Raw genomic sequence first — 72,089 nt, 5'->3', positions numbered from 1 at the left:
TCTCGCGTAGAAGAGCTTTGAAACCCCTGATTAATCAACTATAGGGAAAAAAAGATCTATTATAGATGGGGATTTCCAGCTTGTTTGATAGCTAAAAACCAAGGAATATCAGCTACTTTACGATTCCCAAAAGATCTAGAGGAATTTTGCAGTAAACTAGATTTGCCAAGTATTAATTTAGAGAACTGGGAAAAGAAACCCCCAGAATGGAAACAGTTCAAAAATCAGTTATGGAATAGGGTATAGCGATCATAAAATGGAAAATAAGTAACAGGCTAATAGGGAAAAGTAGGGGTATTGGGGCGCAATTTCGCTTGGGGATGGGGGGGTGGGGAGGATGCGGTGGTGCCCGCCCACGCTCACGGGACCTCCCCTGAACTGGGGGTGAGGCCCGTGGGCCCGGGCAGACATTTACAGTCCCCCAAGAAAGGTTCGGCAAGGTCTGGAATCCAGCAACAGGCCCCAGCCAGGCTGATCATAACATTGATATTCAATGAGGGGAGGGGGGAAGGGGGGGTATTATGTCATGTTTATGTTATATTTGTTATTGTTTGGGTACATTGAACGGTCCATCCTTAGGAAAACATGCTATAGAATATGGGTAGAAGCTTTGTGATATGTATATTTAGCCTTCTGGAAAATGGCGCCTCTAAAGATAGTTACATATAATGTTAAAGGATAAATAGTCCTAATAAGAGATATCAAATATTGCATGAACTGAAAAATTGGTCACTAAACATTGTTCTCTTACAGGAAACCCATTTTAAGTGGTCATCTAGGGTCGGATTGAATTCTAAATATTTCCCATTATGTTTTCATGGATATTCATGGATATTCCCCGATCATGCCCCGGTTATGGCCGATTTGGATTTGGGGGACATACCAGATAGGCAGAGAACCTGGAGGATAGATGAATCTCTTTTATATGACCATAATGTTTTTGGTGCTTTAGAAAGGGAATTCAATTTATTTTTTGAAGAACATGATGTAGAAAATATAGCACCATCTACATTATGGGAAACTCATAAAGTATTTATGAGAGGAAGATTAATAGCAGAGGGGGTAAAGAAAAGGAAAATATGGGTAGCACAAAAACAACTGATCCTACAGGAAATTCAGGAGCTGGAGCAGTTACATAAAGCATCAATTGACGGTAAAATAATGGAAGAACTAACAGGAAAGCGGGAAGCACTGAGGAACTTACTGGAAAAGGATACAAAAAGGGTATTTCTAAAATCAGCCAAAAGACAATATGAATTTGGTAATAAACCTGGGAGACTGCTGGCAGGGGTAATTAAACCTAGACGAAACAGGAATTATATCGCAAAAATAAAGGACAAACGGGGACTGCTGGAACACTCAACTAGAGATATTAGTAAAAAAAAATTAGAGTACTATCAATCATTATATAAAGTAAGCGACAGTCAAGATAGTGATGAGAAACAAAATAAGAAAAATAAAATTGAACAGTATCTTCGGAAAATAGAGTTGGCAGCTATATCAAAAGAAGACTCAAGTAAAATGGAGTGTGAGATTACGAAAAATGAGATCCAGCAGGGAATGAAAAAGAGTAAGAGTGGGAAAAGTCCGGGGCCAGACGGGTACACATCTTTATATTTTAAAAAATTTCTCTGAGTATTGACGCCTTATTTTCATCTTTATATGAATTCTATTTTGGGAGGAATGAAGATACGCAAGGAAGCCCTAGGGGCTCATATAACAATATTGCCAAAGAAAGGGAAGGACCCAAAACTATGTTCCAGCTTTAGGCCAATCTCCTTGATTAATGAAGATATAAAAATCTATGCAAGGATTTTGGCCGAAAGACTGAGGCTATATATGCCAGACTGTATAGAGAAGGACCAGGCAGGTTTTTTCCCTGGAAGGGAAACAAGGGACAATATACTAAGGACAATCTTATTAATACATGAAGTAAAAAAGAGAAGGAACCCTGCTATTTTCCTATCAGTGGATGCCAAAGAGGCCTTTGATAGAGTTGACTGGGAATATATGATGCAGACACTACACAAATTTGGCCTGGGAACACGAATGCTATGGTGGATAGAGGCCCTTTATTCTTGTCCTACGGCCCAAATCCAGGTTAATGGAACACTATCAGAGGCATTTAGGCTCTACAATGGGACACGGCAGGGATGCACACTTTCTCCCCTACTGTTTGTGCTATCTTTAGAACCCCTCTTAGCTTCTATAAGAATGAACCGAGAAATAGGGGGAATTGAAGTTGCCGGGCAAGAACATAAGATATCTGCATATGCAGATGATATTATGTTATTTACATCAAACACTAGGCAATCACTCCCCAAGATCATGGAAGAAATGGAGGAATATGGAAGGGTCTCGAATTTTAAAATCAATATGGAAAAAACAGAGATATTAAATATTGGTACCCCTTTAAAGGAGAAAAGAGAACTCAGAGCCCTTTTTCCCTTTGTATGGAGAGTGAGGGGACTGAAGTACTTAGGAGTATTCCTTTCATCGACACCTGCAGATCTATATCAGGACAATTATATACCGTATTTATCGGCGTATACCGCGCACTATTTTGCCCTGAAAATCAGGGCAAAATCGTGGGTGCGCGATATACGCCGATACCCGCTTTCCCGCCATGAGTTTGAATACTGCGCCCGCATATAGCGAGCGCAGTACACTCGTGAATCTTCGGCCAGTCTCGGCGCCTCTCGTACTGACGTCCTGACGTCCTGAGCGTACAGGACGTCAGTGCGAGAGGCGCCCGAGCCTGCCCGAAGATTCACGAGTGTACTGCGCTCGCTATATGCGGGCGCAGTATTCAAAGTCGTGGCGGGAAACGAGCGGGAGGACGCCGCCGAAGGACGCCGGACCCGCCGAAGATGGACGCCGGACCCGCCGAAGATGGACACCGGACCCGCCGAAGATGGCCACCGGACCCGCCGAAGATGGACACCCGACCCGCCGAAGACGGACGCCGGACCCGCCGAAGAGGACACCCGAAGCCGCAGAAGGACGCCGGACCCGACGAGGCCGCAGATGGACGCCGCGCAAGACATCAAAACTGTTAGTACAAAAAAACAAAAAATATTTTTTTCCCACAGGATTGGGGGCCACTTTGGGGGTGCGCGGTATACGCCAGAGCACGTTATACCGCGATAAATACGGTACCTCTTTTGAATAAAATTAAACAGGATCTGAAAGGATATCAAGTATATAGACTGTCATGGCTAGAAAATATAAATGTAATTAAAATGATGACCCTCCCGAAAGCTCTATATATTTTCAAGAGCCTCCCGATCTGTATTCCAGGGGCGTATTTCAGAACCATGAGAACTTTAATACAGAAGTTTATATGGAATGGGAAAGGAAGCCGCGTCTCTTATAAAGTAATGAGTAGATCCAGAGACCACGGAGGGGTGTTTCTTCCAGATTTTCAGAAATATCACGAAGCGGTAGTTATAAAGAGAGTTATAGATTGGGTCCATAATGCAACACATAAGAAATGGGTATCATTAGAAGACAATTTGAGTAAAACGGCCCTAGGTCAGATTATCTTGATACCAAAAAAATACAGAGATCTTCCAAGGGCTTTAGCACCAATAACAACAGAAACATTAAGAATGTGGGACAAGGTAATTAAAAGTATGACAGGGCAATATAATAGCCCATTGATGTCCCTGACTGGGAATAACTATTTCCCCCCAGGGAAAGATAATACAATGTACCCAAAATGGACTAATACAGACAGACTGAGACTAAGAGATGTTCTAAAAAAAGAACTTGCTATGCTCATTAGGAGAACTACGAGAAAAATATGGAGTAACACCATGGGACAGGTGGAGATATGGGCAGCTCCAACATTTTGTTGAGTCCCTTCCAAAACCCCTCCGTTCAGCTGAAGGGCTAAACTCATGGGAAAAGTTAGTAGACTTGGAAAAGGGACGACCTCCAAGATAATTAATTAATTCCCCTGTGTATTTTCTCCGTGTGGTTTGACGGTCACTTTGTGTCCTGTCAGAACGTTTCCTGTGTTCCCATTGGTCGACTTCCACCACATGACCAGCTATAATACTTACCCTTCTTCCGTATCTCATCACACTTGATAAAGGAGCGCGCAGGTCGGATCCTTTGCGCATGCTCTGAAACGCGTTGTGGTCCCTCTCCGCCTCCGTCCAAGCTGACGTCACATCACACCGGATGTCTCCATGCTGATAGTTTGACACCAACCACGGACATAGCCGGCTCCCTTCGGTTCTCCTCAGGTCCCAGCAGCTACATCTCATCTGGATACATTTGGTCTACTGGTCGCCAGACTTGTACCAGCTCCCCTTCTGCAGCATAGCTATTTATGATGTAAGTGCTGGATTATCTCATTTGTTATATTAAAAACACAGTTTATTCAGTGGCGCTTCTCTCCTTATTTTTTTGTCCAAGATATATAGGCTGCTGATAATGGATGATGGGTTAACGAATCCCCTGGAAAGATGGGAGATAGAATTGAATCAAGAAGTGCCAGAGTTGGTGAGGAAGAAGGTCATGGATTATGTGTACTCTACCTCAAGGGACACAAGGATAAAATAAATGAATTATAAATTATTAACTAAGTGGTACTATGTCCCTTTTAAAATGCATAAAATGAACCACGATACCTCACCTATGTGTTGGAGAGAATGTGGGAAGGGACCCATGCCCACATCTGATGGCAATGTAGTGTGATACAAAAGTTCTGGGTGAAAATATTGGATCTAATTAAGCAGATAGAAGGGAAGGGGATAGAATTAGACCCATGGAAATGTTTGTTTCATGCAATGGAAGGATCTAGGAAGAAGTTTAGAATGTCACTTACCCCATTTTTGTTAAACACAGCAAAAGCACTAATACCGAAACACTGGAAAGGGAAGGAGGCGCCAAGGATAAAAGAATGGTTCAAGGAGATAGACAGAACGAGGATAATGGAGGAGTTAATAAGCTTCCAAGGGGATGCAGAAATAAGATTTCAGAGTACATGGGGAAAATGGATGAAATTCAAGCAATCCCTGGTTTACTTAGGAATTATGGGGAATGAGGAGAATATATAGGTGCCCTTTGGGGTTACCTCGTATGACACTCCTATCCTGTGGCGGCTTATCTGCCCCCCTCACTCCCCCCTTTTTTTCCCCCCTTTTCCCTCTTCTCCTTTAAAGTAGGAAATATATAAATACACATGTACACACAGATGCGGTAAGGGGATATATGAGGGGGGAGGTGTCCATGTGTGGATGTGCGTAAAAATGTGCCTCTGGATATGCTCCCCCCTCTTTCTATCCCCCTCTTTCACTTCCTTTTTTTTTCCTTTGCACACATAACTTGAAGGGGTATAATGTGGATAGAGGAATATACATTTTTCTCTCCCCTCTTGAAGTTAAATACATGTGTGTGTATGTATGTACATGTGTATATATAAGTACATGGGCACAGGTATAGAATTAGGATGCACTTAGCTGGGTAATTAGGGGTAGGTGGGAGAAGAGGGGGGGAGAGAGGGGGTGGTTGGATGGCCAGGGATCTGCATCCCTTTGGATTTTTGAACCCTCTGTTTCCGAGAGACCTCGAAAGATAAAAAGAATGCGCTAGGGGATAGATAAGAATACCCAAAGCGTATGCCTAGGATGTTGAACCTTTCTATGAACCCGTATATATGTTTTATCGTATGTTTTTATAAATGTATTTAAGTGAAGCTGAGAAGGTATTTGTATTTGTATAAATGTTGGAAAAGTGAATGTTTGTAACGTTTGTGGAAGTTTTTTATGTGAAAAACAATTTAAAACAAAGTCTGAGGTCAACGGGAAGAAAAAATGGCCAAAGTCTGAAGTCAACGGGGAGAAATGATGGCCGAAGTCTGAGGTCAACGGGAAGAAAAGATGGCTGAAGTCTGAGGTCAACGGGAAGAAAAGATGGCCGATGTCTGAAGTCAACAGGAAGAAAAGATGGCCAATATCTGAGGTCAATGGGAAGAAAAGGTGGCCAAAGTCTGAGGTCAACGGGAAGAAAAGATGGCTGATGTCTGAGGTCAATGGAAAGAAAAGATGGCTGAAGTCTGCGGTCAACAGGAAGAAAAGATGACCAGAAACACTAGCCAACATTAGAAAAAAAATGGCCAGTGTGTGGTCAGTGGAAAGATGGCCTGTATCTGGGGTCAGCAAGAGAAAATAACGACTGGAATCTGTGATTTACTGAAGGAAAAGATGGCAATTGGTTGTGGTCAGCAGGAGGAAAAAATGGCCATTGTTTGTGTTTAGGGGTGGAACAAATGGCCGGTGTCTGTGGTTAACAGAAGGAAAAAATGGTCAGTGTCTGTGGTAGGGGAAGAAAAAATTGCAAGTGTCTGAGGTCAACAGGAGAAAACGATTGGTATCTGATCAACAAGAGGAAAAAATGGCTGTTGTCAGTGGTCAACAAGAGGAAAAAATGGCTAACATTCATGGTCAGCTGGAGAAAACAATTGCCCAACATTAATGGTCAGGGGAAGGAAAAATGCCTGATGCCAGTGGTCGGGGGGGGGGGGGGGGGCGAGCCCAGTGTTGGTCCAGTACTATACACATTTTATGGGGAATACCACACATAGTATTCTGGGTCATTCTTCATATTCAGATATTTAAACAAAGCCTTCATAAAGTATAGATCCCCCACATACTTATCACCTTGTAAAATGCAGGCTTCGTTTCTGATGTTATGAAGAAGAATTAGCGTCTTGGGCTAGAAAGGCATTAATCAAATGAACCCCTGGTCACATCAACATACCAAACCTACTAAAGTCAATATTAGAACAAGGACATACCGGTATATAGCGACACTGCATAGCAGAAGTTATAAAGTGATGGCTGTAAATTATTTTAAACAACTCCCAAAGCATATAATAGCATATTATGTAAGATATATATATTTTTGTACCTACTATTGTCTTTATTAACCACTTAAGACCCGGACCATTATGCAGGTAAAGGACCTGGCCAGTTTTTGCGATTCGGCACTGCGTCGCTTTAACTGACTATTGCGTGGTCGTGCGACGTGGCTCACAAACAAAATTGGCGTCCTTTTTTCCCCACAAATAGAGCTTTCTTTTGGTGGTATTTGATCACCTCTGCTTTTTTTTTTTTTTGCGCTATAAACAAAAATAGAGCGACAATTTTTTTAAAAAAAAAAACAATATTTTTAACTTTTTGCTATAATAAATATCCCCAAAAAAGATATAAAAAAAAATGTTTTTCTCAGTTTAGGCCGATACGTATTTTTCTACATATTTTTGGTTAAAAAAAAAATGCAATAAGCGTTTAACAATTGGTTTGCACAAAATTGATAGCGTTTACAAAATAGGGGATAGTTTTATGGCATTTTTATTAATATTTATTTTTTTACTACTAATGGCGGCGATCAGCGATTTTTTTCGTGACTGCAACATTATGGTGGACACATCTGACAATTTTGACACATTTTTGGGACCACAGCAAAAAATGCTATAAAAATGCACTGTTTACTGTGAAAATTACAATTGCATTTAGGAGTTAACCACTAGGGGGGCGCTGTAGGGGTTATGTGTGACCTCATATGTGTTTCTAACTGTAGGAGGGTGGGGCTGGACATGTGATGTCACTGATCGCCTTTCCCCATATCAGGGAACAGAGGATCAGTGACTCTGCCACTGTGAAGAACGGGGAGTGTTTACACTCCCCGTTCTTCAGCTCCTGTGACCGATCGCGGGACACCGGCGGCGGTCACGGAGCTTCGGACCGGGTCGCGGGCGCGCACCTGCGACCCATGGCTGGGCACTTAAAGGGGACGTATAGGTACGTGCCTGTGCCCAGCCGTGACATTCTGCCGACGTAAATGTGCAGGAGGCGGTCCTTAAGTGGTTAAAATAGATTTTTTTTTTGCATGTTTTATTGCAAGGGGTAGATGTTTGAAAGCTCACAGCAAGGAGAGGGGTCTCAGGCTAGTAGTAATGAATGGGGATTATATAGATGAGAAAACCCACATCTAACCTAAATTCCAAGGGCCAGATTCACAGCGGAGATACGCCGTCGTATCTCTCAGAGTATCTATGCGACTGATTCATAGAATCAGTTACGCATAGATATCCCTAAGATCCGACAGGTGTAATTGTTTTACACTGTCGGATCTTAAGATGCAGTACCGCGGCCGCCGCTGGGGGGAGTTTGCGTCGTATTCCAGCGTCGGGTATGCAAATTAGCAGTTACGGCGATCCACAACGGATTTTCGAGTTCGGTACGTCGTCGCTAGTATAGTTTCCCGTCGCAAATTTTAGGCGTCGTTTGACCTGCCCTAACTTTAGACAGCACACGTATGTGCTGTTTAAAGTATGGCCGTCGTTCCCGCGTCGAAATTTTTAAAAAATGTTGTCTTGCGTAAAACGTCCGGGAATAAGAAAAGTACGTTACGCACGTCGTCGCCGTTCGAAAAAATGACGTCACTTCGCGCAAAGCACGGCGGGAATTTCGAAACGGAGCATGCGCAGTAGGTCCGGCGCGGGAGCGCGCCTAATTTAAATGCCACACGCCCATTTGAATTATGCGGGCTTACGCCGGAGGCCGCCAGCGTAGGTTTTCATTGCAAGTGCTTTGTGAATCAGGCACTTGCGATGAAAACTTGCGGCGGTGTAACGTATCTACGATACGTTACGCCGCCGCACTTCTACGTGAATCTGGCCCCAAGTTCCCAGATAGAAATGTTACATTTAAAAAAATCTCCTAATCAAAAAAATAAAAAGTTGTCATCCCAGCAATCTAGCAGGACACAGCCCAGATCTGTGGAACGCGTACACACGATCGGAATTTCCGATGGAAATAAGGAGATATGGGTTAGTATTTCAAGGTATATGTTTTTGTAATCGTTTTCAAATCATTAACTGTTTTATAATGTGTTTCATGGGATAATGTATAACTACAAAAATCCAGTTCTGCTGGTCAGCCAACCCCACCCGGCATCACAGCCTTGCCACTGAATTCCTCAATGTTATTGCACTAGCTGTTACTAATTAACTGTCATACCGGGAAAATGGTGTTTTCTGGCCACACAGAAGGAGTTAGAAGGCTAACGGTTATGGAGTTCCCTCGTATATTATATTTGGAAAACACCTTTCCAAACGATGGCTGAAAAGTCAAATAAGGTAAAAGTAATTCCCTGTACACACGATCGAAGTTTCCGTCGGAATAAACTCCGACGGGTTTTTCCGACGGAATTCCATTCAAGCCGTCTTGCACACACCAAATTCCGACCGTCAAAAACGCAGTGACGTACAACGACGAGCCTAAAATGAAGTTCAATGCTTCCGAGCATGCAGGGCAGGCGCTAGCGCAAGGCAACATGGGCACTTACGGCGCCAGGGAACAGGGCAGAAAATTGACCCGTCCGTGACGGTGACAGTTAGGAGCCTGACACATCACGTCGCTCATCTGCTGTTCATTCCTAAAGATTGTTACTTCATGCCGTTTTTTGTCTGGCCAAATGTGAGTAGCCTGACTTTTGCTTCTTTTAACCACTTCCTTACTGGGCACTTAAACCCCTTCCTGACCAGAGGACTTTTTGCGATTCGGCACTGCGTCGCTTTAACTGACAATTGCACGGTCGTGCGACGTGGCTCCCAAACAAAATTAACGTCCTTTTTTCCCCACAAATAGAGCTTTCTTTTGGTGGTATTTGATCACCTCTGCGGTTTTTATTTTTTGCGCTATAAACAAAAATAGAGCGACAATTTTGAAAAAAAATAAAATATTTTTACTTTGTTGCTATAATAAATAGCTCAATTTTTTTTTTTACGTTTTTTTTTTATCCTCAGTCTAGGCCGATACGTATTCTACATATTTTTAGTAAAAAAAAAAAAAAAAATCGCAATAAGCGACTGGTTTGCGCAAAAGTTATAGCGCCTACAAAATAAGGGACAGAATTATTATTTTTTTTTTTTTTTTTTTTACTAGAAATGGCGGCGATCTCCGATTTTTATTGGGACTGCGACGTTATGGCGGACACATCGGACACTTTTGACACATTTTTGGCGCCATTCACATTTATACTGCAATCAGTGCTATAAATATGCACTAATTACTGTATAAATGCTTTTTTTTTACTAGAAATGGCGGCGATCTGCGATTTTTATTGGGACTGCGACGTTATGGCGGACACATCGGACACTTTTGACACATTTTTGGCGCCATTCACATTTATACTGAAATCAGTGCTATAAATATGCACTAATTACTGTATAAATGTGACTGGCAGGGAAGGGGTTAACACTAGGGGGTGAGGAAGGGGTTAAATGTGTACCCTAATTAGTGTTCTAACTGTGTGGGGGAAGGGGGGTGACTGGGGGGGGGTGACCGATCTATGTCTCTATGTACAAGAGACACAGATCCGTCTCCTCTCTCCCCTGACAGCACCGCTGTCTGCGAGAGCCGGGAATGAGAGATGATCCCATATGTAAACATATGAGATCATCTCTCATTGGCCGCACAGATCGCCTAGGAAACGGCCGCTCCGATTGGCCGTTCACGGCGATCTGTGACTGGCTGTGTCCAAGGGACACGGCCAGCACAGCAGTTCCCCGCTGCGCGCTCGGGAGCGCGCGCGGGGAACGTGCAAAGGGGAGGCCGTAAAAAGACGGCCTGTTAGAGATTGGGAGCCGCGCTGAGGCCGTACAAAGTCGTACGGCCGTCAGCAAGTGGTTAAAGAATAAATCCACACATTGCAACAGTGAGCACTTAGTCTGTGATTATCTCTTTACATGCACCTGTCCTTTGCGGTTTGGTTGTCTTATGAGGATCTAATACATCAGCCTGGTTCCTGTTCATGACCTGCCTATTTGATTTGCTTTATTGACCATCTGTTAACTTAGTGGTCCATATATGAAGGTGAGAGTAGCCATCTACAACGGTGGAGGGATCACTTCAAAATTTTGGTGGATTGTCACATGGTGGAGATTTATTTTCGTTTAATTCACTCATCTTCTGACACTTATGGACTTTTGGACTGTTTGTTTGAATTGTATTTAATTTTTAATATTTTTTATTTTTTATTTTTTTTTTATTTTTTCTGCATATTCATATTCACACTTATGGTATTGGTGTTTGAGTATACCAGTATCATTTATATATTTGAGTTTTGCGCTGCACTTTTTCTATTTTATTTTTTAATTGGTGACAGTCGCCCGCCCGATCATCGAGATAGTAGAGTGTGTCTATGGGCTGCCGATGCGGGCGGCATCTGAAGGACGAGTCCCCCCGGTCCTCGCAGTGGCGCTGACCTATGCAGTCACTCTTTCAGTCTCAGTGTGTGACAGACAGTCTCACTGGGGTAGATTCAGATAGATTAGCGGATCTTTAGATCCGCGTAATCTATCTGATTTACGATCCGCCGGTGCAAGTTTTTGAGGCTAGTGCTGTATTCAGAAAGCACTTACCTCAAAACTTGCGGCGGCGTATCGTAAATCCCCCGGCGGAATTCAAATTCCGCGGCTAGGGGGTGTCTACAATTTAAATCAGGAAATTGGACTTTCATTTGGTGATAAATGGTAATGGATATCTTCTGATATATATATATACATACAGTGGGGATCGAAAGTTTGGGCACCCCAGGTAAAAATGTGTATTAATGTGCATAACGAAGCCAAGGAAAGATGGAAAAGTCTCCAAAAGGCATCAAATTACAGATTAGACATTCTTATAATATGTCAAAAAAAGTTAGATTTTATTTCCATCATTTACACTTTCAAAATTACAGAAAACAAAAAAATGGCGTCTGCAAAAGTTTGGGCACCCTGCAGAATTTATAGCAAGCACTGCCCCCTTTGCAAAGCTGAGACCTGCCAGTGTCATGGATTGTTCTCAATCATTGTCTGGAAAGACCAGGTCATGTCAATCTTAAAGGTTTGAAATGCCCAGACACGTTTGACGGCACAATCCCTCCAGAAAGATCTGGCAGACACTGGAGTTGTGGTACACTATTCCACTATAAAGAGATACTTGTACAAATATGGTCTTCATGGAAGAGTCATCAGAAGAAAACCTCTTCTACATCCTCACCACAAAAATCAGCGTTTGAACTTTGCAAATGAACATATAGACAAGCCTGATGCATTTTGGAAACAAGTTCTGTGGACCGATGAGGTTAAAATATAACTTTTTGGCCGGAATGAGAAAAGGTACGTTTGGAGAAGAAAGGGCACAGAATTTAATGAAAAGAACCTCTGTCCAACTGTGAAGCATGGGGGTGGATCAATCATGCTTTGGGGTTGTATTGCAGCCAGTGGCACAGGGAACATTTCACGAGTAGAAGGAAAAATGGATTCAATAAAATTTCAGCAAATTTTGGATAGTAACTTGATGCCACCTGTGAAAAAGCTGAAGGTAAAGAGAGGATGGCTTCTACAAATGGATAATGATCCTAAACACACCTCAAAATCCACGGGGGGTTACATGAAAACTGAAGGTTTTGCCATGGCCTTCACAATCTCCTGACCTCAACATAATTGAAAATCTATGGCTAGACCTTAAAAGAGCAGTGCGTGACAGACAGCCCAGAAATCTCAAAGAACTGGAAGACTTTTGTAAGGAAGAATGGGCAAAGATACCTCAAACAAAAATTGAAAGACTCTTGGCTGGCTACAAAAAGAGTTTACAAGCTGTGATACTTGCCAAAGGGGGAAGTACAGGATATTAAAGCGGGGGTTCACCCAAAAAAAATTCTGACAACTCGGCTGAATGTAATCGGCTGTTTTTTATCCCCGTACATACCGTATTTTCTTCTGCGGGACTGGGATTTCCTAATTGATTGACAGGCAGCCGATTGTCATTCTGACAACTCGGCTGAATGTAATGTTAAAAAAAAAATTTTGGGGTGAACCCCCGCTTTAACCCAAACTTTTGCAGATGGCATTTTTTTTGTTTTCTGTAATTTTGAAAGTGTAAATTATGGAAATAAAATCTAGAATTAGCGACCTGGCACCTGGGGCGGCACAGCTGGGGTATCCTGTGTCTCCGTGCGCCACCAACCTCCCCTGCCGCGTGCTCCTGTCGGGCCGCGCCGGACGGTAATTGAGGCCGCGGCTTTGCGGCCTTCTGCAGGCATATGCTTCCATCTGTGATCTACAGCTCGGGGGTTGTTGTGTATAATCTCTTTTCTACTGAAGTCTCGTTCAATACATCGACACATCTATGTTCAGGTCATCAGTCTTTCCATGGACAAGCCGGTGGCTTCAAAAAAGGGTGAGCTTGGGGCGCAGAGCACTACACCCTGAGCCCACCCAGTTGTGTATCAATAGGGAATTAATATTCCCTATAGTCATCCTGATTTTCCTCCCGGCCCGAAACCCGTCACCTGATTGGCTGAGAGGATAAGCGATCCTATTGGCCGCCTAGAAGGAGGGAGGAGATGCATAATGGAAGCCGCGGCGATGCAGAGGAGGAGGAGACACATGGGAAGCTGCCTCCTGCCACCCAGAGGAAGCGCTGCCCGAGACCTAGATGGGTCAAGTGCAGGGCTAGTGACAGACCAGGGGGGGGGTGCAGCTGTGGGTGCATTGTTTGCCCCCCCCCCAACACCACTGCTACCCAGTCCTGCTCCCCTCCTCCTGCTACAGAGCATGTAAGATTCAAGAGTGCAAGACCTATATAGTGCAGCCTTGGCCTGTGACTGGCTCGCCAAAACTGAAACTCCTCCCATTAAAGACAGGAAAGAGGCGGGACAGAGATCTCCAACACACAACTAGTGTAGTGGGTGGAGCTCAATTTCCATCCTGACACTTCCCAAATATATGTTAAAAAAAAATAACATTTTAAAGTGCTGCACAAACTGTTGGTGCTATATAAATCCTGTATAATAATAAAAATCGAAATTATTTATTTATTCTGCTAGAAAATGACTTAAAACCCCCAAACATTATATATAATGGTGGAGCTCCCTCTCTAGCTGTACCGTATAGAGGGTGCAGTACTGAGCTGTGATCAGCAGATGGTGCACCTTCCCTTAGTTACATCGTATCCATCACTGTACTGTACTAGAGGGTGCAGTACCAGCTATGGTCAGCAGGTGGCACTCCCTATTTCAGGTGAGGATATACAGTATAAGGCTCAATTCACCAAGCTTTAACCCAAGCATAAGGCTCTTTATTATTATTATAGGTACTTATATAGCCCAATCAATTTTATGCAGTACTTGTATATATATATATATATATATATATATATAGTACATTCACATTATCCAGTTGACTGTAATATTAAAATCTCACTGGTCTCAGCTAAAAAAAAAGATTTGAAATTAGTACACTCATCCTGCTTTGTGAATTAAACCTATATGGCCCAGATTCACGTCCCTCGGCGCATAGTTATGCAGGTGTAGCGTATCGAAAACGCCGACGTAGCGCAGAGCGGCGAGCACAGTATTCACAAAGCACTTGCTCCCAACGTTGCGCCAGCGTAACGTAAATTCTTCGGCGTAAGCCGGCCTAATTCAAAGTAGGTGGAAGGTGGGCGTGATCCATTTAAATGAAGCGTGACCCCATGCAAATGATGGGCCGAACGAACGGGGCATGCGCCGTCCCGTGGAAGCATCCCAGTGCGCATGTTCAGAATCACGTCGGAAATACTCCCTAAGATACGTCTAATCACTGCCTACGACGTGAACGTAACCTACGCCCAGCCCTATTCACGTACTACGTAAACAACGTAAAATACGATGGCTGTTACCTGGTCCATACTTTAACATGACTTACTGCTTTATGAGGCTTAACTTTACGCCAGATGTACGACTTACGTAAACCGCGTAAATGAATGCGCCGGGCGCAAGTACGTTCGTGAATCGGCATACCTGACTCATTTGCATATTTGCAATGAGGCGGCCAGAGTACATATGCGCCCAAGATGCGTAAGTGCTGCGTGAATCCGGGCCATATAATCTGCCATTGTATTATACACAGGGGTGCAATATTGAGCGCTGTGGCCGGCGAGTGGCACTACACTCAGGTGGTGATGCATAGTATCTGTTCTGGCATTGTATTGTATAGGGGGTGCAGTACCAATCTCTGGCCACCAAGGGGCACTATACTCAGGTGGTGATGCATAGTATCTGTTATGGCATTGTATTGGATAGAGGGTGCAGTACCAATCTCTGGCCACCAAGTGGCACTACACTCAGGTGGTGATGCATAGTATCAAGTCTGGCATTGTATTGGATAGGGGGCACAGTACCAATCTATGGCCACCAAGTGGCACTACACTCAGGTGGTGATGCATAGTATCTGTTCTGGCATTGTATTATACACGGGGGTGCAGTACCAATCTCTGGCCACCAAGGGGCACTATACTCAGGTGGTGATGCATAGTATCTGTTCCGGCATTGTATTGGATAGGGGGTGCAGTACCAATTTCTGGCCACCAAGGGGCACTACACTCAGGTGGTGATGCATAGTATCGGTTCTGGCATTGTATTGGATAGGGGGTGCAGTACCAATCTCTGGCCACCAAGTGGCACTACACTCAGGTGGTGATGCATAGTATCTGTTTTGGCATTGCATTATACAGGGGGTGCAGTACCAATCTCTGGCCACTAAGTGGCACTACACTCAGGTGGTGATGCATAGTATCTGTTCCGGCATTGTATTGGATAGGGGGTGCAGTACCAATCTCTGACCACCGAGTGGCACTACACTCAGGTGGTGATGCATAGTATCTGTTCTGGCATTGTATTGGATAGGGGATACAGTACCAATCTCTGGCCACCAAGTGGCACTACACTCAGGTGGTGATGCATAGTATCTGTTTTGGCATTGCATTATACAGGGGGTGCAGTACCAATCTCTGGCCACTAAGTGGCACTACACTCAGGTGGTGATGCATAGTATCTGTTCTGGCATTGTATTGGATAGGGGGTGCAGTACCAATCACTGGCCACCGAGTGGCACTACACTCAGGTGGTGATGCATAGTATCTGTTCTGGCATTGTATTGGATAGTGGGTGCAGTACCAATCTCTGACCACCGAGTGGCACTACACTCAGGTGGTGATGCATTGTATCTGTTCCGGCATTGTATTGGATAGGGGGTGCAGTACCAATCTCTGGCCACTAAGTAGCACTACACTCAGGTGGTGATGCATAGGATCTGTTCTGGCATTGTATTGGATAGGGGATGCAGTACCAATCTCTGACCACCAAGTGGCAATACACTCAGGTGGTGATGCATTGTATCTGTTCCGGCATTGTATTGGATAGGGGGTGCAGTACCAATCTCTGGCCACTAAGTAGCACTACACTCAGGTGGTGATGCATAGGATCTGTTCTGGCATTGTATTGGATAGGGGGTGCAGTACCAATCTCTGACCACCGAGTGGCACTACACTCAGGTGGTGATGCATTGTATCTGTTCCGGCATTGTATTGGATAGGGGGTGCAGTACCAATCTCTGGCCACTAAGTAGCACTACACTCAGGTGGTGATGCATTGTATCTGTTCCGGCATTGTATTGGATAGGGGGTGCAGTACCAATCTCTGGCCACCAAGTGGCAATACACTCAGGTGGTGATGCATATGCATAGTATCAATTCTGGCATTGTATTGGATAGGGGGTGCAGTACCAATCTCTGACCACCGAGTGGCACTACACTCAGGTGGTGATGCATATTATCTGTTCTGGCATTGTATTATACACAGGGGTGCAGTACCAATCTCTGGCCACCAAGTGGCACTACACTCAGGTGGTGATGCATAGTATCTATTCTGGCATTGTATTGGATAGGGGGTGCAGTACCAATCTCTGACCACCGAGTGGCACTACACTCAGGTGGTGATGCATAGTATCTGTTCTGGAAAAAATTGTTTGAACAAGAGAGTCAAACCAAAAGAAAGGACTATAAGGAAAAACACCTGACTAAATAATTATTCAAAAAGTAGAAATTTTTTAATTTTAAATATTAATAGTACATATATTGGAAGAACTTGGTTGGATAAGGGACAATATTATTAAAAGATTGGCTGCGGTGCGGTTCACCAGCTAAAGGGTATATTGAAACCAGCAAGGCAGCCTCCACATACTAACAATAAAGAAAAAATATATACAAAACATATAAACATAAAGGCCATCCGGATATCAGATAGGGTGGAGGGATATATATTACAGGGAAATCCCTGAATGAAGTAACCAATAAACAAATTTATTGAAAAAATAAAGAAAATATATTATCCCTCCAATCTCATCTGAAGCTCGAGCTGTTAAAGAAAATTAGGTAAGAAAGCAGAGGAAGCCGAGATAAAGAAAAGAAGAAACAATGTAGCAATTTAATAACAATCCAGGAGGGAGCAGGAATTCCTGTGTATATCCTCATGTAATTAATGTTGAATGTATTGCGCTACATATAGATTCAGATCCGAAATATTGTATCTCTGCTATTTGATATAAGGCAACTGTAGCTGATGGATATTCACATATCTTGAGAAAAAATAAGGGACAGGAAATTACCTGTATACGTCCTTACAGAATGAAAGTGCAAAAAATTGCAGCAATGCCTGGAAATGATTTGATTCCTGAGGCAGAAAGACACACATATATTTCAGAGGGATCCCTGAAAATCCAGCATATGATTTCAGTATTTTCCAGTAAATGTGTTCTCATATATTATATAAGAGAAAAGCATTGATTCACAATGGGTACTTTACCAGTCCTGGAACAGTCAGGTGTTTACTTCTGCCGTTCTTAGTTGTAATCCACAGGTGGAAAGATCGCAGCGTCTGTGTATCCAGCCAAGCAGGTTGAGACAGATTCTCCAGCCGTTTGCAATCTTGTAGGGGATCTGTTCAAGTGTAGATAACACACAGGTCAGCTGATGTCCTCATACTCTGAAGATGTTACTTCATGTGGGTCATTCACCGTTGCAGTGATTAGCTTTATAGCTGGTTTTACTGTTATCCCCAAAGGCTCACATCCGTGGATTTAAAACAGGGGTCAAATCATATTCATTGTCCAGCAAATAGTTGCCTGAAGATATAGCTCTGCTTTCCGTTGTGTTGTATTGGTTATGCAGTCTCAAACAGCTGTTTAAGCCTCATCGTGTGAGAATCACACAGACATACAAGTCTGTAAGATGGCCGGATGGTCAAAATAAAAAGATCCTCGCCGACTAGTTTCGCATGGTCAATGCATAGCTTCGTCTGGGCGTATCGATGCACATCAGGGTTTCCTCTTTATAGTGTCCTTCCCTGATTGCAATCGTTAATTAGTTGATTAAGAAAAGAGGAAAGAAAAAGAAAAAAACAAGGACAATAGTAATTGTATAGACATGTGTTTCTGATCAGCACTCGATGCCCATGCAGCAAAGTCTTTGCTAACATATTCATCTGTCCATGGAGCTATAGTGCACGAAGAAAGAAAGATATATATCATGCAGTATATTAGCATAGACAATCTTCCTGTCTAAAATGTGTCATTGAGTTTTTTATTGTTAAAAATGACAGGAATCAACTGACTCATAATATAGGTGTCAGATGAATCTGTATGAAAAAGATGTGAATGATTCACAATAGATGTACCCAAATTAGATAACAGTAGCTGTCATCATGTGACATATGTTGTAGATGGGTCAGTGGTAAAGATACCGCCCATCCAATTCATTCTAACATATGTCCAGCTTTATATACGGGTGTTGTCTGACAGGGAAGATTGTCTGTAGTAGCAAAACAGTTTAGAAATTTTAATTCATTATTTAATTCCCGCCGTACGTAGAGATCAAAGAATGATGTAGACGGGTAGACGGGAAAACTGTCCCATTCACTTCTACATGCGTCCCATTTTGTATACAGCCACTGTCTAGCAGGGGGAATTTAAAGATCTATGATGGTAAAAACGGTTGAAAGTTTAATTCGTTGTTTAACCCCTGCGGTACAAGAGAGTTGAGACGGAATATCCACATCTTTTCCTTCTGTAGTAAAATCTGATCAAAGTCTCCTCTTCTTGGTGAGAGATTAAGAGAGAAGATTCCCTTTACTTTCATCCCACTCAGTTTGCCTTCATGGAATTGGGCAAAATGTTTAGCGAGTGGTTTCTCTGGGTTCTTCTCCTTGATCTCTCGCATATGCTCTCCCAGTCTCACCCTCATTTGGCGTTTCGTTTTGCCAATGTATATTTTTATATTATCCCCAAAGTGCACAAATCCCTACAGAAACCACCAGGAAGACCAATAGTCTCAGCCATAAGAGGGCCCCTAGAACGCATAGGGAAATACCTAGACAACATGATGAAAGATATGGTCACCGACCTCCAATCATATGTCCAGGACACGCGTGATGTACTGGCATCGATTGCTAAGATCAAACTGGAAGAAGATGTATTGCTAGTGGGGATAGACGTGGAATCCCTTTATACTTCAATACCTCATGAATGGGGACTGAAGGCCGTGCAATATTTTTTGGAGAAACATTATCCACAATGTGGACCACAGAATGAATTCATCCTGGAACTCCTTCTTTTTGCGTTGGAAAACAACTTCTTCCAGTTTGACAACAAATATTACCAACAAACCAGGGGCACCTCTATGGGAGCACCCTGGGCACCAGCATATGCGTGTCTACATCTGGGCATGTGGGAGGAGGATCTGGTGTACCGTCATCCAATGTACCTGGGCCAGGTACACACCTGGCTCAGGTACATTGATGACGTCCTGCTGGTATGGAGAGGGGACTGTGCCTCTCTGGAGGTCTTCTTGACAGCCCTCAATAAAAATAATCGCAACATCAAATTAACTTTTATCCATGATAGGAAAACGATTTCCTTCCTCGACCTCAACATCAGTATAGAAGGTAATATTCTGACAACCTGCACCTTTAGAAAGGAAACGGCCGCCAATACGCTTTTGAGAGCAGAGAGTTACCACCCTCAAAAACTAAAAGATGGGATCCCAGTAGGACAATTCCTTAGAATTAAGAGAAACTGTTCTAACCCCAAAGAATACCAGAAGGAAAGCAGGGATCTGTACCTTCGTTTTAGGGAAAGGGGATATTCCCATCGACAGCTGAGGCAAGCAAAAAGTAGAGCCGGGAAACGAATACGGAATGACTTAATTTGCCCAAAAAAAACAACTCCGGAATCTACTGCATCGGGACCAGTGAGGCTGGTCACTCAATATGGGGCACAATGGGAAGTGGTCAAAAGAACACTTGAAAAACACTGGTCAGTACTAACCAATACCCCAGGTCTAGCTAAAATAGTTGGTCCCACACCCCTAATGACGGCCAAAAGGGCAAAAAATCTGGGTGATATACTTATACACTCTGAATTCACGCGATCTCAAGAGACTAACTGGCTGTCCAACTACCCCAGAAGTAAGGGTATGTTCCCTTGTGGACACTGTCAACTCTGCCCCTTCATAGAAAGAACAGATACCTTCAGTGATAGTAGTCATAAACAAAATTACGTCATAAAAGATCTGATCAATTGTGCCTCCACATGTGTTATATATATGCTAACGTGCCCCTGTAACAAAATATACATTGGCAAAACGAAACGCCAAATGAGGGTGAGACTGGGAGAGCATATGCGAGAGATCAAGGAGAAGAACCCAGAGAAACCACTCGCTAAACATTTTGCCCAATTCCATGAAGGCAAACTGAGTGGGATGAAAGTAAAGGGAATCTTCTCTCTTAATCTCTCACCAAGAAGAGGAGACTTTGATCAGATTTTACTACAGAAGGAAAAGATGTGGATATTCCGTCTCAACTCTCTTGTACCGCAGGGGTTAAACAACGAATTAAACTTTCAACCGTTTTTACCATCATAGATCTTTAAATTCCCCCTGCTAGACAGTGGCTGTATACAAAATGGGACGCATGTAGAAGTGAATGGGACAGTTTTCCCGTCTACCCGTCTACATCATTCTTTGATCTCTACGTACGGCGGGAATTAAATAATGAATTAAAATTTCTAAACTGTTTTGCTACTACAGACAATCTTCCCTGTCAGACAACACCCGTATATAAAGCTGGACATATGTTAGAATGAATTGGATGGGCGGTATCTTTACCACTGACCCATCTACAACATATGTCACATGATGACAGCTACTGTTATCTAATTTGGGTACATCTATTGTGAATCATTCACATCTTTTTCATACAGATTCATCTGACACCTATATTATGAGTCAGTTGATTCCTGTCATTTTTAACAATAAAAAACTCAATGACACATTTTAGACAGGAAGATTGTCTATGCTAATATACTGCATGATATATATCTTTCTTTCTTCGTGCACTATAGCTCCATGGACAGATGAATATGTTAGCAAAGACTTTGCTGCATGGGCATCGAGTGCTGATCAGAAACACATGTCTATACAATTACTATTGTCCTTGTTTTTTTCTTTTTCTTTCCTCTTTTCTTAATCAACTAATTAACGATTGCAATCAGGGAAGGACACTATAAAGAGGAAACCCTGATGTGCATCGATACGCCCAGACGAAGCTATGCATTGACCATGCGAAACTAGTCGGCGAGGATCTTTTTATTTTGACCATCCGGCCATCTTACAGACTTGTATGTCTGTGTGATTCTCACACGATGAGGCTTAAACAGCTGTTTGAGACTGCATAACCAATACAACACAACGGAAAGCAGAGCTATATCTTCAGGCAACTATTTGCTGGACAATGAATATGATTTGACCCCTGTTTTAAATCCACGGATGTGAGCCTTTGGGGATAACAGTAAAACCAGCTATAAAGCTAATCACTGCAACCAGGCCCGGATTGGCCATAGGGCAAACCGGGCAAATGCCCGGTCGGCCGCGGCCGCTAGGGCCACCAGGCCGCAAGTCCTCGCAGGTCCTCGCAGGGCCCAAGAGAGCTGGGCTGCGCTTTAAGCCCGCGCCACTCAGCTCTCCTCTCCGCGGCCGCCCGGCTGTCAGCTACACTCAGCCATCGGCCCCGGGAGGACGGAACAAAAGAGGGAAGAGCTAGATGACACCTACGATACGGCCGCCCGTATTGGTCAGCCGTCGGTGCCGGGGGCGTGACTAAGAATGGGGAGGAGCTAGAGCTGCTGTGTCCTGCCGAGAAAGGTCCCACGATGCCCGCCTTATACTTCACACACAGGATGACAGAAACAGTGAGTACAGCCCCCCTCCTGTTACCTGGATAAAAGGAGCAGTGGGGGCTGCTGCATATAGAACAATCTTCCTCCTACAGGTCTCGGAAAGGTCCCCCCTGTGCTGTCCACACCCCCCCCTGCTGTCCACATCCCCCCTGTGCTGTCCACATCCCCCCCTGTTGTCCCCCCCCCCCCCCCCGTGCTGTCCACATCCCCCCCCCCCCTGTGCTGTCCACATTCCCCCCCCTGTGCTGTTTACATCCCCCCCTGTGCTGTTTACACCCACCCCCCCTGTGTTGTCCACATTCCCCCCACCCCTGTGTTGTCCACATTCCCCCCACCCCTGCGCTGTCCACATTCCCCCCACCCCTGCGCTGTCCACATTCCCCCTGTGCTGTCCACATTCCCCCCACCCCTGTGTTGTCCACATTCCCCCCACCCCTGCGCTGTCCACATTCCCCCCACCCCTGCGCTGTCCACATTCCCCCTGTGCTGTCCACATTCCCCCCACCCCTGCGCTGTCCACATTCCCCCCACCCTTGCGCTGTCCACATTCCCCCCACCCCTGCGCTGTCCACATTCCCCCCACCCCTGCGCTGTCCACATTCCCCCTACCTCTGCGCTGTCCACATTCCCCCCACCCCTGCGCTGTCCACATTCCCCCCACCCTTGCGCTGTCCACATTCCCCCCACCCCTGCGCTGTCCACATTCCCCCTACCTCTGCGCTGTCCACATTCCCCCTACCTCTGCGCTGTCCACATTCCCCCCACCCCTGCGCTGTCCACATTCCCCCCACCCCTGCGCTGTCCACATTCCCCCCACCCCTGCGCTATCCACATTCCCCCCACCCCTGCGCTATCCACATTCCCCCCACCCCTGTGCTGTCCACATTCCCCCTGTGCTGTCCACATTCCCCCCCACCCTTGCGCTGTCCACATTCCCCCCCACCCTTGCGCTGTACACATTCCCCCCACCCCTGCGCTGTCCACATTCCCCCCACCCCTGCGCTGTCCACATTCCCCCCACCCCTGTGCTGTCCACATTCCCCCTGTGCTGTCCACATCCCCCCCCCTGTGCTGTCCACATCCCCCCCCTGTGCTGTCCACATCCCCCCCTGTGCTGTCCACATTCCCCCCACCCCTGCGCTGTCCACATTCCCCCCACCCCTGCGCTGTCCACATTCCCCCCACCCCTGCGCTGTTCACATTCCCCCCACCCCTGCGCTGTCCACATTCCCCCCACCTCTGCGCTGTCCACATCCCCCCCCTGTGCTGTCCACATTCCCCCCCCCTGTGCTGTCCACATTCCCCCCCCCCCTGTGCTGTCCACATTCCCCCCCCCCCTGTGCTGTCCACATTCCCCCCCCTGTGCTCTCCACATCCCCCCTGTGCTCTCCACACTCCACATCCCCCCTGTGCTCTCCACATTCCACATCCCCCCTGTGCTCTCCACACTCCACATCCCCCCCCTGTGCTCTCCACACTCCACATCCCCCCCTGTGCTCTCCACACTCCACATCCCCCCTGTGCTCTCCACACTCCACATCCCCCCCCTGTGCTCTCCACACTCCACCCCCCCCTGTGCTCTCCACATCCCCCCCCTGTGCTCTCCACACTCCACATCCCCCCCTGTGCTCTCCACACTCCACATCCCCCCTGTGCTCTCCACATCCCCCCCCTGTGCTCTCCACATCCCCCCCTGTGCTCTCCACACTCCACATCCCCCCCCTGTGCTCTCCACATCCCCCCTGTGCTCTCCACATCCCCCCCCTGTGCTCTCCACATCCCCCCCCGTGCTCTCCACATCCCCCCCCGTGCTCTCCACATCCCCCCCTGTGCTCTCCACATCCCCCCCTGTGCTCTCCACATCCCCCCCTGTGCTCTCCACATCCCCCCCTGTGCTCTCCACATCCCCCCCTGTGCTCTCCACATCCCCCCCTGTGCTCTCCACATCCCCCCCTGTGCTCTCCACATCCCCCCCTGTGCTCTCCACATCCCCCCTGTGCTCTCCACACTCCACATCCCCCCTGTGCTCTCCACACTCCACATCCCCCCTGTGCTCTCCACATCCCCCCTGTGCTCTCCACATCCCCCCCTGTGCTCTCCACATCCTCCCATGCTCTCCACATCCCCCCCCCTGTGCTCTCCACATCCCCCCCCTGTGCTCTCCACATCCCCCCCCTGTGCTCTCCACACTCCCCCTGTGCTCTCCACACTCCCCCTGTGCTCTCCACACTCCCCCTGTGCTCTCCACATCCCCCCCTGTGCTCTCCACATCCCCCCTGTGCCCTCCACACTCCATATCCCCCCCTGTGCTCTCCACTTGCCCCCCTGTGCTCTCCACTTGCCCCCCTGTGCTCTCCACTTGCCCCCCTGTGCTCTCCACACTCCACATCCCCCTGTGCTCTCCACACTCCACATCCCCCTTGTGCTCTCCACACTCCACACCCCCCTTGTGCTCTCCACACCCCCCTTGTGCTCTCCACACTCCACACCCCCCTTGTGCTCTCCACACTCCACACCCCCCTTGTGCTCTCCACACCCCCCTTGTGCTCTCCACACTCCACATCCCCCCCCGTGCTCTCCACACTCCACATCCCCCCCCGTGCTCTCCACACTCCACATCCCCCCTGTGCTCTCCACACTCCACATCCCCCCTGTGCTCTGCACACTCCACATCCCCCCCCTGTGCTCTCCACACTCCACATCCCCCCCTGTGCTCTCCACACTCCACATCCCCCCCTGTGCTCTCCACATCCCCCCCTGTGCTCTCCACATCCCCCCCATGTGCTCTCCACATCCCCCCCATGTGCTCTCCACATCCCCCCCATGTGCTCTCCACATCCCCCCCATGTGCTCTCCACATCCCCCCATGTGCTTTCCACATCCCCCCAAGCTCTCCACATCCCCCTGTGCTCTCCACACTCCACATCCCCCCTGTGCTCTCCACATCCCCCCCTGTGCTCTCCACATCCTCCCATGCTCTCCACATCCTCCCATGCTCTCCACATCCCCCCCCCTGTGCTCTCCACATCCCCCCCTGTGCTCTCCACATCCCCCCCTGTGCTCTCCACATTCCCCCCCCTGTGCTCTCCACATCCCCCCCCTGTGCTCTACACATCCCCCCCCCGTGCTCTACACATCCCCCCTGTGCTCTCCACACTCCACACCCCCCTTGTGCTCTCCACACTCCACCCCCCCCCCGTGCTCTCCACATCCCCCTTGTACTCTCCACATCCCCCTTGTGCTCTTCACATCACCCCCTGTGCTTTCCTCATCGCCCCCCCCCATGCTCTGCCCACCCCCTGTGATCTCCACACACACCCCCCCCCCCCGTGCTCTCCGCCACCTCCCTGTGCTCTCCACCTCCCCCATGCTCTCCGCTGCCCCCCTGTGCTCTCCTCTTCCTCCCTGTGTTCTCTGCCTCACTTGTCCCCCCAAGCTCTCCACATCCCCCCTGTGCTCTCCACACTCCACATCCCCCCTGTGCTCTCCACACTCCACATCCCCCCTGTGCTCTCCACACTCCACATCCCCCCCTGTGCTCTCCACATCCCCCCCCCTGTGCTCTCCACATCCCCCCCCCTGTGCTCTCCACATCCCCCCCCCTGTGCTCTCCACATCCCCCCCCCTGTGCTCTCCACATCCCCCCCTGTGCTCTACATCCACATCCCCCTTGTGCTCTCCACTCTTCACATCCCCCCCCGTGCTCTTCACATCACCCCCTGTGCTTTCCTCATCCCCCCCCCATGCTCTCCATGCCCCCCCCATGCTCTGCCCACCCCCTGTGATCTCCACACACACACCCCCCCCCCCCCCGTGCTCTCCGCCACCTCCCTGTGCTCTCCACCTCCCCCATGCTCTCCGCTGCCCCCCTGTGCTCTCCTCTTCCTCCCTGTGTTCTCTGCCTCACTTGTGCTCTCACCCCAACCCATGTTCTCAAGGTTATTCCCTGTGCTCTCCACCCCCCTATGCTCTTTCCTGGCCTAACCACACACCTCTTCCAGGATTCCGTCAGGGTGGAGAGTGGGGAAAGGGCCGGTTACCATGTCACGGGCTGCTCAATCCAAAATGCCCGGGCCTATTTTTTATCCCAGTCCGGGCCTGACTGCAACGGTGAATGACCCACATGAAGTAACATCTTCAGAGTATGAGGACATCAGCTGACCTGTGTGTTATCTACACTTGAACAGATCCCCTACAAGATTGCAAACGGCTGGAGAATCTGTCTCAACCTGCTTGGCTGGATACACAGACGCTGCGATCTTTCCACCTGTGGATTACAACTAAGAACGGCAGAAGTAAACACCTGACTGTTCCAGGACTGGTAAAGTACCCATTGTGAATCAATGCTTTTCTCTTATATAATATATGAGAACACATTTACTGGAAAATACTGAAATCATATGCTGGATTTTCAGGGATCCCTCTGAAATATATGTGTGTCTTTCTGCCTCAGGAATCAAATCATTTCCAGGCATTGCTGCAATTTTTTGCACTTTCATTCTGTAAGGACGTATACAGGTAATTTCCTGTCCCTTATTTTTTCTCAAGATATGTGAATATCCATCAGCTACAGTTGCCTTATATCAAATAGCAGAGATACAATATTTCGGATCTGAATCTATATGTAGCGCAATACATTCAACATTAATTACATGAGGATATACACAGGAATTCCTGCTCCCTCCTGGATTGTTATTAAATTGCTACATTGTTTCTTCTTTTCTTTATCTCTGCTTCCTCTGCTTTCTTACCTAATTTTCTTTAACAGCTCGAGCTTCAGATGAGATTGGAGGGATAATATATTTTCTTTATTTTTTCAATAAATTTGTTTATTGGTTACTTCATTCAGGGATTTCCCTGTAATATATATCCCTCCACCCTATCTGATATCCGGATGGCCTTTATGTTTATATGTTTTGTATATATTTTTTCTTTATTGTTAGTATGTGGAGGCTGCCTTGCTGGTTTCAATATACCCTTTAGCTGGTGAACCGCACCGCAGCCAATCTTTTAATAATATTGTCCCTTATCCAACCAAGTTCTTCCAATATATGTACTATTAATATTTAAAATTAAAAATTTTCTACTTTTTGAATAATTATTTAGTCAGGTGTTTTTCCTTATAGTCCTTTCTTTTGGTTTGACTCTCTTGTTCAAACAATTTTTTCCATATATGCAGTTATAGGACTGGAAACCTGACCTATTTACATATTTAAATCACAAGCCTCATATTCTTATATCTACTATATAGTATCTGTTCTGGCATTGTATTGTACACAGGGGTGCAGTACCAATCTCTGGCCACCGAGTGGCACTACACTCAGGTGGTGATGCATAGTATCTGTTCTGGCATTGTATTGGATAGGGGGTGCAGTACCAATCTCTGGCCACCAAGTGGCACTACACTCAGGTGGTGATGCATAGTATCTGTTCTGGCATTGTATTGGATAGGGGATACAGTACCAATCTCTGGCCACCAAGTGGCACTACACTCAGGTGGTGATGCATTGTATCTGTTCCGGCATTGTATTGGATAGGGGGTGCAGTACCAATCTCTGGCCACCAAGTGGCACTACACTCAGGTGGTGATGCATAGTATCTGTTCTGGCATTGTATTATACACAGGGGTGCAGTACCAATCTCTGGCCACCGAGTGGCACTACACTCAGGTGGTGATGCATAGTATCTGTTCTGGCATTGTATTGGATAGGGGGTGCAGTACCAATCTCTGGCCACCAAGTGGCACTACACTCAGGTGGTGATGCATTGTATCTGTTTCGGCATTGTATTGGATAGGGGGTGCAGTACCAATCTCTGGCCACCAAGTGGCACTACACTCAGGTGGTGATGCATAGTAACTGTTCCGGCATTGTATTGGATAGGGGGTGCAGTACCCATTTCTGGCCACCAAGGGGCACTACACTCAGGAGGTGATGCATAGTATCTGTTCTGGCATTGTATTGGATAGGGGGCGCAGTACCAATCTCTGGCCACCAAGTGGCACTACACTCAGGTGGTGATGCATTGTATCTGTTCCGGCATTGTATTGAATAGGGGGGTGCAGTACCAATCTCTGGCCACCAAGTGGCACTACACTCAGGTGGTGATGCATTGTATCTATTCCGGCATTGTATTGGATAGGGGGTGCAGTACCAATCTCTGGCCACCAAGTGGCACTACACTCAGGTGGTGATGCATAGGATCTGTTCTGGCATTGTATTGGATAGGGGATGCAGTACCAATCTCTGACCACCAAGGGGCACTACACTCAGGTGGTGATGCATAGTATCTGTTCTGGCATTGTATTATACACAGGGGTGAGGTACCAATCTCTGGCCACCGAGTGGCACTACACTCAGGTGGTGATGCATTGTATCTGTTCCGGCATTGTATTGGATAGGGGGTGCAGTACCAATCTCTGGCCACCAAGTGGCACTACACTCAGGTGGTGATGCATAGTATCAATTCTGGCATTGTATTGGATAGGGGGTGCAGTACCAATCTCTGACCACCGAGTGGCACTACACTCAGGTGGTGATGCATAGTATCTGTTCTGGCATTGTATTATACACAGGGGTGCAGTACCAATCTCTGGCCACCGAGTGGCACTACACTCAGGTGGTGATGCATAGTATCTGTTCTGGCATTGTATTGGATAGGGGGTGCAGTACCAATCTCTGGCCACCAAGTGGCACTACACTCAGGTGGTGATGCATTGTATCTGTTCCGGCATTGTATTGGATAGGGGGTGCAGTACCAATCTCTGGCCACCAAGTGGCACTACACTCAGGTGGTGATGCATAGTAACTGTTCCGGCATTGTATTGGATAGGGGGTGCAGTACCCATTTCTGGCCACCAAGGGGCACTACACTCAGGAGGTGATGCATAGTATCTGTTCTGGCATTGTATTGGATAGGGGGCGCAGTACCAATCTCTGGCCACCAAGTGGCACTACACTCAGGTGGTGATGCATTGTATCTGTTCCGGCATTGTATTGAATAGGGGGGTGCAGTACCAATCTCTGGCCACCAAGTGGCACTACACTCAGGTGGTGATGCATTGTATCTATTCTGGCATTGTATTGGATAGGGGGTGCAGTACCAATCTCTGGCCACCAAGTGGCACTACACTCAGGTGGTGATGCATAGTATCTGTTCTGGCATTGTATTGGATAGGGGATACAGTACCAATCTCTGGCCACCAAGTGGCACTACACTCAGGTGGTGATGCATAGTATCTGTTCTGGCATTGTATTGGATAGGGGGTGCAGTACCAATCTCTGGCCACCAAGTGGCACTACACTCAGGTGGTGATGCATATGCATAGTATCAATTCTGGCATTGTATTGGATAGGGGGTGCAGTACCAATCTCTGACCACCGAGTGGCACTACACTCAGGTGGTGATGCATAGTATCTGTTCTGGCATTTTATTATACACAGGGGTGCAGTACCAATCTCTGGCCACCGAGTGGCACTACACTCAGGTGGTGATGCATAGTATCTGTTCTGGCATTGTATTGGATAGGGGGTGCAGTACCAATCTCTGGCCACCAAGTGGCACTACACTCAGGTGGTGATGCATTGTATCTGTTCTGGCATTGTATTATACACAGGGGTGCAGTACCAATCTCTGGCCACCAAGTGGCACTACACTCAGGTGGTGATGCATTGTATCTGTTCTGGCATTGTATTGGATAGGGGGTGCAGTACCAATCTCTGGCCACCAATTGGCACTACACTCAGGTGGTGATGCATTGTATCTGTTCCGGCATTGTATTGGATAGGGGGTGCAGTACCAATCTCTGGCCACCAAGTGGCACTACACTCAGGTGGTGATGCATAGTAACTGTTCCGGCATTGTATTGGATAGGGGGTGCAGTACCCATTTCTGGCCACCAAGGGGCACTACACTCAGGTGGTGATGCATTGTATCTGTTCCGGCATTGTATTGGATAGGGGGTGCAGTACCAATCTCTGGCCACCAAGTGGCATTACACTCAGGTGGTGATGCATAGTATCAATTCTGGCATTGTATTGGATAGGGGGTGCAGTACCAATCTCTGACCACCGAGTGGCACTACACTCAGGTGGTGATGCATAGTATCTGTTCTGGCATTGTATTGGATAGGGGATACAGTACCAATCTCTGGCCACCAAGTGGCACTACACTCAGGTGGTGATGCATAGTATCTGTTCTGGCATTGTATTGGATAGGGGGCGCAGTACCAATCTCTGGCCACCGAGTGGCACTACACTCAGGTGGTGATGCATAGTATCTGTTCTGGCATTGTATTATACAGGGGTGCAGTACCAATCTCTGGCCACCAAGTGGCACTACACTCAGGTGGTGATGCATTGTATCTGTTCCGGCATTGTATTGGATAGGGGGTGCAGTACCAATCTCTGACCACCAAGTGGCACTACACTCAGTGATGCATAGTATCTGTTCTGGCATTGTATTGGATAGGGGGTGCAGTACCAATATCTGGCCACCAAGTGGCACTACACTCAGGTGGTGATGCATAGTATCTGTTTTGGCATTGCATTATACAGGGGGTGCAGTACCAATCTCTGGCCACCAAGTGGCACCACACTCAGGTGGTGATGCATAGTATCTGTTCTGGCATTGTATTGGATAGTGGGTGCAGTACCAATCTCTGACCACCGAGTGGCACTACACTCAGGTGGTGATGCATAGTATCTGTTCTGGCATTGTATTGGATAGGGGGTGCAGTACCAATCTCTGGCCACCAAGTGGCACTACACTCAGGTGGTGATGCATAGTATCTGTTCTGGCATTGTATTGGATAGGGGGCGCAGTACCAATCTCTGGCCACGGAGTGGCACTACACTCAGGTGGTGATGCATAGTATCTGTTCTGGCATTGTATTATACACAGGGGTGAGGTACCAATCTCTGGCCACCAAGTGGCACTACACTCAGGTGGTGATGCATTGTATCTGTTCCGGCATTGTATTGGATAGGGGGTGCAGTACCAATCTCTGGCCACCAAGTGGCACTACACTCAGGTGGTGATGCATTGTATCTGTTCCGGCATTGTATTGGATAGGGGGTGCAGTACCAATCTCTGGCCACCAAGTGGCACTACACTCAGGTGGTGATGCATTGTATCTGTTCCGGCATTGTATTGGATAGGGGGTGCAGTACCAATCTCTGGCCACCAAGTGGCACTACACTCAGGTGGTGATGCATAGTATCTGTTCTGGCATTGTATTGGATAGGGGGCGCAGTACCAATCTCTGGCCACCGAGTGGCACTACACTCAGGTGGTGATGCATAGTATCTGTTCTGGCATTGTATTGGATAGGGGGCGCAGTACCAATCTCTGGCCACCGAGTGGCACTACACTCAGGTGGTGATGCATAGTATCTGTTCTGGCATTGTATTATACAGGGGTGCAGTACCAATCTCTGGCCACCAAGTGGCACTACACTCAGGTGGTGATGCATTGTATCTGTTCCGGCATTGTATTGGATAGGGGGTGCAGTACCAATCTCTGACCACCAAGTGGCACTACACTCAGTGATGCATAGTATCTGTTCTGGCATTGTATTGGATAGGGGGTGCAGTACCAATCTCTGACCACCGAGTGGCACTACACTCAGGTGGTGATGCATAGTATCTGTTCTGGCATTGTATTGGATAGGGGGTGCAGTACCAATCTCTGGCCACCAAGTGGCACTACACTCAGGTGGTGATGCATAGTATCTGTTCTGGCATTGTATTGGATAGGGGGTGCAGTACCAATCTCTGGCCACCAAGTGGCACTACACTCAGGTGGTGATGCATAGTATCTGTTCTGGCATTGTATTGGATAGGGGGCGCAGTAACAATCTCTGGCCACGGAGTGGCACTACACTCAGGTGGTGATGCATAGTATCTATTCTGGCATTGTATTATACACAGGGGTGCAGTACCAATCTCTGGCCACCAAGTGGCACTACACTCAGGTGGTGATGCATAGTATCTGTTCCGGCATTGTATTGGATAGGGGGTGCAGTACCAATCTCTGGCCACCAAGTGGCACTACACTCAGGTGGTGATGCATTGTATCTCTTCCGGTATTGGATAGGGGGTGCAGTACCAATCTCTGGCCACCAAGTGGCACTACACTCAGGTGGTGATGCATAGGATCTGTTCTGGCATTGTATTGGATAGGGGGTGCAGTACCAATCTCTGGCCACCAAGTGGCACTACACTTAGGCAGTGATGCATAGTATCTGTTCTGGCATTGTATTGCATAGGGGGTGCAGTACCAATCTCTGGCCACCAAGTGGCACTACACTCAGGTGGTGATGCATAGTATCTATTCTGGCATTGTATTGGATAGGGAGTGCAGTACCAATCTCTGGCCACCAAGTGGCACTACACTCAGGTGGTGATGCATAGTATCAATTCTGGCATTGTATTGGATAGTGGGTGCAGTACCAATCTCTGACCACCGAGTGGCATTACACTCAGGTGGTGATGCATAGTATCTGTTCTGGCATTGTATTATACACAGGGGTGCAGTACCAATCTCTGGCCACCGAGTGGCACTACACTCAGGTAGTGATGCATAGTATCTGTTCTGGCATTGTATTGGATAGGGGGTGCAGTACCAATCTCTGGCCACCAAGTGGCACTACACTCAGGTGGTGATGCATAGTATCTGTTCCGGCATTGTATTGGGTAGGGGGTGCAGTACCAATCTCTGGCCACCAAGTGGCACTACACTCAGGTAGTGATGCATAGTATCAATTCTGGCATTGTATTGGATAGGGGGTGCAGTACCAATCTCTGACCACCGAGTGGCACTACACTCAGGTGGTGATGCATTGTATCTGTTCCGGCATTGTATTATACACAGGGGTGCAGTACCAATCTCTGGCCACCAAGTGGCACTACACTCAGGTGGTGATGCATAGTATCTATTCTGGCATTGTATTGGATAGGGGGTGCAGTACCAATCTCTGGCCACCAAGTGGCACTACACTCAGGTGGTGATGCATAGTATCAATTCTGGCATTGTATTGGATAGGGGGTGCAGTACCAATCTCTGACCACCGAGTGGCACTACACTCAGGTGGTGATGCATAGTATCTGTTCTGGCATTGTATTATACACAGGGGTGCAGTACCAATCTCTGGCCACCAAGTGGCACTACACTCAGGTGGTGATGCATAGTATCTATTCTGGCATTGTATTGGATAGGGGGTGCAGTACCAATCTCTGGCCACCAAGTGGCACTACACTCAGGTGGTGATGCATAGTATCTATTCTGGCATTGTATTGGATAGGGGGTGCAGTACCAATCTCTGGCCACCAAGTGGCACTACACTCAGGTGGTGATGCATAGTATCTATTCTGGCATTGTATTGGATAGGGGGTGCAGTACCAATCTCTGGCCACCAAGTGGCACTACACTCAGGTGGTGATGCATAGTATCTATTCTGGCATTGTATTGGATAGGGGGTGCAGTACCAATCTCTGGCCACCGAGTGGCACTACACTCAGGTGGTGATGCATAGTATCTATTCCGGCATTGTATTGGATAGGGGGCGCAGTACCCATTTCTGGCCACCAAGTGGCACTACACTCAGGAGGTGATGCATAGTATCTGTTCTGGCATTGTATTGGATAGGGGGCGCAGTACCAATCTCTGGCCACCAAGTGGCACTACACTCAGGAGGTGATGCATAGTATCTGTTCCGGCATTGTATTGGATAGGGGGTGCAGTACCAATCTCTGGCCACCAAGTGGCACTACACTCAGGTGGTGATGCATAGTATCTATTCTGGCATTGTATTGGATAGTGGGTGCAGTACCAATCTCTGGCCACCAAGTGGCACTACACTCAGGTGGTGATGCATAGTATCTGTTCTGGCATTGTATTGGATAGGGGGTGCAGTACCAATCTCTGGCCACCAAGTGGCACTACACTCAGGTGGTGATGCATAGTATCTATTCTGGCATTGTATTGGATAGGGGGTGCAGTACCAATCTCTGACCACCGAGTGGCACTACACTCAGGTGGTGATGCATTGTGTCTGTTCTGGCATTGTATTATACACAGGGGTGCAGTACCAATCTCTGGCCACCGAGTGGCACTACACTCAGGTGGTGATGCATAGTATCTGTTCTGGCATTGTATTGGATAGGGGGTGCAGTACCAATCTCTGGCCACCAAGGGGCACTACACTCAGGTGGTGATGCATAGTATCTGTTCCGGCATTGTATTGGATAGTGGGTGCAGTACCAATCTCTGGCCACCAAGTGGCACTACACTCAGGTGGTGATGCATAGTATCTGTTCTGGCATTGTATTGGATAGGGGGTGCAGTACCAATCTCTGACCACCGAGTGGCACTACACTCAGGTGGTGATGCATTGTATCTGTTCCGGCAATGTATTATACACAGGGGTGCAGTACCAATCTCTGGCCACCAAGTGGCACTACACTCAGGTGGTGATGCATAGTATCTGTTCTGGCATTGTATTATACACAGGGGTGCAGTACCAATCTCTGGCCACCAAGTGGCACTACATTCAAGTGGTGATGCATAGTTTCTGTCATTGTATCGTACAGACACAAGGGGGTGTCAATCTCAACTCTCTTTGCAGGCCGAATCAGTAAGGGCCAGTTGTATCTGTAAGTCTAGATGCCCAGAGCCCGGCCGCCCGCCCGCCCGCCCCACTACCTTTAAGGTCAAGAGTCTCCGACCCTCCCTTACATCACAGTGCACCGCCCCTTACCTTTGGCTGCTGCCGGGAATAAGCCGAGAAGCAGAAAGAGGGTCGGGCATAGGACTGGAGTCAGCTGAATGCCGAGACCAGGGGAGGCAGAGGTGAGGGGGGTGTTGCGGGCGGCTTCACAGAGAAGCGCAGGATCTGTAGGAGGAGTTCTGTCCTCCTCTCTGTTGCCGACTTCTGAGATGGGGGGGGGGCTCTCTGCTGCTACATGGAGAAGTGCAGGATCTATCGGAGGAGTTCTGTCCTCTGCTGCCAGCTGCTGAGACAAGGTGGGTGCCACAGCTGCAGGAGAGGTGTGAGGGCCACCATGTCTCAGCAGTTGGCAGCAGAGAGGAGGACAGAACTCCTCCGAAAGATCCCGCACTTCTCCTTGTAGCAGCAGAGAGACTTTGCGCAAAATGTATAGCATTTACAAAATAGGCGATAGTTTTATGGCATTTTTATAAACGCGATCAGCGTTTGTTTTTGTGACTGCGACATTATGGCGGACACATCGGACACTTTTAGGACCATTGTTATTTTTACAGCGATCAGTGCTATAAAATTGCACCGATTACTGTGAAAATGACACTGGCAGTGAAGGGGTTAACCACTAGGGGGCGCTGTAGGGGTTATGTGTTCCCTAAGGGAGTGATTCTAACTGTAGGGGTTAAGTGTGACCTTATATGTGTTTCTAACTGTAGGGGGGGCGGGGCTGGAAGTGTGACGTCAGTGATCGTCGTTTCCTATATCAGGGAACAGACGATCACCGACATTGTCACAGGGAAGGTTTGTTTACACTCACCTCTCCCCGTTCTTCAGCTCCTGTGACCCGATCGTGGGACACCCGTGGTGATTGGGTCCCGCGGTCACAGAGCTTCGGACCGGGTCGCGAGCACGCCGCCACGCTCGCGACCCACGGCTGGGCTCTTAAAGGGGACGTATATAACGTCCATGTGCCCAGCCGTGCCATTCTGCCGACGTATATCGTCGTGCGGCGGTCCTTTAAGCGGTGGTTCCCCCTTAAAAACAACTTTTTTTTATTACACTGCCCCCCCACATTCCATCACGATTAAGGCTATTATTATTTTTTTCCTGCTGTACATACCTTAGTACAGCATATTCACCCGTGCATCCGGGTTGCGAGTCCCGCGGGAGTGGGCGTTCCTCACAGGCTGTGATTGACGTTTTGCCCAAAAACGAGCTCTCCCCCCGTCGCGTAAGCCGCGTCACGGTTGGCGAAAGGAGCCGAACGGCGAGTCGGCGCTATACTGCGCATGCGCATCGCCGTTCGGCTCCTTTCGCCAATCGTGACGCGGCTTACGCGACGGGGGGGAGAGCTCGTTTTTGGGCAAAACGTCAATCAACAGCATGTGAGGAACGCCCACTCCCGCGGGACTCGCAAGCCGGATGCACGGGTGAATATGCTGTAGTAAGGTATGTACAGCATGAAAAAAATAATATGTGCCTTAATCGTGATGGAATGTGGGGGGGCAGTGGAATAAAAAAAAGTTGTTTTTAAGGGGGAACCACCGCTTTAAGTGGTTAATTATGGTTCCCACCAGAACTGCTTTGTTGTGAGATCCTACTGCGAGTTGGCTCCTTGGCCTGCGCTCTGTTGGACATCACTTGTTCTCCACCTCCTGGGAAGGTTTGAGAACTCAGGGGGCAAGCGGCTCTAGTGGCAGGGGGCTCTAGTGGCAGGGGGGAAAGCGGCTCTAGTGGCAGGGGGGCAAGCGGCTCTAGTGGCAGGGGGGCAAGCGGCTCTAGTGGCAGGGGGCTCTAGTGGCAAGGGGGCAAGCGGCTCTAGTGGCAGGGGGGGCAAGCGGCTCCAGTGGCAGGGGGGGCAAGCGGCTCCAGTGGCAGGGGGGGCAAGCGGCTCCAGTGGCAGGGGGGGCAAGCGGCTCCAGTGGCAGGGGGGCAAGCGGCTCTAGTGGCAGGGGGGCAAGCGGCTCTAGTGGCAGGGGGGCAGGGGGCTCTAGTGGCAGGGGGGCAGGGGGCTCTAGTGGCAGGGGGGCAAGCGGCTCTAGTGGCAGGGGGGCAAGCGGCTCCAGTGGCAGGGGGGCAAGCGGCTCCAGTGGCAGGGGGGCAGATCCTTCCAAAGGACACAGAGGGATCAGATTTCTGTTCACAAGCTGGGCAGCAGGTACTGGTCCTGGCTAACCTAGTAGGTCAGAGGGCGCATCTGATGTAGGGGGGAGGGGGAAGGGTGCTGCCGGGTACTAAATGTATCCATAAATAGAGAGCATTACTAGAACAGGGGGGTCTCCGAAATGTCTAAACAATGTGCTAGCTTATTGTCCTTCTGACTATAGGAGGAAGAATAGCACCCCCATCATTAGGGGTCAGTGGGAGGAATAGCGCCCCCATCATTAGGGGTCAGTGGGAGGAATAGCGCCCCCATCATTAGGGGTCAGTGGGAGGAATAGCGCCCCCATCATTAGGGGCCAGTGGGAGGAATAGCGCCCTCATCATTAGGGGCCAGTGGGAGGAATAGCGCCCCCATCATTTGGCGCTAGTGGGAGGAATAGCGCCCCCATCATTGGGCGCCAGTGGGAGGAATAGCGCCCCCATCATTGGGCGCCAGTGGGAGGAATAGCGCCCCCATCATTGGGCGCCAGTGGGAGGAATAGCGCCCCCATCATTGGGCGCCAGTGGGAGGAATAGCGCCCCCATCATTGGGCGCCAGTGGGAGGAATAGCGCCCCCATCATTGGGCGCCAGTGGGAGGAATAGCGCCCCCATCATTGGCGCCAGTGGGAGGAATAGCGCCCCCATCATTAGTATCAGCATGAAGAATAGTGCCCCTTTATCTGCGTCAGTGGGAGGAATAGTGCCCCCATCATTGGTGTCAGTCAGAGGAATGGTGAGGGGCAGCTGGTGGCGATGCCAGTCACAAGGGGTGACCGAAGAACACAAATGCCATGGAAGCAAACTACCAAAAAAAATCATCAAGATGTACAAACAGCCCCCCACTTGTGGAAGTGGGGGGCACACCTTCATGCAGAAGGCTAAATGACTAAGGCTATCTGCCAAAACATGCAAGCCGTTTCTTTTGTTCACTATTCTGTAGCTAAATAAAGATTTTGATACGGAGGTGCGAGTTGCCGGCTTTTCTCATCTATCTGCATTCTGTTTGGAGGACACTTGGCTCCACTGTATGGTGGGTGCTGTGGCTCCTCGAATTACGAGTATAATTCGTTCCAGGAGAATGCTGGTAATCCAAGGCACTCGCATATCAAAGCGAGTTTCCCCATTGAAGTCAATGGAAACGGAAATAAATTACTTCCGCATTGACTTCAATGGCATGCAATACCGCATGTGGCCAGAGGTGGTGGTGCCGGAGAGCCTCGGAAACAGCCCGAGGACAGCTCGGCTGACCTCGGAAAGGCTCAGGAACGGAGTATTTCCATGTCTTTACGAGCATTTCTGTTCGGCTCCGGCGGCCCCCCCCCCCCTCCTAGGCCAAACGTGGTACTGCACACCACTTTGGCCTGAATCCTGCGAGACAACACTTGTAAACCGAGTCAGGATTTTTCGTATTGCGAAGCGCTCGTTAACCGTGTTACTCGCAACCTGAGGTTCCACTGTATATACACCTTCTGCCTTGGTGTACTGATGGTCACTAAGTCACCCTGAGAGCGAAGACCCTGCGAGGCCCGGAAGGGTCACATTAAGCCAATGGGAAATTACGCGTTCTGAATAAAAAATAAAACTTGACAATACATCTTTGGAGTGCTGGCAACTTCCTTCCTTCCTTACTACTGGTGCAACGGATCACAGTTGATCCGTGATCCGAACGGGTCACCCCATTCGGATCGGCACACACTGTGACCCGCGGATTGCCGCGGCTCCGGAGCTAGGCCGAAGCCGCGGCCTTTCCTAATGTTATCGCCGCGGCTCCGGAGCTAGACCGAGGCCTTTAGTAATGTTATGGCCGTGACTCCGGAGCTAGGCTGAAGCCGCGGCCATAACATTAGGAAATGCCGCGGCTTCGGCCTATCTCCGGAGCCGTGGCCATCTTGGTACACCCGGCGGCGGCCCTCCTCTCTGTTTACACCCACAGGGGAGGAGCAAGCACTTGTGGGACACACCGATGGGAGTCATACTACCTGGGGGGTGTCTGCCTGCCCGTTACTACCTTGGGGGGGGTTGTCTGCCTGCCCTTTACTGCACCAACCCTAGTGACGCCAGTGGGGGGGGGGGGGGGGGGGGAGGAGGATGTGGCTATTACAGTGGGGGAAGAGGAGGATGTGGCTATTACAGTGGGGGAAGAGGAGGATGTGGCTATTACAGTGGGGGAGAGGAGATGTGGATATTACAGTGGGGGAGAGGAGATGTGGATATTACAGTGGGGGAGAGGAGATGTGGATATTACAGTGGGGGAAGAGGAGGATGTGGATATTACAGTGGGGGGGGAAGAGGAGATGTGGATATTACAGTGGGGGGGGAAGAGGAGATGTGGATATTACAGTGGGGGGGAAGAGGAGATGTGGATATTACAGTGGGGGGGAAGAGGAGATGTGGATATTACAGTGGGGGGGAAGAGGAGGATGTGGATATTACAGTGGGGGAGGGGAGATGTGGATATTACAGTGGGGGGGAAGAGGAGGATGTGGCTATTACAGTGGGGGGGAAGAGGAGGATGTGGCTATTACAGTGGGGGGAAGAGGAGGATGTGGCTATTACAGTGGGGGAAGAGGAGGATGTGGCTATTACAGTGGGGGGGAAGAGGAGGATGTGGATATTACAGTGGGGGGGGAAGAGGAGATGTGGATATTACAGTGGGGGGGAAGAGGAGATGTGGATATTACAGTGGGGGGGAAGAGGAGATGTGGATATTACAGTGGGGGGGAAGAGGAGGATGTGGATATTACAGTGGGGGAGGGGAGATGTGGCTATTACAGTGGGGGGAAGAGGAGGATGTGGCTATTACAGTGGGGGGAAGAGGAGGATGTGGCTATTACAGTGGGGGAGAGGAGATGTGGATATTGCAGTGGGGGGGAGAGGAGATGTGGATATTACAGTGGGGGGGAGAGGAGATGTGGATATTACAGTGGGGGAGAAGAGATGTGGATATTACAGTGGGGGAGAGGAGATGTGGATATTACAGTGGGGGAGAGGAGATGTGGATATTACAGTGGGGGGAAGAGGAGGATGTGGATATTACAGTGGGGGGAAGAGGAGGATGTGGATATTACAGTGGGGGAGAGGAGATGTGGATATTACAGTGGGGGAGAGGAGATGTGGATATTACAGTGGGGGAGAGGAGGATGTGGATATTACAGTGGGGGAGAGGAGGATGTGGATATTACAGTGGGGGAGAGGAGGATGTGGATATTACAGTGGGGGAGAGGAGGATGTGGATATTACAGTGGGGGAGAAGAGATGTGGATATTACAGTGGGGGAGATGTGGATATTACAGTGGGGGAGAGGAGATGTGGATATTACAGTGGGGGAGAGGAGATGTGGATATTGCAGTGGGGGAAAGAGGAGGATGTGGATATTGCAGTGGGGGGAGAGGAGATGTGGATATTACAGTGGGGGAGATGTGGATATTACAGTGGGGGAGAGGAGATGTGGATATTACAGTGGGGGGGGGGAGAGGAGATGTGGATATTACAGTGGGGGAAAAGAGATGTGGATATTACAGTGGGGGAAAAGAGATGTGGATATTACAGTGGGGGGAGAAGAGATGTGGATATTACAGTGGGGGGAGAAGAGATGTGGATATTACAGTGGGGGGAGAAGAGATGTGGATATTACAGTGGGGGAGAGGAGATGTGGATATTGCAGTGGGGGAAAGAGGAGGATGTGGATATTGCAGTGGGGGGGAGAAGAGATGTGGATATTACAGTGGGGGGAGAGGAGATGTGGATATTACAGTGGGGGAGAGGAGATGTGGATATTGCAGTGGGGGAAAGAGGAGGATGTGGATATTGCAGTGGGGGAAAGAGGAGGATGTGGATATTGCAGTGGGGGGGAGAAGAGATGTGGATATTACAGTGGGGGGAGAGGAGATGTGGATATTACAGTGGGGGGAGAGGAGATGTGGATATTACAGTGGGGGGGAAGAGGAGGATGTGGATATTACAGTGGGGGAGATGTGGATATTACAGTGGGGGAGAGGAGATGTGGATATTACAGTGGGGGGGGGGGGGAGAGGAGATGTGGATATTACAGTGGGGGAGAAGAGATGTGGATATTACAGTGGGGGGGAGAAGAGATGTGGATATTACAGTGGGGGAGAGGAGATGTGGATATTACAGTGGGGGAGAGGAGATGTGGATATTACAGTGGGGGAGAGGAGATGTGGATATTACAGTGGGGGAGAGGAGATGTGGATATTACAGTGGGGGGGAGAGGAGATGTGGATATTACAGTGGGGGGGAGAGGAGATGTGGATATTACAGTGGGGGGGAGAGGAGATGTGGATATTACAGTGGGGGGGAGAGGAGATGTGGATATTACAGTGGGGGGGAGAAGAGATGTGGATATTACAGTGGGGGGGAGAGGAGATGTGGATATTACAGTGGGGGGGAGAGGAGATGTGGATATTACAGTGGGGGAGAGGAGATGTGGATATTACAGTGGGGAAGAGGAGGATGTGGATATTACAGTGGGGGAGAAGAGATGTGGATATTACAGTGGGGGAGAGGAGATGTGGATATTACAGTGGGGGAGAGGAGATGTGGATATTACAGTGGGGGAAGAGGAGATGTGGATATTACAGTGGGGGAGAGGAGATGTGGATATTACAGTGGGGGAGAGGAGGATGTGGATATTACAGTGGGGGAAGAGGAGATGTGGATATTACAGTGGGGGAAGAGGAGATGTGGATATTACAGTGGGGGGAGAGGAGATGTGGATATTACAGTGGGGGAGAGGAGATGTGGATATTACAGTGGGGGAAGAGGAGATGTGGATATTACAGTGGGGGAGAAGAGATGTGGATATTACAGTGGGGGAAGAGGAGATGTGGATATTACAGTGGGGGAGAAGAGATGTGGATATTACAGTGGGGGAGAGGAGATGTGGATATTACAGTGGGGGAGAAGAGATGTGGATATTACAGTGGGGAATTTTTTTTTGCTGATCCGAAAAATGATTCGATCCCTTGACTCCTGATCCGAGGAACGATCCGTTGCACCCCTACTACTGGTTATGCACGGCGCCATCTATCGCAGTAACTTCTCAGACTTTAGGATCTGGCCATTCGCACTCACACACCTGACAAAAGACAATCCTTGTGACTTCGGATTTAAAATATTTTTTTTTTAATTTACGAGCCTCCCCAAACAGGGAATGAATGGAAACCCAGAACTTTCTGAAACATTTTTTTCCCGGCGAGTCCCTTTTTCCTCCCGGATAAGGTGGCTTATTATGGACGAAACGGATGAATAACCAACAAGCAAAAAAAAAAAGTAATCAGCTCAAAATAAAATAAAAAATAAACCATGGGAGAGCGCTGAGAGCCGGAACCAGGAAAATAATAATAGTACAATGCAGCACTGTGTCCGGGGGGTGCAGCCCCCGCTCCGAGGAGGCAGAAGGGACGCGATCCGTCCCTGTGAGTGTGGGAGGGATCCCGGTGTAGATGAGTCACATACAATCGTTTTGGTTACTGAGGAGGTTTGTAGGCCATCTTCCGGGACTTCAGAACAGACCACCGATGTCTCTTCATGTAGTAGATAACGGCAGCGATGAAAGTCGTCATCATGACAATCTGCAACGTGGAAAGATTAGGCTATTAGTAGAGGAAGCGTTGTATGGAGATCAAATGGTGGGGAGGAAAAATGTACCAGGGAGGGGGGAGGGGGTGAGGGAACGCAGAGAACTGAACAATAAGGGACAGACTGGGGACAAAGGGGCAGCGGGACTTTACATGAAACACAACACTGGGATCGGAAGATGCCCCCAAGCATCGCTTATTCTCAATACTAGTAGTAGCTCTTCAACTCAACCTTTTAACCGGTTGCCGACCTCCGCATGTACATGTACGTCCACAGAATGGCGCGTACAGGCACGTCCCCGCCTTTCCGCGGGTCCGATCGGGACCCCCCCCCCCCCCGGTACATGCGGCGGTCGGTAACCCGCGGGGAGCGATCCGGGACGACAGCGCGGCTATTCATTTCTAGTCGCGATCGCTCCCCGGAGCTGAAGAACGGGGAGAGCCGTATGGAAACGCGGCTTCCCCGTGCTTCACTGTGGCGGCGTATCGATCGCGTCATCCCTTTTATAGGGAGACTCGATCGATGACGTCAGACCTACAGCCACACCCCCCTACAGTTGTAAACACACACTAGGTGAACCCTAACTCCTACAGAGCCCCCCTGTGGTTAACTCCCAAACTGCAACTGTCATTTTCACAATAAACAATGCAATTTAAATGCATTTTTTTGCTGTGAAAATGACAATGGTCCCAAAAATGTGTCAAAATTGTCCGAAGTGTTCGCCATAATGTCGCAGTCACGAAAAAAAACGCTGATCGCCGCCAATAGTAGTAAAAAAAAAAAAAAAAAAAAAAATATATAAAAATGCAATAAAACTATCCCCTATTTTGTAAACGCTATAAATTTTGCGCAAACCAACCGATAAACGCTTATTGTGATTTTTTTTCCCCAAAAATAGGTAGAAGAATACGTATCGGCCTAAACTGAGGAAAAAATTATTTTTTTTATATATGTTTTTGGGGGGATATTTATTATAGCAAAAAGTAAAAAATATTGATTTTTTTTCAAGATTGACGCTCTATTTTTGTTTATAGCGCAAAAAATAAAAACCGCAGAGGTGATCAAATACCACCAAAAGAAAGCTCTATTTGTGGGGAAAAAAGGACGCCAATTTTGTTTGGGGGCCACGTCGCACAATTGTCTGTTAAAGCGACGCAGTGCCGAATTGTAAAAACGCCTCTGGGCATTTAGCAGCGTATTGGTCCGGGGCTTAAGTGGTTAATCTACCCCCAGGTAAGAGTGACAGAATTACAGTTTTTGTGCCCCCTCTTCCTGTTTTAATTAATTACCATTAATTAAATTATTTTACATTATAGGTGTCCCCAACTGGCTCCTGATGAGTGGATATCACTCCACGAAACGCGTAGAGCCTATTTATGTTTCACTACAGCAACTATGTGGTCCTCATGGGTGTTAATTCAACCAATGGTTTATCAATTTACTATACTATGCTACCTCTTCATACATTCCTGGGTAACCTGCTGACATTTATGTTAACCATGTTACATTGTTTATTATATTTTTAACCTTCTGATTCCATCATTGTGATTTACTCATCATGTGTGTATGTTACGTTGTACTGATTTATTGATGTAACAGAAATGTCTTTTTATGCATTTGGTTCCTGTATGTTATGAATAAAACAACTTATTTATTATATATTGATTGTTTCTTCTGATCCCAGTGTTGTGTTTCATGTAAAGTTCCGCTGCCCCTTTGTCCCCAGTCTGTCCCTTATTGTTCATATTGTCGGGGATGGAGACCTGTATGCTATGCAAGCCATGGTCTCATTTTAAAGTCCCAACCATTTTTTCTTTCCGAGAACCAAGGCTGAACTCCAGGAACTTTCTAAAACTGTGCTGGCTTACTATAAGTTAAGTCCAACAAAGACTTTACATAGTCAGGTTAAAAAAGGGTTCACATAATACAAAGGCTTCTGTGAATGGGCATAGACACAAGACCATCTAAATCAGGGGTCTCCAAACTGCGGCCTGAGGGCCAGATGTGGCCCTTTGCTAGCCTTTATTCGGCCCTTGGGGCACTATTCTTCCCACTGACACCAACAAGGGGGCACTATTTCTTCCCACTGACACCAACAAGGGGGCACTATTTCTTCCACTGACACCAACAAGGGGGCACTATTCTTCCCACTGACACCAACAAGGGGGCACTATTTCTTCCCACTGACACCAACAAGGGGGCACTATTTCTTCCACTGACACCAACAAGGGGGCACTATTTCTTCCACTGACACCAACAAGGGGGCACTATTTCTTCCACTGACACCAACAAGGGGGCACTATTTCTTCCACTGACACCAACAAGGGGGCACTATTTCTTCCACTGACACCAACAAGGGGGCACTATTTCTTCCACTGACACCAACAAGGGGGCACTATTTCTTCCACTGACACCAACAAGGGGGCACTATTTCTTCCACTGACACCAACAAGGGGGCACTATTTCTTCCACTGACACCAACAAGGGGGCACTATTTCTTCCACTGACACTAACAAGGGGGCACTATTTCTTCCACTGACACTAACAAGGGGGCACTATTTCTTCCACTGATACCAATGATGGGATACTATTCCTCCTACTAATAGGGGCACTACTCCTCCTACTGACCACCAACCTTTAAGGCCATATTTATTCTCACTGAAGTTGGGCCCATGACATTTTCTGCCCCTGCTGGCCATAATCCGGCCCTCCTAAAGTCTGAAGGACAATAAACTGGCCCTTGGCTTTGAAAAGTTTGGAGACCCCTGATCTAGATCAACCATAAAAAGGAATACAAAAATAATATCAAACAATCCCATATAGAACAAAAATCTGCAGAAAATTAAATGGTGTGTATGGGGGTCCAAGTCCAACTAGGTGCATGTCACAGAACCTATGCCTGCCCCTCCATTTTGCTGCCCATTCACAGAAGCCTTTGTATTTTGTGAAAATGGTTCACATAATACAAAAGGTTTCTGTGAATGGGCATAGTTACATAGTTAGGTTGAAAAAAAAAAAAAAAGTCCATCTAGTTCAACCATAACATTTTTTATATATATATCTCCAGAGGATCAACTGTGGGTATAGAATTGGGTATATGGGAAAAACCCCAGCAAAGCACGATCCAATTTGCGCCATCAGGGGGAAAAACAAATCCTTCCTGATTTTCCCTGGATCCACATTACCTACAAATCTTAGTACTCAGTTATATTCTGTACATTTAGGACAGAATCCAGGCCTTTCTTAAAGCAATCTTCTGAGCTGACCAGAACCACCTTTGGAGGGAGTCTGTTCCACATTTTCATGGCTCTTACTGTGAAGAAGCCTTTCCATATTTGGAGATGAAATCTCTCTTCCTCCATGTGTAAAGAGTGCCCCCTTGTCCTCTGTGGTGACTGTAAAGAATAACTCAACACCAAGTTCACTGTATGGACCCCTTATATATTTGTACATGTTGATTATATCCCCCCTTATTCTCCTCTTCTCAGGAGAGAATACATTTAGTTCTTCTAATCTTTCCTCATAGCTGAGCTCCTCCATGCCTCTTATCAGTTTGGTTGCCCTTCTCTGCACTTTCTCCAGTTCCCCGATATCCTTCTTGAGAACTGGGGTCTGAAGCTGAACTGCATATTCCAGATGAGGTCTTACTAATGATTTGTACAGGGGGGGGGGGGGGGGGCAAAATTATATCTCCCTCTCTGGAGTCCATCCCTCTCTCATACAAGAAAGGACTTTCCTCGCTTTGGAAGCCGCAGCTTGGCATTGCATGAAATTATTGAGCTTATGATCTACCAAAACCCCCAGATCCTTCACTACGGATCCCCCCAGTTGTACTCCCCCTAGTATGTATGATGCATGCATATTCTTAGCCCTCAAGTGCAGAACTTTACATTTATCAACATTAAACCTCATCTGCCACATAGTCACCCAATCAGACAGAGCATTGAGGTCGGCTTGTAAGTTGGAGACATCCTGTAAAGACGTTATTCCTCTGCAGATAGTTTTACAGATCATCAGGGAGTACAGCCATCACTATATTCCCAGATTAACGGATGGAAGCGACGTTCCGTCAACTGCGCATGTTTGCGTTCCACAGGTTCACTAATCTGACAGAACAGTGGCATCGGACATCTTACTACACCCAGCTACAGCTTGAATATTACTTTAATTTTAGGTAAACACACAAATGTTGGCTTGCAATCCATCAGGTCATATTACATCTGCTGCCTCGGTCTGGAGGATCAATACCCCACCACTCACCTTCATGCCCATGCGCTTGCGGTCATCGTGTTCTGGTTCGGAGGCCCATCGCAGGAACGTGCAGACGTCTTTAGCCACCTGAGACATTGAGGCCGGGGTCCCTGGGAAGACAATACATCCATAGATTAGTAACCATGTCCTTCTCTTCAGGAATTCCTAAACCATCCCTCAGCCATGACTTGACCACTTAAGGACCCGGCCTTTTTCTGACATTTGTTGTTTAAAATTATTTTTTGCTAGACAATTTTTATCAAATGCAATTTTCTTTGTTTGAAAAACACACTTTAACCACTTCTGGACTGCCGCACGCCGATATACGTCGGCTGTTTGAAGAGGGATCTCTCTTATGGCAGCAGCTAGCCACCATAACCGCGGTATCCTCTTCCTCAGCGGGTGGTCCGGTTTCTGATAATGGTGGCCTCTGCAGCAGATTCGCCACACGATCACTTATTGGCGGCAGGAGAGGCCCCCCTGCTCACCGGAGTCGTCGGTAGCGGAGGAGATCAGGCCCTCTCTGCTGCTTGGTATGAAGATGAGTAAGGGAGGATGACCCTCACCCGTCTCCATACCATAGCAGGGTGGAAGTGACATTAAAACTTCACTTCCGCCCATAGCTCTTAAAGGGCCTCCCCCCAAATGCCCAAAATTTATTTCGTTTTTTCCCCAAATCCCACTTTTTTTTTATTATTGCATTTTAGTGTAAATATGAGATGTGACGTCTTTATGACCCCCAGATCTCATATTTAAGAGGACCTGTCATGCTTTTTTTCTATTACAAGGAATGTTTACATTGGAGAGTAGAATTTTTTTTAAACGTTGCCTATGCAGATGCAGTTTTTTTTAAGGGTAAAAGTTATTGGGCGCAATTTTGAAGTGGGACATGTTGGGTATCAATTTACTCGGCACAACTTTATCTTTCACAATGAAAAAAAAAAAAAAAAAAATTGGGCTAACTTTACTGTTGTCTTATTTTTTTTACTTAAAAAAAAAAAAGTGTGCTTGCAAGACTGCTGCGCAAATACGGTGCGACAAAGTATTACAAAAAAAATAAATAATAAGAAACATGTTATACTTACCTCCACTGTGTGGCTCGTTTTGCACACAGTGGCTGTCGTGGCTCCCTCTCCGCAAGAGCCTTCCCCACCTTCATGCGAGCGAGCATGGTGGAAAGCTATTGCGGGCGCACTCCCGTGATACGGCAGCGGGCATAGCCGCCAACTGTATCACTCAGCCCCGCCCCCGGCGCGCTGCGTCATTGATGTGCTGCTATCAATCCGTCCAACCTAGCCAATCAACGGCCAGGCTGGAAACTGAAGAGGATAACAGGGACGAGCGTGGGACTTTCGAGGAGTGAGGTAAGTAAAATGGGGGCTCGGGGGGGGGGGGGGGCTGTCGGATGGTACATGGCCCCCGTCTATTTGATGCAGTGAAGTTGTCCTGTCCTCTTAGCAGAAAAGCCCCCCCCAAAGCATAATGTTTCCCCTTCCATGTATGACGGTGGGGGATGGTGCTCTTGGGGTCACAGGCAGCATTCCTACTCCTCCAAACACAGTGAGTTGATGCCAAAGAATTTGATCTCATCCAATCACAACACCTCCCCCAGTTCTCCTCTGAATCATTCAGATGTTCATTAGAAGACTTCAGATGGGCTGTACATGTGATTTTCTATTTTTTTTTTATCACTTTAAAGGGCCAGTTCATACCATAGAAAAGCAGTCCAGATGCTTTTCTGCATGTGCGTTATTGGTTAATTTTTGACGCGTTTCAGTGCATTTTTCCCTCTTTTTTCTTAAAGCGGAGCTCCGCTGAAAAGAAAACAAATTAAAAGCCAGCAGCTACAAATACTGCAGATGTTGAGTTTTAATATTAGGACACTTACCTGTCCTGGAGTCCAGCGTCGTCCACAGGACGAGCGATCGCTCGTCACTCTGCTGCCCCCCGCCAGCCTCGGTGAGAGAACCAGGAAGTGAAGCGCTCCGGCTTCACTGCCCGGTTCCCTACTGCGCATGCGCGAGTCGCGCTACGCCTGCCAATTGGCTCCCGCTGTTGCCAATTGGCTCCAGAGTGTTCCCAGAACACAACAACATGAGGAGACGTCATGCCTGCAGTCTGCCCGAGACTGTGTGACCGGAAGTGGGTGCAAATACCTGTCTTTAGACAGGTATCTGCACCCCCCTCCCCCCTGAAAGGTGTCAAATGTGACACCGGAGGGGGGGAGGGTTCCGATCAGCGGGACTCCACTTTAGGGTGGAGCTCTGCTTGAACCCTAAACAAGGACGTGTGTGTTTTGTTGTGCATATTACTTCATTCCAGTGCAGGCAAAAAAATGCAGCATGTTCTACTTTTGTTTCTGGAATGCTCTGAAACTGCAAGCACTGGTGCAAACTGACATTGAAAACCATATTAACCTACTTTCCATGCGTCTTTGATGCAAGAGAAATAAAACCTGCACTGGTGTGAACTGACCCTTATTGCCATTGCAAGAAATGGAACGTCCCTTGCAAAACAATATACAGCATGATAGGTCCCGTTTACATCGGACAGTAAGAACTGATGTCATGACGTTGCTCCAGTCCTCCTAGACCAGTGATGGGGAACCTTGGCACCACAGATGTTTTGGAACTACATTTCCCATGATGCTCATGCACTTTGCAGTGTAGTTGAGCATCATGCGAAATGTAGTCCCAAAACATCTGGGGTGCCAACAGTGTCTTAGACCAGTGTTTCTCAACTCCAGTCCTCAAGGCGCACCAACCGGTCAGGTTTTCAGGATTTCCCTCAATTGAAACAGCTGTGGCTGATTAGAATTGCGAATGCAGAGGAGGGAGATGAGGACGTGACGCACGTGAACGTGAGGGTGGGAGGTGCCGGAGCACTCTATGGCGTGTGGCAGCGGGAGCGGAGAGCCGACGAAATCAGCTTCGGACCGGTGGATGCCAGCGTGAGAGGCTGACACCCCCGGTGAACGAGTCGGAGACTCAGCCCTGCTCTGGCCGGCCTATCTAGGGATCCTCCAGACGGGACCCAGAGGGACACCACGTGACCTGGACGAAGCCGCGTGATTGGCTAGCACCGCGCAGTCAGCAGCTGGGGACGGAGGACGCGCCGCCACGAGCGAGGATGATCCAGGAACGGAGTATCGACAGCGTCGGCAGCAATAGGAGGTCCTGAGGTTGGGTGAGGCGCTCTGCGGAGCCGAGCAGGGTTGGGTGCCATCCCGCATACCCCCCCCCCCTAACTCCCGAGGCCCCCCCTACTCCCCCCGGCCCTGTGTTCTTGTGATGGGACTGTCTGTGGATACCGCAGCTTAGGAGATAAAGGGGAATTTCTAGCAAGAGCTGCAGCTCAGGAGATAATGGGGATTTCCTAGCAAATATCCTACCAACTGTGCAATGAGTTAATGATGAACAGGTTAGAGTAAAAACTCTGCCATAGTGATATAACACGGAGCCAAAAGGACTTTCTTTTTTTTTTTTTTTTCTCCATTATCATCAATGTGGTGGTCAGGAGCGGTTACCAGTAATCACTAGCCCGGGGCATGTACTGGATAGATGTCACGTATGGGGTTAATTAGGGCTAAATTATTGGTTATTGCCGCAGAGAAAAGTATGCTGTAGAAATTTTACGTGTGATCTATTGATTTTCGTTAAGTCAAGTCGACAAGTCTACCTAAAGAGATGGGACCTAAGTTACAACGATCCCAGGGAAGAGACTTGTGGCAGAAATCTTATATGTAGTGGAGCGAGCTGGACACTTGTTTTTTTTGTTGTTTTGTCTATCTTACCAGTATGACTGTATATACACAATAACCTATAAAGTAGCAGGACTATCCTTGCATGTAAATGAGTCGCAGTGATCAACTAACGCGGAACACACAGAGAGACTAGCACGGCAATGTACCGTGCGCTAAGGTATCAGTGCGTTAAGAGACTCTGAATTGAGATATATCACCAGGTGCCTATAAGAGATACCGCATCTTATCAGATTAAGCCCCTGGGTAACTTCTCGCCGCAAGCTGGCCGTATAAATTATAACACAGAACTATATGCAGAGTACAACCCAGTGAAGACAAGTCTCAACAGTTTAAAGAGTTGCTTTCACTCAAAGCACAGACACACATACAAAACCTCACTGGATGCCTGGGAAATCCAACCCGGAGAAAGGTTACCCTGGGTAAGGAGGACACACCAAAGAAATCACCGCTGCTTAAGCCATAAAAATACACGGCGGACAGCCCTCACATAGAAAGATTAAGCTACAGCTGGCTTGACCACGGTGGTAATAGAGCTGGATACCCCCACTCCGGGGTATTGTGTTCGGTCCCTCCACAATTCCACTCTGTGTCTCCTTCTGGGGACCCTTCTACTGTACTCCCTCTCCTTCAGGGGGCTCTCGGCCGTCTCTTCCATCTCTCTTATCTCCTCTCTACCCGCTCCGTCCTATCCCCTCTCCTGAGGGGAGTAGAGAGAATAGCGAGGGGGGAATAGATATCCCCACACAGAGGAGCGCAGGCAAGGCCAAGTAATAATATATCGTAGACTGTAAAAAGTCCTTATTCAAACTGGGGAAGAGAATTAGACCCTCCAAAAAAATGAATAGATCGACGAGAGGGGTCACCTTAAAACCCACCAAGAATAACTCGGGGAATAGCTCCATACAGCAATATATGACTCAAGAGGGGAGCCTTAAAAGTCCGGGGCTTGCAAAAAAGACTGAAAAGAAGAAGAATGAATTAAAAAAGGGAGCAAGTAGTGCGGAGAGCTCTAAGGGTGAAATTACAATAGAAAGCGAGCAAGATCATAATAACACGGAAGTGTTGGTCTCGGACTTACAGGACACACAGCCCCCCACAAAGGCAGAAATGAATGCTATGCTATTAAGGATGGAAAATGTCATAAAGACAGAGATCAATAAGGTGAGAGAGGACCTCGGAGGACTTAGAGAAAGGGTAGTAGAGACAGAAAGGAGATTAGAGGAACAGGATCAAGAAATAAACACCCTGAAGGGGCAGGTTAGGGCCCTGACCGAGAGCCAGAGAGTGGCGGCCTACAGGATAGAGGACCAGGAGAATCGCAACAGGCGACAGAACCTTAGAGTCAGAGCGATAGTAGAGGAAAAGGAGGAAGACCTCATGGAGATCATGAATACAATTTTTTGCCCTTTACTTGAGAGACCAGCAGAAACGAAGCCCCTCAAAATTGAAAGAGTGCATCGAGTGGGAAATCCCCAGATGATAGAAAGATATGGGCCAAGAGATGTTGTTGTTCGGTTCAAGAATTTTGTTGATAAAGCAGAAATCTGGAGAAGACTTAGGGGGAAACCCCCCCTGAGATACAGAGAGACTGACTTACAAATATTCTCTGACCTATCTAAGGAAACGCTGGCAAGGAGAAGACAATTGAAACCACTCTTAGAGCTGATGCGGGCACAAAATATAAAGTACCAATGGGGCTTCCCGGCATGCCTAATAGGCATTAAGGGAGGAAAAACGGCTCGATTAAGATTTCCAGAAGAACTGAATGATTTCTGCTCTAAAATGCAGCTAGAACCCCCCGACTTGTCGACTTGGGTGGATTAGTGTGGCTATGAGTTGTCTGGATCTCCGGGAGCATGGACCGGGGAGGGGAGGAGGGGGAGGAGGGGGAGGGGGGGAGTCTAGGGAGTGCACGAGCACCACCACTATTAGAGGAGTTGAGGGTGAAGGCGAGGAATTGCCCTTCCAAGGCTCATAGGCCAAGAATAGGCCAGGGGGGAGGAGGGAGGGAGGGGGGAGGGAGGGGAGATGGGATGGAGGAGGGAGGAGGAGGGAATGGGAAGAGTGGGGGGGAGGGGGGAGGTAGGGAGACCATCTGACCGACTTCACAAGAAAATATCCCAAAAAAAAAAAAAAAAAAAAAAAAAAAAAAAAAGATATATGACAGATGTCAAGTTTCTCTCATATAATGTAAAGGGACTAAATTCCCATATTAAAAGACACAAAATTCTCTGTGAATTAACACAGTATAAAACAGACATTGCCTACCTTCAAGAGACCCATATTACCTTGGAATCCAATATAAAGCTCTACTCAACAGAATATCCGATATGGTATTATGGGGATACAATCTCATCGCGATCTCGGGGGGTTGCTATTGGATTCGCTCGCAGAATCCGATTCACACTGGTGGATAGACAAACAGACCCGGAGGGGAGATTTCTGTTCCTGAAAATAAAACTTGGAGGAGAGATCTATACCCTAGCTAATGTGTACGCCCCCAATGTAAACTCGGTTAAATATATGAGTAAAATTATGAGAAAACTAAAAGAATTTGAAGAGGGACATGTAGTTTTGATGGGAGATTTCAATTTCTGTATGAGTCCAAGCCTCGATAGTACGTCCTGTGCACAGGGGACAAATAGTGAACAACTAAAAATACTGATAAAACAAATGACACAAAATCAAATGGTGGATGTATGGCGGATCCTCAATCCGAGGGCCCGTGACTACACGTTTTTCTCACCTGTGCATGGGACGTACTCGAGGATAGACTACGTCCTCGTCGACCACAGACTTCTGGAGAGTGTGATAGAAGCAAGGTGTGAGATCATGACGTTATCAGACCACGCTCCTATAACCTTAAAAATAAAAACTTCTATACAAAAAGACACACCACCAGAATGGAGATTGGATGAGAGTCTGTTGGGGGACGAGGAGGTAGTGGAGAGGATACAGAAAGAGTTGGAATGGTATTTTCTGGAGAACGATAAGGAGGGTATCTCCAGAGCATCTCTTTGGGAGGCCCATAAAGCGTATATAAGGGGAATCTTCATCGTAGAAGGGGCAAGGAAAAACAAAATAAGAACGAGTAAATTAAAAACATTAAGGGAGGAGATATATCGGCTAGAACAGGAGCATAAATCACAGGGGCAAAAAGGGGAAATATTTCATAAGTTGAGTATAAGTAGGGATGAATACAGAGCTCTGGCGGAACAAGAAACTAAGAAATATATAGACCGGACAGAGAGAGAAAGATATGTCTGGGGAAACAAACCTAGTAAAAATTTGGCTAGAATGGTAAGAAAAAAGAAAACTAGGAATTTTATAGAAAAAATCAGAGACAGGAATGGTGACTTAGTACATGCGACAAATAAAATAGCAGAAGTATTCCGGGGGTACTACGAAGAACTTTACGATATCCAACAAAAGATCAGGTGCCCACGCGAAAAAATGGATAAGAGTAGGGAAATACTACAGTTAGCCAATCTCCCAAAATTAGAAGAAAAGGAGGTAGAAGAGATGGAAGGTTCAATAACGGAACAGGAAATAAGGGAGGCCTTAAAAAATACTCCTAAGGGGAAAAGCCCCGGGCCAGATGGCTTTACATCTGCCTACCTACAAAAGTTCAGCACCATCTTAATCCCCAGACTTTGCCAATACTTTAATGGTCTTGGAACTGATTATGAAATGAGTAGAGAGGCTTTAACAGCAACGATTACAGTGATCAAAAAAGAGGGAAAGGACAATACGACTTGCTCGGGTTATCGACCGATTTCACTCCTGAATGCAGATACGAAACTGTATGCAAAAATTTTAGCGGAAAGAATGAAGGGAGCGATGACAGCCATCGTCCACCCAGACCAGGTAGGTTTTATACCTGGGAGGGAGGGAAAAGACAATGGTGTGAGGGCGCTTCTTCTCCTGGAGCAGATCAAAGAAAGTGGGACCCCCGGTCTATTCCTGTCGGTTGATGCTGAGAAAGCTTTCGACAGGGTAGACTGGGGATTCCTGATACAAACCCTAGAATTCATAGGATTAGGTCCAGGGATGATAAGGAGAATCAAAACTCTATATTTCCATCCGTGTGCAAGGATCAAAATTAACGGATCCTTATCCGCTCCTTTTGAGATGAAAAATGGGACTAGGCAGGGATGCCCCCTATCTCCCATCCTCTTTGTCTTATCATTGGAACCCCTTCTGGCGATGGTCCGACAAAACCCAGAAATCTATGGGATAGAAGTAGGTGAAGACGAGCATAAACTGTCAGCCTTCGCAGATGATGTATTATTCTACATAAGCAGCCCAAGAGTCACTCTCCCGAAGTTAATAGATACCTTAAAACAATATGGCGAGGTCTCAAACTTTAAAATGAATATAACAAAAACGGAGATTTTGAATATTAATATCCACAAGGACGAAGAACTATACTTGCGGAAGAAATACAACTTCTCCTGGCAAAGAGAGATAAAATATTTGGGGATTAAAATGGCAAATAGTCTGAAAAAAATATATAGAATAAACTTTATCCCCCTTCTCGATGAAATCAAAAGAGAAATTAAAACTATATATAATAGACCAATATCGTGGTTTGGGAGGATAAATGTGGTAAAAATGGTACTTATCCCCAAAATTTTGTATAAATTCCAAATGGTTCCAATTTATTTGCCTCCGTCATATATTAAAATAATGAATTCCCTCCTAATGAAGTACATATGGAACAATAAAAAACACAGAGTCTCTGCCCAAATACTAAAACGAACCAAGAAAAAAGGCGGCCTGGCTGTACCTGACATTAGATTATACTATAACGCTTCGGTCCTCACACGTGTCATAGAATGGGCTAAAGAGTCACAGGATAAAAGGTGGATAAGCATTGAATGCACGTTAGCGAGAGCACAGTTAGGGAGATTAATCTGGAATCCTCCACACCGTAGAACCCTATACACGTCAACACACGCAATCACACACAATGCTTTAAGGATATGGGATCGACTACACAAACAATTAAAAACTAAATTCAACTCACCCCTTATGGATTTGAAAGAAAACGAATATTTTGCACCTGGGACTAAAGAGATAGGGGGTAAGTGGATCAAAAACAGAACACAGTTAAAAGACATAACACTAGAGGGCAAAATTATGACCCTCCACGAAATCAGGATTGAAATGGAGGCACTCAGCGAGTGGAGATACCTTCAGTTGGTGTCATTCGTTAAGTGCCTCCCACACCCATTGAGGTCACGAGAGGAGTACACTATACTGGAACAGTTGTGTAGTACCGAAAGCTCAAAAGGAAATATCTCCAAAGTATATAAATATTTGCAGAAAATAGACGAGTCGGATACGCTAAACTACATACAGAAATGGGAGAGAGACCTGGGAGTCCCAAGGGGGAAGACGACCATAGGGCGAATCCTTAACCTGACTCATACTTCGGCGGTTGATGTAAAAACCGCCGAGATGAATTTCAAGTGCCTGACAGGGTGGTACATCACCCCAGATAAAATGGCCAAATTCGGAGTAGGGGAGGCAGAGGAATGCTGGAGAGGTTGTGAGGCAAGAGGAACGATGGCCCACCTGTGGTGGGACTGCGTAAAAATCAAAGCATTCTGGGGAAAAGTTTTGGCTTTGATAAAAGAGATAACTAAAAAAGAACTGGAAAATAACCCTTGGATAGTCCTCTTTCATGGAGGAGAAACGCCAGTGAACGAATATAGGGGATCACTAATTCCGCATCTGTTGAACTCTGCAAAACGATTGATACCCCTAAAATGGAGAAACCCGGCAAGTCCGCAAATATGGGAGTGGATAGACTCTGTAGAGGGGACCTATAGGAGGGAGAAAGTAAAATACGGTGGCGAAAAGAACAAGGTAGGGAATAAGGACATCTGGGAAACATGGATTGATTTCAAAAAGTCCCGGAAATACGCAGAAAATATGAGAGAGGAATAAGAATGCAGCATTACAGTCAATAAAAATGCTAGGTGGAGTCGGGAGATGGTCTGGGAGGGGGGGGAAGGGTAGTGGGGGGGGGGGAGGGAGGGGAGGGAAGGGACTAGGAGGGGGGGTTGCGTCACGTCACCACGTAATGATAGCATGTTGGACCCCGTTTACATGAGGAAAGCTCTAGCCTGTCTAAATTGCTAAAGGGCTGAAAGAAGCTATGTTTGGAAAAAAAAAAAAGAAAAAAAAAATTTTTTAAACAATATGCAAATAGCAGAATAACAAATATGGAATCAAGCAAAAAAATAAATAAATAAATAAATAAATAAATAAACTACCACAAATGATGCTATACCTGAAATAGAGACGGAATTATGAATAAAATCATGAGCAGGTCTGTTGCTGTGGTTATGTCTGACGTGGGAAAAAAAAAAAAAAAAGAAACAGCTGTGGCAATTACCAAGGCAGTGAAACTGATCGAATCACCTGTGCAAAATAATGGAAAGCCTGAAAACATGACCTGTTGGGGCGCCTTGAGGACTGGACTTGAGAAACGCTGTCTAAGGCCTCATTCACACTTGGCGTCGCTACGGAGTCCGCCTGCTCCCATCGGCTCATCGGGAGATCAGTCCGCAGATCTCCGCTGAGCCTACGGATGACAAGCTCCTCTCTGCTCACTGAGCGGGGAGGGGCTTGTCAGGCACCGCTGTGTCCTATGGAGCGATCTGATGAAAACAGACAGCATGTCCGTTTTCATCAGATCTTACCCGATCCAATCGGCCATGGATGGATGGGGACGTGGCCCACATACATCTGTTTTTAGCGGGTCGGGTGTCAGCGGACATGTCTCCGCTGACATCCGACGCTCCATAGCAATGCATGGAGCGGCCGTTCAGGTCCGTGACAGACGGACCCGAACGGCCCAGTGTTAATGAGGCCTTAGACCATAGAGTTTAGCCGAGGCCATCTTTCCTCAGCTAATCTCTGGTCAGCCACTGCAACCCCTCGATCGGTTCCCAGAGCTACCGATCATCCAGGTATGCCCGAGAACCGCCGGAAAGTGGTGGGGGATCACTTTTAGCAGTTAGAGAATTGCCAACTGAGAAAAAAAAACCCACACAGGGTGTTTTGGCATATTGCTGCAACGGTTAAAATTTTTTTATTTTTTTTTAAATGGCTGCGGCTTCACTTTTGCACAGACACATGATGATTACACGTGTACGGGGCCATCACATCAGCCATTACATCCGGCACTACTTACCATCATCATACTCCAGCACCTCGTTATAGATCGGAGGCGCCATACCGATAGCCTGTCCCAGGAAGTAGGGGTTGAAGTACAGGCCTTCCCTCATAGTGACACCGGCTGGAGGATCGCAGTATCCGGTGAGAAGAGAAAAGATATAATCCTCTCCTCCGTGCCTGGAATATAAAGTCACAAAGTCAGCTCCGTGTAGTATTATCTGAGACATGTACATATTTCTTATAATCCTCTACCGTCAGATTAAGCAGGATTTTCAAAGTGCTCACAGAACTACAGTCTCTTACCAATCATCTTCATATCTACATCCAGGGTGGCTAATAAAAGTCAGCAGGGGGTTCGGGCCAGGCAGAGGCCGCCTGTAGAGAGGAGCGTCCTGCTGTAGTGTGCTGGCTGTGCCTGCCTAGTCCCTGTGCACAGTAATGCAGTGTGGGATTCGTAGCGATTCCCGTGCATTTCTCACACTGCAAATCGCACTTCGCACTCCATTCATGCAAATCGCTGCGGTTGTCAATGTTTAGTAAACAACACCCCAAAAACAGGTCACAATACGCGGTGCGATTGGCTGGGTGTAAACCCATGAAAACCGATTCCTGTGCGGCTATATAAAAAAAAAAAACGGGGGTGCATGCACCCCCCTTTTTTATTATGCAGGTGTGGTGTGATTTGAGCAATAGAAAGTGAATAGGCTCAAATCCAGCCAGCGGGAGGAAATGGTGCCCCACTTCGCAGGCGCCAACGGGAGGAATAGTGACCCCCCCCCCCCTCGCAGGCGGGAACCACACCCCTAGACCAGATAAAAGCAAGCAAAGGGCAGCAGTTTGGAGATAACTGCCTTGGCCCACTCCACACTGCTCAGGAGGAAGAGGTCTCATAAGGCAGCTTGCTATTGTCTGTCTACAGTCAGCATGCAGAAGGGTCTGTACCCAGAGAGCAGTAACACCGTGTATAGATGCTGGACAGATCTGAGTGAGGAGGGAATGAGAAGGGGCGGTGTGTACAGGTGTGGTGGGAGGATGAATGAGAAGGGGAGGTGTGTGCAGGTGTGGTGGGAGGATGAATGAGAAGGGGCGGCGTGTACAGGTGTGGTGGGAGGATGAATGAGAAGGGGGGGGACGTGTGTACAGGTGCGGTGGGAGGGGGAATGAGAAGGGCGAAGGTGTGTACAGGTGTGGTGGGAGGATGAATGAGAAGGGGGAAGGTGTGTACAGGTGTGGTGGGAGGATGAATGAGAAGGGGGAAGGTGTGTACAGGTGTGGCGGGAGGATGAATGAGAAGGGGGAAGGTGTGTACAGGTGTGGCGGGAGGATGAATGAGAAGGGGAGGTGTGTACAGGTGTGGTTGGAGGATGAATGAAAAAGGGGCGGTGTGTGTACAGGTGTGGTGGGAGGGGGATGAGAAGGGGAGGAGTGTACAGGTGTGGTAGGAGGGGAATGATAAGGGGCGGTGTGTACAGGTGTGGTGGGAGGGGGAATGAGAAGGGGCGGTGTGTACAGGTGTGGTGGGAGGGGGAATGAGAAGGGGCGGTGTTGTACAGGTGTGGTGGGAGGGGGAATGAGAAGGGGCGGTGTGTACAGGTGTGGTGGGAGGGGGAATGAGAAGGGGAGAAGTGTACAGGTGTGGTAGGAGGGGAATGATAAGGGGCGAAGTGTACAGGTGTGGTGGGAGGATGAATGAGAAGGGGCGGTGTTGTACAGGTGTGGTGGGAGGGGGAATGAGAAGGGGCGGTGTGTACAGGTGTGGTGGGAGGGGGAATGAGAAGGGGTGGTGTGTACAGGTGTGGTAGTAGGGGGAATGAGAAGGGGAGGCATGTACAAGAATCGGGGAGCAGTGTGTAAGTATACAGCCATTTGTGTACAGGTGGGGGAGGGGACCCTGTCAGGTAGGCAGTATGAGATTGCATGATTTCTAATGGTGCCTCTGCCCATCTCTCTCGCTGGTTGAAACCCATCAGGGGATAAAAGGTCAAAGTGCACATAATAGCCGATTATGAAGACAACATTTAGGATGGTAAGGCATGCTGGGAGCACAGGATAGCACTAGGCAATGTATTGTTTGATGGGTGAAGCATGTATGCAGTTTTACTGGTAAGGGCTGTTGTGGTAAAAATATAAGAAAAAAAATGAATAAGATAAAAACTATAGATATGAACAAAGAAAAAAAAAATATGAGTAATAGAAGACAGCAATACTGCACAGCCAATACTACAAGATACCCTGTAAGTGCACATAAAGGGCAGAATAACATGTAAAATCTTAAAGCACACTGGGAGTTAAGTCCAATTAGGTGCATGTCACCTTCTGGACTTATCAAACACACAGAAGCCATGACTATCCCTTCATTCTGCTGCCCATTCATAGAAGCCTTTGTATTTTGTGAATGGGTTAACACAAAACAAAGGCTTCTGTGAATGGGCAAAAGGAGGGGAGGGACAGACATAGCATTTCCAGCAACTCTGCTCTTGAAGGAACTGAGGAAGTGAGAAACCTTGGAGCTCTGGAAGTGATCTTTCTGGAGCTCAGTAAAGATGTCAGATGTGAACAACAAAAGATAAGTCTAGGAGGCGGCAGGCACCTCGTTGGACTTAACCCATGATATACCTGCAGTTTTTAAAAAATTTGCTCAATTCCTGGAGTCTTCCCCCCCTTTTATTGGTTGAACTAGATGGACTTGTCAAGTTTTCAACCAGACGCTGTAACTTTTACTATTGTTCCTTTATGTTTTGTATTTGTATTTTTGGGCGTAGTTCTCAGTAGAATGGAACAATTTTCATGGATGATCTGCTAAATTTGACCATATGCATGAAGTAGACACCATTCAGTGCCCATAGATCAGTTATAACCAGTAATGTGCCTCTGCCGCACACACACAGACATTAATAATCCCTCATTACCTGGCGTTGGCAATGTAGCTGAGATCAGGGGGCAGTGCGCCGTTATTGGCTGCTCTAGCTGCCTCAGGGTTGAGGTACGGCTTGGGGAAGTGGTCAGACAGTTTCCCTGGACGAGTGAACATCTCGCCGTTGTCATCAGGACCGTCCAAGATCTCAAACTGGAAAAAAACATGCAAATAAAAGACGTTACGGGATACAGAGAATACAGGGGGGGGGGGGGCGCATAATAAGCCGCTATCAACACACAGTGGAACTTGGATTACGAGGACAATCCGTTCCAGGAGAATGCTTGTAATCCAAAGCACTTGCATATCAAAGCAAGTTTCCCCATAAAAGTCAATGGAAACTAAGATAATTAGTTCCGCATTGACTTTTATGGCATGCAATACCGCATGTGGCCAGAGGTGGGGGGTGCCGGAGAGCCTGGAAAATACTCGACAGCTCAAGCTTTTTTTTATCTAAACCAGTGGTTCTCAACCTGGGGGGGTCGGGGGTCAAATGATGTTTTGCCAGGGGTCACCAAATCCTGGGCTGTTCCTGAAGCACCGCTCTCCCAGCCTTTTCCGGCCCCCCAGCAGGGCTGTCCTTGGAGCCTGTGGCCGCCCAGCTGGTATGTTCCTGTGGCCTCCCACCAAGGAGTAAGTGAAGGAATAAAAATTGAGAATACATGGAAGGGGGAGGAACCAAGAAAAAAGGGAGAGAAAGAATAAGAGAAATAACAAGAAAGACGGCTAGAGAGGGATTGGGGAAAAAAAAAAAGAGATTAGGATAGAGAGAGATAAAAAGGGAAAGAAAGGAGAACAAAGGGAAAGAGTGGTACATCCTAAAATGTACCATAAGGAGTTTGAACACTGTATGAGTGGAAGGGACTCAGGAAGCGCTATATGTCTGTGGGTTAGGGGGCGCAAATTACTTGTCTTGCCACGCAAATAATTTTACCATTAGGGGTCCCCACAACTTGGGAAATTTTATCAAGGGGTCATGGTGCTAAAAGGTTGAGAACCACTGATCTAAACAAACGGAAAAAAAAAACACGGCTCTATTTGTGTGAGAAAAAAAATAACGCAATTTGGGTACAGTGTTGCATGACCGCACAATTGTCATTCAAAGTGTGACAGCGCTGAAAGCTATACATTGGCCTGGGCAGGAAGGGGGTGAAAGTGCCCGGTATTGAAGTGGTTAAGCCCTCCAGTTTGCTGGTTACCTTAACAAACACAGTAAGCGGGAGCAGTCCGCTGACAGGACGGATCCCTTCTCCATCACTACTCTACATGCATTGATGTGTATGGCTAGTGAGGGTTGGGGGGGGGGGGGGGCAGTACACAGAATATTTGAGGCCCTCCAATCCAGAGGATGCAGAACAGAAAAAATCTCACCTCCTCAGCCAAGGCTTTGGCTTCAGCTTCTGTATGGGAAACACCAACCAGGTTCCTGAAGGCCAGATAGTCCATACTGTGACAGGCCGCACACACCTGCTTGTATACTTGATAGCCCCGCCGGACGCTGCACAGAGAAAAACAAATGTTCAGGAACAGATCTGCCAACAACTGATATCATTACAGGGATACAAGCACATCACACAGATTATAGCAAAATGAGGAATTCTAGGTAGACTTTGGATCAGCGCCCCACCACTAGGAGCAGCCTCACCGGCGCCCCCACTACTAGGAGCAGCCTCACCGGCGCCCCCACTACTAGGAGCAGCCTCACCGGCGCCCCCACTACTAGGAGCAGCCTCACCGGCGCCCCCACTACAAGGAGCAGCCTCACCGGCGCCCCCACTACAAGGAGCAGCCTCACCGGCGCCTCCACTACTAGGAGCAGCCTCACCGGCGCCCCCACTACAAGGAGCAGCATCACCGGCGCCCCCACTACAAGGAGCAGCCTCACCGGCGCCCCCACTACAAGGAGCAGCCTCACCGGCGCCCCCACTACAAGGAGCAGCCTCACCGGCGCCCCCACTACAAGGAGCAGCCTCACCGGCGCCCCCACTACTAGGAGCAGCCTCACCGGCGCCCCCACTACAAGGAGCAGCCTCACCGGCGCCACCACTACAAGGAGCAGCCTCACCGGCGCCACCACTACAAGGAGCAGCCTCACCGGCGCCACCACTACAAGGAGCAGCCTCACCGGCGCCACCACTACAAGGAGCAGCCTCACCGGCGCCACCACTACAAGGAGCAGCCTCACCGGCGCCACCACTACAAGGAGCAGCCTCACCGGCGCCACCACTACAAGGAGCAGCCTCACCGGCGCCACCACTACAAGGAGCAGCCTCACCGGCGCCCCCACTACTAGGAGCAGCCTCACCGGCGCCCCCACTACTAGGAGCAGCCTCACCGGCGCCCCCACTACTAGGAGCAGCCTCACCGGCGCCACCACTACAAGGAGCAGCCTCACCGGCGCCACCACTACAAGGAGCAGCCTCACCGGCGCCACCACTACAAGGAGCAGCCTCACCGGCGCCACCACTACAAGGAGCAGCCTCACCGGCGCCACCACTACAAGGAGCAGCCTCACCGGCGCCACCACTACAAGGAGCAGCCTCACCGGCGCCACCACTACAAGGAGCAGCCTCACCGGCGCCACCACTACAAGGAGCAGCCTCACCGGCGCCCCCACTACTAGGAGCAGGCTCACCGGCACCCCCACTACTAGAGCAAAAAACCCACACTGGAGGCAATTACATGCCACCAAAAGAAAGCTTTTATCCATCTCAAAATAATGATAAAAATGTCATTTGGGTACAGTGTAGCATGACCGCGCAATTGTCATTCACAGTACGACAGCGCTGAATATTGGCCTGGACAGGAAGGGGGTGAAAATGCGCTGGTATTGAATTGAATATAGAAGATTTTTTTTTTTTTTTAATCAAGTTCTTATGGGTAGTGTTCCACTTTAACCCCTTAAGGACCGCCACACGACTATTTATGTCGGCAGAATGGCACAGCTTGGCATATGGACGTACAGGTACGTCCCCTTTAAGAAGCCCAGCCGTGGGCGACCCAGTCCTGTCCTCCGTGACAGCGCCCGTGGTACCCACGGACCCGATCGCTGCTGGTGTCCCACGATCGGGTAACAGAGAGGAAGAACGGGGAGAGGTGAGTGTAAACAAACCTCTCCCTGTGCTTCCTAGTGAGACTGACCCTGACTGCTGTTCCCTGTGTTAGTCACACGTACAGCCACGCCCCCCAGCGTAAGGACACATACAGCCACGCCCCTCCTGGTTAACCCCTTCACTGCCAGTGTAATTTTTACAGTATTGAGTGCATGTTTATAGCACCGATCGCTGTAAAAATTACAATCGTCCCAAAATAGTGTCAAAAGCGCCCGATGTGTCCACCATAATGTCGCAGTCACAAAAAAAAAAAAAAAATAATAATAATCGCTGATCACCGCCATTACTAGTTAAAATTATATATATATATATATATATATATATATATATATATATATATATATATATATATATATATATATATATATATATATATATATATATATATATATATATATATATATATATATATATATATATATATATATATATATATATATATATATATATATATATATATATATATATATATATAATAAAAACTATACCTCCTATTTTGTAAAAGCTATAACTTGTGCGCAAACCAATCAATAATCGCTTATTGCGATTTGTTTACCAAAAATATGTAGAAAAATACGTAACGGCCTAAACTGAGAAAAAAAAATGTTTTTATATATTTTTAGGGGATATTTATTATAGCAAAAAGTAAAAAAATAGTGTTTTTTTCAATTGTCGCTCTATTTTTGTTTATAGCCCAAAAACTAAAAACCACAGAGGTGATCAAATACCACCAAAAGAAAGCTCTATTTGTGGGGGGGGGGGGAGACGTAAATTTTGTTTGGGAGCCACGTCGCACGACCGCGCAATTGTCAGTTAAAGCGCCAAATCGCAAAAAGGGGCCTGGTCCTTTAGCTGCATAATGGTCCAGGGCTTAAAGTGGAGGTTCACCCTATAAAAAAATTGTAACACTGCATCCAGCACCGTGCTGCATATAAAATGTCACTGACCTTTATTTTTTTTCCCCCGTAGATATAGTCTAGCCGTGGAATTCACCGCGGCCTCCGGGTAGGGAATCCCGCGGGAGTGGGCGTTCATATGGACATGCCAATCAATTGGCATGCTAAACGACGGCGCACACAGCGCGTCACGACTTCCCGAAGGAAGCTCGGGTCGGCTCGGCTCTATTCGGCGCCTGCGCACCAGCGCCGAGCCGAGCTTCTTTCAGGAAGTCGTGACGCGCTGTGTGCGCCGTCGTTTAGCATGCCAATTGATTGGCATGTCCATTGGAATGCCCACTCCCGCGGGATTCCCTACCCGGAGGCCGCGGTGAATTCCACGGCTAAACGATATCTACAGGGAAAAATAAATAAAGGTCAGTGACATTTTATATGCAGCACGGTGCTGGATGCAGCGTTACAATTTTTTTATAGGGTGAACCTCCACTTTAAGTGGTTAAGCGAGGGAGCCGGATAAGACTGGCACCGATACTGGGATAATTTCTACAGAGCTTTCCCCAGCCAGGATACATGGAGGAAGTATTTTCCGAGTAAGGCCAACGCCAGGCAGAATTACATTCACAGGTTTAATTTAGTACTAAAGGCCGCACCTTTACTTGCTTTAATGCATTCAAGGCAATAAAGTGTCACTAAACCCACATCATAAACGATCAATAAACGGCGTATTACGTGCGTTCCCAGAGGGGGGGGGGGGTTATCTATTGCAAGGAGTAGCCGAGAGAGCCGCTGTGGGACCCCAGAAGAGGAGGATCGGGGGCACTCTGTGCAAAACGAACTGCACAGTGGAGGCAAGTATGACATGTTTGTTCTAAAAATAAAATAAAAAAAAAAACATTATTTTCGATACGGCACTGCATAGCTTTAACTGACAACTGCGCAGTCGTGCGACACTGTACCCAAACAAAAATGTATGTCCTTTTTTTCCCCCAGAAATAGAGCTTTCTTTTGTTGGGATTTAATCACCTCGTTTTTAATGTTTTGCGCTATAAACATATATACATCTTTATCTCTGCCCTTGGACTATTGGGTACTAAATTTTGAAGTATCTGTGCATTGCGCCTTTTGACCTGTTTATTATCTGCTCACTCATCTGTCAAAAGAAAACATGGGCAGTCTGCCAAGTTTTTAACAACATGAAATATTGTAACCAACACTTCCTTCTTAGATCAAACTTCTGTGTGTAGATGCAGGAAGTTTAACCACCTAAAATCCAAATCTTTCTGACACTTGTTTCTTAAAGGAGTTGTAAAGGAAAAAAAAATGTTTTGCCTAAAATGAATGTCTGCAAGGTAGACAGAATAGTGTAATGATTCTGTTAAAAAACAAGTAAATATCTATTATATTCCTTCATCTATATCACCTCCGGCATTCTAGTTTCTGTTCTCTCATTCACTTCCTGGTTTGCGGTGCTCGTTCATGTAAAAAACTACATTTCCCAGTAATTCACACCTCCTTGAGTTCTCTAACACGTAGAGAGCGTCCTGTCGCACAGATGTAGTTCCCAGGAGGGGGTGAGCACGTCACTGACCACCGCAGTAAAGCCTCCCGTCACGGTGGTCAGTAACAATCAGACAAGCAGGAAGTGAACAGAACAGAGAAGAAATAGAGCAACTTCTGAGCAAAAACGAATAATGAGGAAATTAACTACTTCCCGACCCGCGTATTGTAAATGTACGTCCTCTTTTTAAACATGGATATCTCAGTAACGGCAGCAGCTGCTGCCACAACTGAGATATCCATGTTTTCAGCGGGCGGCCGTGTAAACGATAACGGCGGTCTCCGCAGCGGATTCACCGCGAGATCACCGTTATCGGTGGCGGGAGAGGGGCCCCCCCCTCCCGCCGCTTTTCCGCGCCCTCCGCCGCTTACCGGAGCCGTCGGTAGCGGCGGAGGAGATCCGATGCTGCCGCCTGGAGAGTGAGGACTTGAGTGAGGGCAAGATGGCCCCCACCCGTCCTCATAGCTCTGCTGGGCGGAAGTGACGTCAAAACGTCAGTCCCGCCCAGCCTCTTAAAGAAACATTTTTTTTTGTCATTTTTTTAAATGACAAATTTTCCTTTTTTTTTTCTTTTTTTGCATTTAAGCCTAAATATGAGATCTGAGGTCTTTTTGACCCCAGATCTCATATTTAAGAGGACCTGTCATGCTTTTTTCTATTACAAGGGATGTTTACATTCCTTGTAATAGGAATAAAAGTGATCATTTTTTTTTTTTTTTATATTTTAGTGTAAAAAATAATAAAATCAATAAAATTAAATAAGAAAACAAAAAAAACATTTTTTAAAGCGCCCCGTCCCGACGAGCTCGCGCGCAGAAGCAAACGCATACGCGAGTAGCGCCGCCACATGAAAACGGTATTCAAACCACACAAGTGAGGTATCGCCGCGATCGTTAGAGCGAGAGCAATAATTATAGCCCTAGAGCTACTCTGTAGCTCAAAAAATGCAACTTATAGAATTTTTTAAACGTCGCCTATCTAGATTTTTAAGGGTAAAAGTTTGATGCCATGCCACGAGCGGGCGCAATTTTAAAGCGTGACATGCCCGGCTTTCAAATGCAATTTTGGGAAAAAATAAACTTCACAAAAAAAAAAAAAAAACAGTAAAGTTAGCCCAATTTTTTTTGTTTTAATGTGAAAGATGATGTTACGCCGCGAGAATCGCAATCTATCTTCTAAGCAAAAAAAAAAATTGAGATTCTCATTTTAGCCAGAATAGTGAAGCTTTACTTCTTCCTCCCCTCCACTGCCACATTTGGCACCTTTTGGGGTTGGGGATAGGTACTCGTCTAGTCAATATTCCAATCACACACGTTCCTAGAAAACGGCTCATTGAAAAAAGGTGGGTGCTGAAACGATCACCAGCTGGGCACTGGAACCAAACAAACGAACATATTCGCCAGCACACCGTGGATCGTCAATTACGTCCAAAAATGTAATGCATTACATTTTTGGACGTATCCACGGTGTGCTGGCGAATATGTTCGTTTGGGGATAGGTACCCATCGTCCTTCCCTCACTGCCGGGAAATTCGCAAAGCGCAGCGCGCTTCAGTAGGAAACCCCCCAGTGAAACGCTCGTAATCCGCGTTACACGCAATCCGAGGGATTACTGCAGGGCTCGACAAAATCCGGGCGCCCGGTCACAATTGCGACAAGAAATAGTGACCTGGCGCCCGGGGAAGCTTAGGCCTGCAGAAGGCCGCAAAGTCACAGTCACAATTACCACCGCGCGATCGCGACGGCCGGTACTTGAGGCCGCGGCTTTGCGGCCTTCTGCAGGCCTAAGCTTTCTTCTGTGATCTGGCGCCATCTTGTGGTGGCCGTTGGCATTACAAGTTAAACAGCAATCCAGCAATTCTAATGTGTTTTTCACTGCCATCCCCTTCCCTCTAATTAGAGCCCCCAAACATTATATATATATATATTTTTTATTCTAACACCCTAGAGAATAAAATGGCGGTCTTACAAGCGCACTTTTTTTAATTAAAAAATAAGACAACAGTAAAGTCAGCCCAATTTTTTTTTTATATTGTGAAAGATAATTTTACGCCGAGTAAATTAATACCCAACATGTCACGCTTCAAAATTGTGTCCGCTCGTGGAATGGCAACAAACTTTACCCAGGCGACGCAAATTTTCAGTTACAGGGGAGGTCTAGGGCTAGAATTATTGCTCTCACCCTACCAATCGCAGCGATACCTCACGTGTGGTTTTAATACCATTTACATATGCGGGCGCTACTCACGAATGCGTTCGCTTCTGCGCGCAAGCTCGGCGGGACGGGCGTGTTTTCTGGCTCCTAGATTCCAAGCAAATTTGCCAAACCCTGTGTAACGGTCAGGGGTTAACGCCGTTACGATATTCCATTCCACCAACCCAAGACAGCTCCCGACACTCCACAATCCATTGGATATCCCCCGAGAATAACGAGACACACACAGCTCTGTTCTCTGGTTCCAAAACAAATATATTTTAACAGTAAACTCAGCTTTCTTATATACAGTTAGGAAGCATGCTGCAGTAATCAAATGACACACTCCACCCACAACATCACACCATGGGTGCCAACGAGTCCCCCTCAATCCACATCTTAGACCAGGGGTCTCAAACTGGGGGCCCCCCAGCTGTTGCGAAACTACAAGTCCCATCATGCCTCTGCCTGTGGGAGTCATGCCTGTAACTGTCAGCCTTGCAATGCCTCATGGGACTTGTAGTTTCGCAACATCTGGAGGGCCGCCAGTTTGAGACCCCTGTCTTAGACAGACTTTCTGACTCCGCGATAAGCTATTCTCACCTGCTACACAATACACATTCCTTTAGTGAACATAAATCAGACGTCTGACCTTTAGAGTGTGTTAACCCACAACACATATTAGCATCAATAGAACTTTCACACAATACAGGGCTAGTTAGCATAGCACCATGAAATATCTTAGGAGCCAGACTCAATTAACACAATAGACAATAGAATGCAAACACAGCAAGCTTTCATCACTACAGCCAGGTAGCTGGAGATGATTAACATCTCAACAGTCTATGTTCCACATTGAAGGAGACACTCTATTGCAGGGATCGACAAATCCCGGTCGCCAGGGCGACTAGAAATAGGGTCCTGGCGACTTAGCTTGGAAGGGGGGCTTTTGTGAACTGGCGCCATCTGGTGGTGAGCCGTTGGTATTACAAGTTATTACCACCAGATGTGTAAGCTGGCGCCATCTGGTGGTGGCCGTTGGTATTACAAGTTAAACAGCAATTCTAATGTAATTTTTCACTATTTTTCACTGTTTTCACTGCCATCTTCTTCCCTCTAATTAGAACCCCCAAACATTATATATATTTTTTATCCTAACACCCTAGAGAATAAAATGGCGATCGTTGCAATACTTTCTGTCACGCCGTATTTGCGCAGCGGTCTTACAAGCGCACTTTTATGGGAAAAAATTACACCTTTTTTAATTAAAAAAATAAGACAACAGTAAAGTTATCCCCATTTTTTTTAATATTATGAAAGATAATGTTACGCCGAGTAAATTCATACCCAACATGTCACGCTTCAAAATTGCGTCCGCTCGTGGAATGCCGACAAACTTTTACCCTTTAAAATCTCACGTATGTGTTCGCTTCTGCGCGCAAGCTCGTTGGGACAGGGCGCGTTTTCTGGCTCATAACTTTTTTAGCTGGCTCCTAGATTCCAAGCAAATTTGTCAAACCCTGCTCTATTGACCTGTTGTGTTCAGAATGAACAACTTGTAATATTTCAAGATATCCTGCAATACATGAATTATCATTACTGTCCCATCTCATGTAATCCATGATATCATTTCTCAGTCATCCTATGGCCCTAGTGGACATAGGATGACCCTACACACAAGAGTCATTGGTGAAGCTGACACAGGAGTACCCAGCATCCTTCAAGAGCCTCTGGGTCCCACGGGCCCATACCGTTACACCCTGGATTACTGTATATGAGAAAGATGGTTGCACATAAAACGATAGCCACAGCCTCCTTCCTCTACTCTGATGGACCTGACTGCAGCAGAAGTAAAGCGGACATTACCTGGCGTGATCCAGAGAGGAGAGGAACCCTCCGTGGCTCCAGGGGTAGCTGGGGGCGTGTAATTCCAGGTCAGAAGCTTTAACGGACCTGTGGAGTGCCAATGCCAAGCCGGCTCCCCCAGCCAGCACTACGCCAAGCGTGGAGAGAGCCGCCCTCCGACCCCGGGACATGGTGCCGAGTGACATGTTGGCCTGGAACAAAAACAAATAATAAAAAAATTAAAAACAGAGCAAACCAGAAATCATCTACATTCACAGAGATGTCTAAAAAGATGCGACGGCTCCCTGGGTATCCCTGTGTACACTCACCTTCCTGATTATTAGTAATTAGAGAGGAAGTAAAGCCTTCCATTAGGGCTGAAACGATTAATCGATAATATTCGATAATGAAAATCGTTGTCAACGATTTTCATTATCGATTAGTTGGTCCGCACCTTTTGTCCGTCCGCCCATTCAAAAAATCCTCCTGTCCCGAGATAACGCCGCCATATTACACAGGACATGCAGCGCCGACGTGCCTCGTATGTGTACAAGGTGCCGCCGTATTACGAGGCACGTCCGCGCCGCATGTCCACGCCTCTCTTTGGCTCTCCTCTGATGTCAGCTCCCCACTGATCTCAGCCCCGCCCGCTGCTGCCTCGAGGGAACAGAGGCTAGAAGCAGCGGTGAGGAGAGCCGAGCTGCACTGTCTGTGAAAGGTAGAAAAACCTACCTGTCTAGTTTAGTTGCATACACTCCAAGCATTCCTATAACAATTCCCCATCCTCCTAACTCCCATCATTAGTGTTCCGGGGGGGGGGGGGGGGGGGGGGAATAGTAGTGCCCCATCATTAGTGTTCCGGGGGGGGGGGTGGGTGGAATAGTAGTGCCCCATCATTCGTGTTCCGGGGGGTGGGGGGGTGGGTGGAATAGTAGTGCCCCATCATTGGTTTTCCTGGGGGGGGGGGGGGGGAATAGTGCCCCATTTGTGTTCCTTGGTGGGGGAGGGAATAGTGCCCCATGCATTGGTGTTCCCGGGAGGAATAGTGCCCCATGCATTGGTGTTCCCGGGAGGAATAGTGCCCCATGCATTGGTGTTCCCGGGAGGAATAGTGCCCCATGCATTGGTGTTCCCGGGAGGAATAGTGCCCCATGCATTGGTGTTCCCGGGAGGAATAGTGCCCCATGCATTGGTGTTCCCGGGAGGAATAGTGCCCCATGCATTGGTGTTCCCGGGAGGAATAGTGCCCCATGCATTGGTGTTCCCGGGAGGAATAGTGCCCCATGCATTGGTGTTCCCGGGAGGAATAGTGCCCCAGCATTGGTGTTCCCGAGAGGAATAGTACTGCTGCAAAGTTGTGTAATGTTAAACGTTTTTTAATCTGCCATTTGAGAGCAACACAATTTTTTTTTGCTAGAAAATTACTTAGAACCCCCAAACATTATATTATTTTTTTTCTAACACCCTAGAGCTGGGATATGCAATTAGCAGACCTCCAGCTGTTGCAAAACTACAAGTCCCATCATGCCTCTGCCTCTGGGTGTTATGCTTGTAACGGTCAGCCTCTTGCTATGCCTCATGGGACTTGTAGTTCTCCAACAGCTGGAGGTCGGCTAATTGCATATCCCTGCCCTAGAGAATAAAAGAACGTTGTTGCAATACTTTTTGTCACACCGTATTTGCGCATTGGTCTTACAAGTGCACTTTTTTTGGAAAACAAATCACTTTAAAAAAAAAAAAAAAAAAAGGACACACACACACCAGTAAAGTCACCCCAATTTTTTT

At 47.5% G+C, this 72,089-nt stretch overlaps 1 protein-coding gene across 1 annotated transcript; it reads right to left on the bottom strand.

The window, feature by feature from the left end:
* Positions 1 to 42,107: 42,107 nt before the first annotated feature.
* LOC120939803 (cytochrome c1, heme protein, mitochondrial) lies at positions 42,108 to 70,536 on the bottom strand. The gene is made up of 6 exons (XM_040352173.1): positions 70,326 to 70,536; positions 62,071 to 62,197; positions 60,695 to 60,852; positions 57,802 to 57,962; positions 46,841 to 46,941; positions 42,108 to 42,573 (listed from the first exon to the last, which is right to left on the bottom strand). The coding sequence occupies exons 1-6, from the start codon at positions 70,508 to 70,510 to the stop codon at positions 42,469 to 42,471; spliced, it is 837 nt and encodes a 278-aa protein (XP_040208107.1). The 5' UTR covers positions 70,511 to 70,536; the 3' UTR covers positions 42,108 to 42,468.
* Between the last annotated feature and the right edge of the window lie 1,553 nt (positions 70,537 to 72,089).

Source organism: Rana temporaria, chromosome 5, assembly GCF_905171775.1.
Source record: "Rana temporaria chromosome 5, aRanTem1.1, whole genome shotgun sequence".
Taxonomy (NCBI): Eukaryota; Metazoa; Chordata; class Amphibia; order Anura; family Ranidae; genus Rana; species Rana temporaria.
This window is presented reverse-complemented; position numbering and strand designations above follow the sequence as displayed.

What these genes read in the sequence shown, in the direction of transcription:
- LOC120939803 (XM_040352173.1), bottom strand. Translation starts at nt 70,510, where the DNA reads ATGTCACTCGGCACCATGTCCCGGGGTCGGAGGGCGGCTCTCTCCACG. An exon ending in TCCTCTCTGGATCACGCCAG is followed by an intron (nt 62,198 to 70,325) that starts GTAATGTCCGCT and finishes TTCTCTGTGCAG; the next exon opens with CGTCCGGCGGGGCTATCAAG. An exon ending in GGTGCTGGAGTATGATGATG is followed by an intron (nt 46,942 to 57,801) that starts GTAAGTAGTGCC and finishes TTGTCTTCCCAG; the next exon opens with GGACCCCGGCCTCAATGTCT.